This window comes from Chaetodon auriga, chromosome 9, assembly GCF_051107435.1.
Source record: "Chaetodon auriga isolate fChaAug3 chromosome 9, fChaAug3.hap1, whole genome shotgun sequence".
NCBI lineage: Eukaryota > Metazoa > Chordata > Actinopteri > Chaetodontiformes > Chaetodontidae > Chaetodon > Chaetodon auriga.
In genome coordinates this window covers 17,330,001-17,393,165 of record NC_135082.1, presented here as the reverse complement: position 1 = coordinate 17,393,165, position 63,165 = coordinate 17,330,001, and the positions used below count along the sequence as shown (strand labels likewise).

General features: G+C 43.7%; 8 protein-coding genes across 10 annotated transcripts in view; 5 read left to right on the top strand and 3 right to left on the bottom strand.

Annotated features, from left to right (window-relative positions):
* The window catches only part of LOC143325430 (uncharacterized), a 9,135-nt gene extending 8,154 nt beyond the window's left edge, over positions 1-981 (bottom strand). Inside the window, exons 1-2 of the mRNA XM_076738461.1 lie at positions 498-981; positions 1-232 (exon numbers count right to left, since the gene is read on the bottom strand). The exon at positions 1-232 is cut by the window's left edge and continues 1,326 nt beyond it. Of these exons, the coding sequence (XP_076594576.1) occupies positions 1-232; positions 498-613 (348 nt within the window). The 5' untranslated portion in view covers positions 614-981. The remainder of the gene's footprint in view (positions 233-497) is intronic.
* Positions 982-10,952: 9,971 nt separating this feature from the next.
* On the top strand, positions 10,953-19,609 carry scyl1 (SCY1-like, kinase-like 1). Of its 2 annotated transcripts, none has more exons than XM_076739159.1 (18): positions 10,953-11,157; positions 11,848-11,988; positions 12,548-12,670; positions 12,758-12,984; positions 13,107-13,197; positions 13,747-13,902; positions 14,167-14,325; positions 14,545-14,652; positions 14,874-14,987; positions 15,105-15,260; positions 15,377-15,565; positions 15,984-16,059; positions 16,229-16,426; positions 16,873-17,021; positions 17,131-17,217; positions 17,523-17,846; positions 18,570-18,648; positions 18,809-19,609. In XM_076739159.1, exons 1-18 carry the CDS (start codon positions 11,050-11,052, stop codon positions 18,931-18,933), a joined length of 2,610 nt encoding a protein of 869 aa, XP_076595274.1. In that variant the 5' UTR covers positions 10,953-11,049; the 3' UTR covers positions 18,934-19,609. The 2 variants fall into 2 exon arrangements, with proteins under 2 accessions (XP_076595274.1, XP_076595273.1); XM_076739158.1 differs by having other exon boundaries at positions 10,978-11,157; positions 11,848-11,994.
* Positions 19,610-21,416: 1,807 nt separating this feature from the next.
* LOC143326309 (phospholipase A and acyltransferase 3-like) lies at positions 21,417-24,470 on the bottom strand. The gene is made up of 5 exons (XM_076739880.1): positions 24,358-24,470; positions 23,579-23,637; positions 23,174-23,282; positions 22,680-22,948; positions 21,417-22,279 (listed from the first exon to the last, which is right to left on the bottom strand). The coding sequence occupies exons 2-5, from the start codon at positions 23,591-23,593 to the stop codon at positions 22,157-22,159; spliced, it is 516 nt and encodes a 171-aa protein (XP_076595995.1). The 5' UTR covers positions 23,594-23,637; positions 24,358-24,470; the 3' UTR covers positions 21,417-22,156.
* Positions 24,471-25,086: 616 nt separating this feature from the next.
* Positions 25,087-31,015, top strand: ints5 (integrator complex subunit 5). Its single transcript, XM_076738383.1, has 5 exons — positions 25,087-25,203; positions 25,465-25,702; positions 26,706-26,958; positions 27,240-29,216; positions 29,455-31,015. Exons 2-5 carry the CDS (start codon positions 25,608-25,610, stop codon positions 30,172-30,174), a joined length of 3,045 nt encoding a protein of 1,014 aa, XP_076594498.1. The 5' UTR covers positions 25,087-25,203; positions 25,465-25,607; the 3' UTR covers positions 30,175-31,015.
* A 468-nt stretch (positions 31,016-31,483) lies between these two features.
* On the top strand, positions 31,484-44,355 carry ganabb (glucosidase II alpha subunit b). 2 transcript variants are annotated; one of them, XM_076738989.1, is made up of 25 exons: positions 31,484-31,532; positions 32,407-32,508; positions 32,636-32,744; positions 33,095-33,222; positions 33,777-33,956; positions 34,120-34,185; positions 36,378-36,435; positions 36,553-36,634; positions 36,787-36,883; positions 37,004-37,184; positions 37,300-37,453; positions 37,778-38,013; positions 38,177-38,303; positions 38,516-38,595; positions 38,900-39,040; positions 39,203-39,299; positions 39,427-39,528; positions 40,131-40,374; positions 40,569-40,633; positions 40,993-41,069; positions 41,207-41,281; positions 41,423-41,536; positions 41,625-41,734; positions 41,983-42,083; positions 42,759-44,355. In XM_076738989.1, the coding sequence occupies exons 1-25, from the start codon at positions 31,513-31,515 to the stop codon at positions 42,866-42,868; spliced, it is 2,856 nt and encodes a 951-aa protein (XP_076595104.1). In that variant the 5' UTR covers positions 31,484-31,512; the 3' UTR covers positions 42,869-44,355. The 2 variants fall into 2 exon arrangements, with proteins under 2 accessions (XP_076595104.1, XP_076595105.1); XM_076738990.1 differs by lacking the exon at positions 34,120-34,185.
* A 445-nt stretch (positions 44,356-44,800) lies between these two features.
* Positions 44,801-52,059, top strand: LOC143325812 (pre-mRNA-processing factor 39). The gene is made up of 15 exons (XM_076739148.1): positions 44,801-44,872; positions 46,164-46,414; positions 46,588-46,713; positions 46,852-46,970; positions 47,113-47,280; positions 47,401-47,581; positions 47,668-47,772; positions 48,259-48,376; positions 48,474-48,631; positions 48,826-48,952; positions 49,037-49,308; positions 49,563-49,747; positions 49,846-49,920; positions 50,071-50,242; positions 50,361-52,059. Exons 1-15 carry the CDS (start codon positions 44,815-44,817, stop codon positions 50,430-50,432), a joined length of 2,187 nt encoding a protein of 728 aa, XP_076595263.1. The 5' UTR covers positions 44,801-44,814; the 3' UTR covers positions 50,433-52,059.
* A 241-nt stretch (positions 52,060-52,300) lies between these two features.
* On the bottom strand, positions 52,301-56,395 carry ubxn1 (UBX domain protein 1). The gene is made up of 10 exons (XM_076739149.1): positions 56,314-56,395; positions 55,689-55,753; positions 55,534-55,587; positions 55,316-55,446; positions 54,940-55,027; positions 54,534-54,725; positions 54,259-54,310; positions 54,003-54,125; positions 53,086-53,269; positions 52,301-52,940 (listed from the first exon to the last, which is right to left on the bottom strand). The coding sequence occupies exons 2-10, from the start codon at positions 55,745-55,747 to the stop codon at positions 52,900-52,902; spliced, it is 924 nt and encodes a 307-aa protein (XP_076595264.1). The 5' UTR covers positions 55,748-55,753; positions 56,314-56,395; the 3' UTR covers positions 52,301-52,899.
* A 4,524-nt stretch (positions 56,396-60,919) lies between these two features.
* The window catches only part of ehd1a (EH-domain containing 1a), a 14,168-nt gene continuing 11,922 nt past the window's right edge, over positions 60,920-63,165 (top strand). The window contains exon 1 of the mRNA XM_076739444.1: positions 60,920-61,724. Within this exon, the coding sequence (XP_076595559.1) occupies positions 61,336-61,724 (389 nt within the window). The 5' untranslated portion in view covers positions 60,920-61,335. The remainder of the gene's footprint in view (positions 61,725-63,165) is intronic.

The following is a 63,165-nucleotide window of genomic DNA, read 5'->3' as shown; positions in this document are numbered from 1 at the left end:
GGAAAAAGAGGAGGACGAGGAGGAGGAAAGGGAAGAGGAGGAGGCCCTGGAGACAGGCATCTCATGGTTGTAGAGTATCTCATCCTCTTCACTGTGTTGAAATTGTTGTGTTTGATGGCGATGGTGGGCATCGTGATGATGGCTGTCATGGAGATAGTGACCGTGTTGATGGTGACGGTGTCGCCCATGACTTTCATCTGTATTTCTGTCTGTGTCATCGAACATTGTGTACCTACAGTACAAGAACACATGAATATGACCAGCTTTAATGGTGTCTTGGAACCTGTCAGATATGCACACACATAACTGTGTTGTATGATATAGTCAGCATATATATAAATTCAAACCATCGTCATAATCTGTATATTTGATTCCGACATGCAGATGTAACTTTCGCTAAATAACGCCAACCTGAGGATATATGTGACTTTTACGTTTTAATGCCTCTGTCATTATATATGATGACCAATCTGGCAGACTGGAGGTAACTAACCTACCTGTGTGACTGAGGGTCTTGGTGATGTTGAGGATGATGATGGTGGTGGTGCTTCCGCGGCTTCATGATCTCGTCTGGACCACAGGGGCTGTGAACAGGCTTGAAAAACTTCTCCATCACCTGTCTCCTCCTTGGTGGTGGGCTGTGGATGCCGTCCTTGTTTGGATTGACAATACGAGGGGCACTGATGGTGATCCGTGTCGGTACTTAGCTGTGTCCTCTGCTCTGCAGCTCCAGTTTTTTGACAATCTTTTACTCTACAAGGCTACAACTTGTCTGTTGGTGTCAGAGATCTATGCTTCAGACCAGACCTGCTGCTGTTTCTCAACACAAAAATAGGGACAGCATGTGGACAGCTATTCTGAAAATAAATTCTATTGTAAGCTAGCTAATAAGGAGTTCAAAAAGTTTCCTCTCAATGGTAATAGTAGAAAATAAATTTCCAAGCGTTTCAGCAAAGTATCCAGTTTGTCCAGATTGTCTCTACCTATATAAATAAGTTTGTCTGTCTCGATGGCTGGCCGCAGAATAATGGAATCACAGCTCATGAGCAGGAATGTATGAATTCCTGAATGGTGGCTTGATTTTGCATCAAGCCTGATGTAACAGCTGGGCACTCATTGAACCAAATGAAAGAGCAAGACCTTTGTCCTCATACAGGGGACAATCGAATCAAGCCCTGTGGGACAGGATCTATATCAGGGTTCATTTAACGCACTGATGTATCATGAAAAGTGGGGTTTGACCATATGTTGGTGCTGCCTCATGCTTCATGTTGATATCTTATACTTTTGTGTGACATTTGTTGTTTACATTGTTTTCACCAATTTTCGTAATACACAAAAAGCACGCATGAGCATTAACCAGATATATTGAACTTCCCGCAGCTTCCCCATTGATTTTGAGAGGTTTCCTGTTGCAATCTGGCTGAGGCCTACATAATTACACTTACTGGGGGTGGGTGATTTGACAATATATACCATGGGACAATCTAAATTTTTCATTTGCCATCAGAGATTACGCCTATATCATATGATTTTTACTGTGGCAGCTAATGCTTTAGTCTATCTGGCAGTATTAAATCATTTTTGGCAATGATATAAATTTAGAATCAAGACTGTTAATAGTCAAATTGAATTTTTACAAGATGTTTGCATCAACGTGATTGATCTATTAGCTTTTTAGTTTGCTGGATTTGCCAAAACCTTCTTCTTTGTCAAGTTATTTAATTGATAAACAACTTCTCAAATGATTTTCCAGGTTTATGGCGGTGTACTGTATTTCAAATTTCACAACTCCACCTCTGGCGCAGCGTCATCCCTATGTCCAAAAACTTCCCAGTTTAGACACGACTGAACGTGTCTAAGGACTTCTAACAATCCCTGAGTCACTCAATGCGGATTGAGAACAACTCCTTCATAATAACTTTGATCAAGTGTCACACAAAGGTCTTGATGAGCCTATAGCATGAAGGGCCTTGGTGTGGCATTGTTATCACGTGTGTGACAATGACTATATCCTGTCTAACAACCGTGAAAGAGATCAATTCATTAGGTTGGGTGGGACTGAAACTCATCCACAGCTGTAGTGATCAATGGCATGGAGCTATCATGAGAGTAGTTACATAAGGGAGGTTGCCCAGACTTGTCCAGGGTACTGTCAATGCTGAAAACCAGTTCATCAGATGAAAACACAAATGGCATGTGTTTACGGCACCCTGCGCCCTCTGTCGGTGAACAAACGTAACTGTCATTTTGGCTTTCTGTACTGGTAATTTTCCACCCTGTCACAGCAACACACTCCCAAGGACTGGCTTTGTCTGGAAATTTCTAGTTTGATCACGTACACTCTGTAAGCTGCATTAACACTGCAATGGCGTATCACTTAAATAAACGTTATATTGGACAGTAAAACCTCCATCAATACCATGAAAGATTGTATAAATAGGTCAATAACTACACAACAGCCCAGAATTTGACACCACGTGATACATTTGATGAAAAAGTACTGCCTGGACCAGCAGCTTTTACTACAACTACTAAGCAATCTACCATAAAGAAAAATGCGTTCGCATAGGCCATCCAAGTTACAGGAGATGAGATGAGTTGGCTGTTTTCTATTGTTCATCAATCACAAACAGCATATCATTGCGGTAAATGGGAAGTAGATCCGCCAATTCAACCAAACTATTCTAGTTTGATCCGGTTTGTCGGACCGTGTAACACACAACTAAAGATTCATCCGCGTAGTCGTTCGTGTGACGTCAGCTGTTTTGATTGTTCGTTCCACTGGTGCAATGTGTTGAAAATACTTCTTTTCTGTTTTAATTGACCTTACTGTTTTCCTTTTCATATATTTCCAAACACTGAATTTCACTGACTATATTAACACACCCATACTTTGTTTACTCGTTGTCTTACTGAGCCAGTTTGAATGGGAGCACCTCTTTGTGAATTAGTACTATGATAAAGAGTGTCCTATTGATATTTTTTTTTCTCCAGTTGATTGATTTATTGACTTTCTGTTTTGAACTCCATTCCAAGGTTTCAATCGACATTTATAAGTGGGTTTTTCATGTGAGAGTGGGACTACTTTTTATCGGATGAATAACTCGTCTTACTGTAGCCGACTCACCCAAACAGTATAAATACTGCTGGTGACGCCATTTCGTGTCGCACTACACTGCAAGAACGTCGTCGTGTAGTGAGGCGCGGCAGGTTAAACTCTTTTCTTTTTTCCTTTTAAAATTTCGAGATTCAGTTGTTGCGACTGAAGAAATGCCGTTTCGTACTACCTCGCTTAATAATTGTAAATAGTTTGATTGTAGGGTGTTTTGAGCAGTCAGTGAACATGAGGCCCAGTCTCAAACGCTGGTAACGTTAGCTTTAATTTCAAGGTTCAGTGCCATTGGCTTTTTCCGCAAGACTTTTTGTTCTATAACGAAGCGTTTCAACAACAAATGCCAGTGATAATTAGCCTTGATTCGAAGTCAGTCCTTTTTTTTTAATCCTAACGGGACACTTTGTTAGCTGTTGAGCTACAGGCAGGCTAAGCAAGTCAAATATGGCAATGTTGTTGCTGACATTGTTTAAACATCTCTTTTCAGCGCTCGTCCTGTAAACGTAACGTCTTAAGTAACTTTAAGATATCAACACAATTGGGTTACGATATGTACTTTATTAAGAATCTAATCCAAGTTATTTTGTCTATCCTTAACGGTAGTCTGCTCAAGACGGGAGCTGTGACGTAGAGCCTGCAGATGTTGGCGATTGGTTGATTTGAAAAATGCGTGACGTAACTTTACAGAAATGGAAAGGGAGTGGTCAGGATTCTCACAATCTATGGAGCTGCATCCAGCCATCGCAAGTATTTTACTTTGTTAGCCTGATTGTATGAGACGGATTAATTAATTAGCCGTGTAATGATGTACTGTTTCAGTGAAAGGGCTATTTTGAAATTAACAAAGCAGCGAAGCGTCAAGTCGACTGACGTGGTCAGTTTGAGTAGGGAGGTCAAAATGTTGCGTAAGAGTAGATACAAAGCAGACTTTATAGTTAGCAGGCAAAGAGCAGTTCAGCTATGAATAGCAGTAACATGAGAAATATACTCGTTGTGGTTAAAAGTACATCTAATGCTAATGACTGAGGACAGAAGCACCGGTCTGAGATGACATTGATAACGAAAATCGAGTCTGTTAAACCAACTGAATAGAATCAGTGCGTCTTTTTCCAACTAAGGAAACTAGATTGTGTTTGTAAACCAAAGAAGCAATCGAGACAATCAACATTTTTGAACATATTTGAAATGGGGAAATGAGGTCAGTCTTTGACTTCTTTGTTCAGGCCTTTGAAATGCAGTTAGGCCTTTTTTTTTTGTAATTCCACCAGTGAGTGGTGTATTCATTACGCTTTTTTGCTTGTGATTTTTTTTTTTTTTTTTCAAGTTTCAAATGATAGTGTTTCCTTTGACCAAAGAAAGGAAAGCCGCAGTTTTTGAAGTGCTCGGAAGAAATCAGTTTATTTTACCAGAGCTTTAGCTCAAGGAATCACAGGCTCAGATTCTATGCGGCCTTTTTTGTTTTCAGTTATCAACTTTTTTTTTGTATTGTTTAGAGAAGACGGAAGATTTTCTTTTTTTCTGGGGGGCAAATGGACTGAGTTATCGAGGGAAGGAATGGACTTAGTTATTGTGAGGAAGAATGGACTTAGTTATTAGAGGAAGATCTCAGGACCAGCGCGGAGCGAGGCCATGGGACACGGGGAGGACCAGAGTGGAGCCAGGCAGGACAGGACCAGAGGGCATGGAAGGAAAAGCAGAGGGGACCCAAGAGGGCAGGAAGCAGCAGCAGCAGCAGTCGGCGAGTGTACACCAGAGGGAGCCAGAGGCGCAGGGCAGGGTAGCAGCACAGTGGCCATCGGTGAAGCAGTTGCAGCAGTTCCAGAGCAAGCCAGCCAGCCAGCCAGTGATGAGAGGGTGGGAAAGGGCTCACGAGTGTCTTCTAGCTTCGCAAGTTTAACACATGGTGTTGGTTTGTATATCGGGGTAGAGGTATCTCTGTGACATTCTCAGGTATTTAGTTTATAATCCACTTTCTAGAAACACCTATTATAGAACACAATTTCTCGCACCGCTCTCTCTTCCTCTTTTCAGGCAAGCCGTGTAAAGCGTTTTGTACCGTGGTCACCCCTCCTGTTGTGCGCTGACATGAGTGTGGTGGTGTCTGCTGTGGTGAATGCCTTGATAGTGTGCTGGCGAGAAGAACATCTTATCGGACTTCTCTACCCCTGCGATCACAAGTAGTTCCCCCAGCCGGAGGGCGAGGCAGTCCTTTGTTGTTCATAGGTCTTCCCCAAAGAAGTTCTCGGCATTGGAGTGTGAGAGTGGATGGTCTCCTGTGCGGCGATGTGATGTGTGTATTCAGCAACCCTTCAGTGCGTCAACTGCGCCTCAGTGGTACAGATCAGCTACATCTACCTCTTAACCCCAGCAGTGAGTTAATGCATGAAATGTACATGTGGGTGTAACTATCCTGTACATTAATTCATCATTGCCCATGCTGTCTAGTATACAGTATTTTTTGCAATTATTGTGTTGAACTTCTAGTTGATCCGGGCTAGCAAAAGATTTTTGGGTTAAGGGGAGGGGGCGGGGGTATTTAAAACGTTTTTCGAGTTCTTCTTTTCACAGGCCCGGCCCCTAAAAGCTGATCATCGAAAGAACCCCCCCGTGCTAGCCACTTGGTACAAGTTGAACTCATTTGTTATAGTGCTATGGAGCAGGATCATGTGCATCCACTGCAGTTTAAAGAAATGTAGGAAGGTATTTGGTATTGTTCTCTAAGTCACTAGATTGTTTATTTATTCCACACTATTTGAAACGTGTTGTAAATGGGGTTTCATGCACATTTTGTGGGTAATGGGAGGGTGGGTTGTGGGGCGTTAATCAGTCTTTTCCTAGACTTCACAGCTTCGTGTTACCCAACGCAAAATGGCTTGAATAGGCAACATCCAGGTGCATCCAACAAGAATCAAGTGGACACTTTGCCTCGCAGGATAGCAACTTCAAAACTAGTCTCCTGATCTAGCAAGAAGCTCTGTTTTCCCAGGGAGTGTGGTAATAAGTCTCTTTCCTAGTAGTCATTGTAATTCTGTACAGGCTTCAAGTTGCTTTGTGGGGTTGGGAGGGGCTGTGTATTTGTGACTCTTTCAGATTAAGTTTGTATGACCCACCCTTCAAAAATCTACAAGTCCACGCCCACAGTTCATAAGGATGGGGAATCCCTCACGTTCAGGCTTGTGGTATTTAATTGCTTCTTCTGGAAAATAGCTTCAATCTTATACGACTTGTATTCATAGTCATGCAGTTTGTGTCCTTACTAAGGCAGTATTGTAATGCCACAATTGTCTTGTAGTTCTGTATTGCTTCTTTGGAGGGGTATTGTGGGGAGAGAGGCTTTTTCCTTTGCATTTTTCAGTGTGCTGTGTCCTGTGCGCTTTCCAATATCCGAGATCATCAGGAACTCTCCTAACTCATTGTATGTACAAGTTTCCTTGCGCATCGAGCATCACGTAAGGTCACTAAATGTGTCACATTTCTCTTAACATTCATTGTCTGGCTAAATGCCTTCATTGCAATTCCTTTGCAATTAGTTACTATGCCTTGTATTGACAATACAATGAGTGAACTATCTGTAAAGGATTTTCTTATTGCATAATAAATGCATAGCTTGTTGTGATTGAATACAGTTTTGGTATGCATTTGTTCTTTTTGGGGGCTTGTGTGGGGGAGCTTTTCTTGTGCTTTTTCAGGTATGACTAAAGCTTGGAGCTTTGTAGAGCACGGATGTGACCTGCGCTCGAATGACATCCTTTTCAAAGTGGAAATTGAAGGCAGATAAGTTGAATCCATCAAATATTGATGTTGGAAAGCAGAAAATTCTCAACCCTAGAGGGGTCGCTTATCTTGAATGGGCTCAACTGCCCTCATTGTTCTTGAAAGCAACTTGCTATACTTGACCGTAGAAATAGCACGACTGTGCTTTCTTAACAAGAGTCTGGTGATAACGGGAAGATTTGATGGACCTTCATTGATTCTGACGTTATCTGCAGTAAAGCATTTGGGTAAGGATAACAACAGTCAGTTCTACGATACTGTGAGGGGGGTATAGGGGAATTTCTTTTCTGCCTCTTTGATCTTTCAGAACAGTCCAAAGGAAGAATGCAGTCTACCTAGGACAACACAGGAATCATCCTGCCCTTTGAAATCAACCAACACGCAGTTTGAACAAGTGGAGTCAGGTTGTCTTTTGACATGTCTGTAGATTGGAACAGCTAGCCCTCAGCTACTGGCCCTTGTGCAACTGTGTAAGTGGTAGGCTGGTCATATTGCTCGAAATCGCGCAACTGTGCGAATTTGTCTAAATTTAAGTGGCTGAGGAAAGCTGTGCATGGTGCAGCTTTAATTGGTTTGAAATGCAGCGCAAATGTGTTGCTTTAGTTTATATTGTGGTATGGTTTTGGTTGGGTGTATTCCTACACTTCTCTTCACAGAAATCAGAGTGCAAGACTGGTTCAAGCACGAGTGAAGGCCTCTAACCTGGAGCATGTAGTAAGATGTTGGCTTAACTTGTCAAAATAAACTTCTGCAATGTTGTGGTTGACAAAGTGACATCTTGGAACTGGCTTTATGTTAACCTCAAATCATCAGTAACAACAATGCTTTACTAGCATATTCCTCTTTGGCCATGGGGCCCTATTGCTTTACATCTTAAACTATAAGATGAGTAGAGGTCGAATCTTTGAGTATTGTGTGGTGGGTGTGTTGTGTAGATCACTCTTTGTTTCAGATCATTCTCGTCTGTCCGCTCCGATCTCGCCTGCCTCTGAATGCAAAGCCATCTGTGGAAGCTGTCAGCGAATATGAGTGTGGCCCCTGAATGAAGTACCAACCCCCTGTGCGCTTGAGCTTAAATCTGAACCCCCGATGTCCTTCGCAGAAGCCCCGCTCTCTGTGTTTGTGTGTGCCCTTTTCTTTTCCCTTTGGTTTCTCAGGTCAAATTTCCTAGAAATTGTCTTAATTTGTCATCTGGGATGGCCTAACCTGTGATGGAACACTGAGAATCCAGTCACTTTAAGATCAAGAGCTGCAAGCTTGTCTCGCTAATACTGCATCACTTCAGTCTCATGGGTGCTAAGTTAAGTAATTTCGGTTCCCTTGATTTTTCTTTAACATACCATGGCTTTAATGTGTAACTCAACATGTTGCATGCACATGAGCTCTGCATAACATTTTATTTGTAATACACAACATAATGTTCATGAAGTCGTTGTCAAACATTGCAGTAGTATTTGGTCAGGGGTTTTTTGGGTGGGGCAACACTCTTCTCTCTTCCTTTCAGATTTCTTGTTCAGCTTATCTTGATACTGAGCCAGGCGCCTTAAACCTCTGCAGGAAGTCATGGGATGACTTGGTACAGCCAGCCTCTAGGGTACAATCTTTAGCGTCACTGTGGAAGGATAGCTGTGGTAAATGCTGCTACGCCAGTCGCGGTAAACGATAACCATATTGACATCATTTGTCATATTGGATGAGTATTGGAATAAGTGTGGGCTATATGTGGGAGGGGGTGGGGTGGGGAGGCTTAAATTGTCTGTTTTGTTTTTCCCATTACAGCCTTCCCTGTCCATTTTGACCCTCAAGTCCCGCTGAATTGCAAAGGGAAACGGCTTTGAGTTTCACCAGGGACGCTGGTATCGTGGCTTTGTTGATATGGATGAAAGCAAATCGTGAATTCAGTCGTATGCCAATACAGTGTCGTGGGGAATGCTGGGGATCGGGGAAACCAGTTGTCTCTTTCTTCTAGTTTCAGCCTCGTGACCAAGAGAAATCCCCATGTGGTGTCAGCATTAAATAGCAACCAGGTGTTGATGGGTTTTCTTTTCCTGGAGGAACAAACTTCTGGTCTTGTTCCTCCAGGTTTTGCTTTTACCCTTAAATACAGCAACAACAACAAAAAAAAAAGCAAAAGACTCCGGTGGTGGCACTCCTGACTTTGTTGGGACAGGGTTCAATCCCCTGCGGTGTCTTGCTTTTTTCTAGTATGCTGTGTGGGGAAAAGGTTAAGTAGGCCTTAAAGGATCATTTCTTGTACTAATGTTCCAAAGTGAATATGTGTTTCACAACCACTTTATCTCAGACCTAAAGGTCATAGTTAGGTCCTAGAGATGTTGAGCTAGTAATAGCTAACAAGCATATAATTCCACCTGACATATAATGCATGAAGTGGAACTACACAGAAGCTCTGAGGTTCATTATTCAGATGGTGAAAATGCAACATTTGTGGTGAACTGGGTTGTCAGAAATGTTCACATTTTTCATGGTGTAAATTGTATGTTTTTGAAAAATTGAGGAATGCGTTTGTAAGAATGGTTAAATGATCAATAAAACTCCTTTCTGTTACCCTGGCTTATCGTGAGATGTTTCACTCTTCACATTACTGCTTGTTTTTCAATAAAAGGGAGAATCAAAGAGGTCTGATATCTGAGTTGAAACACTAAGGACCTAGTCAGCCAAGCAAAGGAAAGGAAGCCTACTTTGAATCAAATCAAGACGATTAGGGTTACCTGCATTGATTTCAGTTCCCTCCAACAAAAGGTCTTTGAAGATATTAAGAAGTCTCAAGTATTTCTTGCCTGCTACATAAAGTAAAGAAGCACTTTTTTATATGTTGTCACTGGCTGAATCAAAACTACAGATGAGACTGGATTATGCATACAAGAACTTGCAAAATCATAGTTGGAATCTAAATCCATGTACTCAGTATTAATTGTCCTTCTAGTCTTGTGCTTTTCCATCATTTGTTGACCACAACTGATTTCCGTAACAGCTTCTTGACCTGTCAACAACTTGACTTACATAGTTAATTATAGTGACCATCAACACTAGACAGTGGGGATAAGAAATGAGACAAAGACTCTACAGCTCCCACAGTCCTGTTCTATCTGATAAATTTACTTTGTTAGTAGATACCCCAAAACCTAGATCGCCATGGCCTTAAAACTTACAACTGAACATGTTGGTGTGCAGCGCTATGGTGTTTCTGTCAGAGCTTTCAACAGTTTGTTGGTGTATGCCCAAACAGGGTAATTTGAGTGTGACAAATTGACAATGACAGTGTCTGACCTGCAATCTAGATGCAAGGTATATTACTAAGTAGGTCCACAAGGGGCCCCAGGGATCGGTGACATTCTGGTGACATTTCTAATTGGAGAGTCACAACACAGAGGCAGCCATAATGACACAGTTATTTCTTCTGGGTACAGTGGATGAGCTATAGAGTGAGGGGCCTTTTTTCTGTAAGCAGCACAGCTGGATTAACTGGGCCCTCTGAAGGTTATTCTTAAAAATTGATATGAACTTCTATAGGATGCTGCTTTTTTGTGTCCATCACTACAAAGAAACAGTTTTGGTTTCCCAGTGGCATTATTAAGACAAACTCGAGTGCACACCAGTAAGTCTTTATGAAGAGCACACAATATCGCTTCCTCACATGATCAACTAGAGACTTCACTTTGGACAACATTAACATACATATAAAAGGAGTTAATGATGGAGGTGAGTTCGCCGTAAATCATTTCCAAGTACCTTTTTGTTATTTTTGGGGTCCACCTCTTTCTCTCTCCACCAGTATCAGGCCTTCTTTCCAAGGGTCCTGGTCTCTAGCTTGCACCCCTGTGGCCTCCTCATCAAGATTGTGTTGTGATTTACTAAAAAGGGGCTTGAACAGAATTTCAGATTGTGACTTTACGAAGACATTGAGACTAATTGATCAAGGTTGAATTTCATCTGAAGCAGTTTTCACTCACAATGTTATTCTTAATTAATTTGAACACTTGCACAGAAAATCAACCTACCGCGGAACCAATGTGTACAAACAAAGTTTACACGGAGCCATTTTACAAGCGTGCCATTTGCTAGCTAGCTTCTTCTAGTACTCTGTGTAGTTCTCCTGTCGCTGTGTGTGTGTGTTTGATGAGGTGTGGAGGAAAGAGGAGATGTGGTCCTTTTTTGCCAGGGATCCTGTCAAAGACTTCGCATATGAAATTCTTCCAGACACCCAAGAAAAGTCTGGAATATGGACTCTACATCGGGGGAAGCGAAAGGTAAAAGAGGCAGAGAGCTAACGATCCTGCGTTAACGGGCAGTTAGCCCGCTTGGTTATGGAGGCCTGTCACTTAGCCGGCTAGCTAGCGTTAGTGTCTGTTCGCTACTTTGATTTAGCATTTAGACTCAACATTCTGTGTCAAATCGGCCTGGGTGCATGTCAGATATATTGGTATCTTTCTCCCTGAGTCATTGTCAGTGGTCATTGCGTTTTTCTGCTTTCTTTACGTATCGTTAGTTTTTGCTAACGAAGTGAGGTCAGGCTTTGTTTACTCCCAGGGACAGACACGTATTTCTCGCCACGTCACCTCGTTTTAGCAGAGTTTTCAACTGTTATTAGAATCGTTTTCAAGCAAATGTTTTATCACATAAACAGAGGTTCCGTCCCCCATCACTAACAGCACTTCACATAACCAGCTGTCCTCACTGTTATCGGTAAGCGGCTCAATCTGACCGTCACTGTCAGCATCATCACTGCAGGGCCGGATAATGACAAACAAGCACCAACTTCCTGATTCCATCATGTTTATGGTCATTTCTTTAAACATGATCGTTCTGAATTTAAACTTTAATTAATTTCCTCATTGATTTGATGACAAAACATAAATGTATAGCATGGTAACGTTTATGGGTTAAATATCGCATGTCAATCAGTGAGTGATTCATTTCAACCCACCCTGTCTCCTCAGACCAATGGAGAACCAGTGTCGGTGTTTGTGTACGAGGTAACACAAGGAACAGAGCAGCAAACCCAACTAGCCAAGGCTGCCTTCAAGCGAATGAAGACCCTGCGCCACCCTAACATCCTGGCTTATGTCGATGGATTGGAGGTATATGTTTGTTAGCGTGTGAGACTGATTTGGCACCCATTTGTCGCTCTCCACACACGACCATTATTCCTAAAGTAGTGTGTTTACTCATCTAACTAACATATAATTGGTGTCTATCTGCTTTTCTCTACCTGTTTACATTCAGATAGAGGTGAGTGTGAATATAGTGTGTAGCATTTGTACAAAAGTTGTAGTGAGTTGAATGTTGTACTACACAATGTGAGTAGATTCTTACATTGTTCTCTCAGTTCTTTGTGCTCTACAAGATCCTAAAATATGCTATCCAATCATCCAGTTATGCTGTGTTGTTTATTATACACTTGAACATGGTGTATCTATTACATATAAATATACAGTATACAGTATGATTTTGCCTATTACTAAAAATCTGTGGTGAAAACAGTCATGTTTAGTATGAAACGCTGAGTGTCATTCAGCCATTGAGTATTTTAGCACTGAAAATGGTAATAAGTAAAACAAGAAAACATACACAATAGTTTCAAACACACACTTAAAATAATAGAAATAATAGTTGATTTTACTTGTGGTTGTTTCACAGACAGAGAAGAGCCTCTATCTGGTTACTGAGCAGGTGACACCCCTGGCAGTCCACCTGAAAGCCCAGGCAGAGAAGGGTGGAGCTGGGGACCTGGAGGTCTCCTGGGGACTGCACCAGATAGTGGTAAGGACAGGAGCCACCTGACACTATCAGAGGAATCATAGTTCTGTCAGCTCTTATTCCACTCCTGCCGTTTGCCTCCTCCCACAGAAAGCTCTGAGTTTCCTGATTAACGACTGCCACCTGCTCCATAACAACTTGGGTGTGTGGTCTGTTTTTGTGGATCGAGCTGGGGAGTGGAAGCTCGGTGCCCTCGACCATGTGGCTCCTGAGCAGGGTGATCCGAGCGGGGTCTCACTCCCTTCTCCCAAGGCTGTTTACCCAGACATGGAGAAATATGACCCCCCAGAGATGCCCAATAGCAGTGGAGAGAAATGGTAAGAGAGGGGTATAAAAATACAACAAGAGCAAGCCATAAATATAATAATATGTTATACAGGAAGAAAAGGGGAGCAGCAACAAGAATATCTGGAGAATTGTATTGAACTGTGTGTTGCAGGGCAGGGGAGGTGTGGCGGCTAGGCTGTCTCATCTGGGAGGTATTCAATGGGCCGCTGCCTCGCACGTCCTCTCTTCGTTCACTGGGAAAGGTACGATACCTGGACAGTTCCTTTGTGTAATTACTGCACAATTTTCATAGATTCAATGGTGTGTTTCCACTTCAATCTTCTGTAGATACTTCAAGGTGTTGTTGAAGGTGTTCAACATACGTTGTAGTAATGTCAGATAATCTTCTAGTATTCAGTATTTCAGTATTCTGGCCAAGATACTGGTATAATAGTGTCATACTACAAAATCTTTCCATGATTCTGTTGTTTATGTTGCATTAAAGGGCAGATATTTTAGTCAAGTCAGTTTTATTTATACAGCCCAGTGTGACAAATCACAATTTGCCTGAAGTAGCTTTATTACAACGCAAAGATTGTAACAAAGGTAAAGAAGAAGCTTTGTCAAAGCCAGCGTGGGAAGAGTTAGCAGAGACTGTGAATAAGATGCATGTGTTCTTGCTCAGTTGCCCTCAAGCAACGAATTTAGCCTCCTGTTTCATTGTGGTTACAGTGACGCTGAAAGTGATCTTTGTTTGTGAGATGGAGAAATGATGTTCACAGCGTTGTGTTTTCTCTCTCGTGTCCTCACAGATCCCCAAGGTCCTGGTCCCTCATTACTGTGAGCTGGTGGGGGCTAACCCCCGAGCTCGGCCCAATCCAGCCCGCTTTCTCCAGAACTCTAGAGCACCTGGGGGGTTCCTCAGCAACAGCTTTGTGGAGAGTAACCTTTTCCTGGAGGAGATACAGGTCCACAGACTTGCATTAAGACACACCTTTATCATGTCTAACAGTGGTGTTTGTATTAGTGCCACCATCAGATCTCACCAGTGAAGTCACAGTCTAGAATATCACGATAGAAGTGGATCAAGTTTGAATGGGACTATCATGTTGGGGTCATTGTTTAATTTTATTAAGCAGTTAAAAGCAAGTACCACTGGAGACTGTACCTTAGTATAACTAATAATGCTGTAATTGATTGTAATATTAGTGGAATTTAAACATTCTCTCCAGATCAAGGAGCCGGCTGAGAAGCAGCAGTTTTTCCAGGATCTGAGCGACAATCTAGACTCCTTCCCTGAAGACTTCTGCAAACACAAGGTCCTGCCTCAGCTGCTCACCGCCTTCGAGTTTGGCAACGCAGGCGCTGTAGTCCTCACACCGCTCTTCAAGGTGAATCCTTACCTCCCTAGGCAACTTTAATGTCAATCAGATGTTGTACCAAACATCACTGATCATTTCAAAGTAAAACATAAACAAAACCCTTTTCCAAGTCAAAGTAAGACACAGTTATTCTGGTATTAGTATCTGAGGGCACACTTCATTTCAGGCCCCCTCCACCCACTTTTTTAAAAAACTCCCTTATTTTATCTCCCTCTGTCTGTCTGCCAGGTGGGAAAGTTCCTGTCAGCAGAAGAGTATCAACAGAAGATCATCCCTGTTATTGTGAAGATGTTTTCCTCCACGGACAGAGCCATGAGGATACGGCTGCTGCAGCAGGTATGTAAGCCCCGTTTCATCTCGGCACTGACTATCTCATAGGGTGGTCCAGTTTTTGTTTTATTATCTTTCCATGTACCATTCATCAACAAGTCTTTGCAGCTCTAGGACAAGGAAAGAACAACAACGTAAAAGTGAGAGGAAAAACTGCCATTTTTAAGCATGCATAATAAGATAAAAGCGTTTATTTGCTCTGGCATTGTTTCTTCTCTCTGTCTCAGATGGAGCAGTTCATTCAGTATCTGAATGAGGCAGCAGTCAATTCCCAGATTTTCCCTCATGTTGTCCACGGCTTCACGGACACCAACCCTGCCATCAGAGAACAGACTGTGAAGGTAGTTTGCCTAAACACAACCACAAACCAGGAGTGTTATGACATATTACTTGTGTACTGGATGTTGTCAGCCTGCTGTAGCCACAACTCTTGTCTGTTTCTCCCTCCCCACCTCCAGTCTATGTTGCTGTTGGCTCCCAAGCTGAACGAGACCAATCTGAACCAGGAGCTGATGCGTCACTTTGCTCGGCTGCAGGCCAGAGACGAACAAGGCCCGATCCGGTGCAACACCACCGTATGCCTGGGAAAGATCGCCTCCTACCTCAATGCCGGGGTAAAATACACCCACATCATTGTGCAACACTTATGCATTTCATGCTAAATGCTTGTACCAAAGTCCAGCAAACAATCTGTTCAAGTGGAGGAATTTGATTGTCCTTCTCTTCACAGACCCGTCAACGTGTTCTGATTTCTGCCTTTTCACGAGCCACTAAAGACCCCTTCCCAGCTTCACGCTCCGCTGGAGTTCTTGGCTTTGCCGCCACACACAACTACTACAGTGTAACAGAGATCGCCGCCCGGATCCTGCCCACGCTCTGCACCATCACGGTTGATCCCGATAAGAGCGTCAGGGACCAGGTACACATGAGTAACTAAGAGTGACTGATAAATTATCGCTGTGGAGATAAGAAATCAGTTTGCTTATGCTCTGGGATATAGTTGCTCCATATTTAATGTAAATATATGAAGAGTATTTAGATTGTTATTCATCAGCAGCAAAACACCTCATTCATTTTTAATCATGGTCCTGTCACACAGATTGTAAAGAAAGGTTGGGCTGGATTCAAGTGAATTACAAGTGCTGAAGAACATGCAAGAGCAACATAGTAGTAAATGCAGTGATATGAGTACTCTCATGTATTACCCGCAACAGTAACCACCTCTGGCTTATAAATTCAACCTTTTATACTGATGTTCAACCTCTGTAGCCTGTTTTTTGTCGTTGCTGGAATGTGCTGATGTATTTCTGCTCAGGATGTCTTTCTCTCTCTGTCAGGCATTTAAAGCCATCAAGAGTTTCCTTTCCAAGCTGGAGACTGTGTCAGAAGACCCCACTAAGCTGGCTGATATAGGTAACAGATAACTCACTGCACTGAGCTGTAAAGTCTGCTCTCTACTTTAATGTCTCAAACTAGTGATAACATCTTACGTATTTGTTTCTAGACCTGCCTCAATTTCTGCTGCTCGCTCAAATATAAGGAGAATAAATACTTCTGATATTCTGTCCCGTCTGTCCTGCAGAAAAGGACGTAGCGTCGTGCGCTCAGCCTGCAGGTGCCTCTTCCAGCTGGGCCGGCTGGGCCGTGACCGGCATGTCCTCGCTAACATCTAAGCTGATCCGCAACGCTCCAGGGACTGAAGGGGGGCCAGCAGCTGAGGGCAGCGAGCCTGCCAACAATACCAGCCTTATCAGTGCCACTGATGACGCACCTGCATCTGGTAGGGTCACATTTGATTTGCTTGACTCTCATAACATAGTTGGACTCACGGTGGATAGTTTTTAAAAGAGGATTGAAATCAATACAGCAAAGCCAGAGTTATCTTCTTTTTTATTACACACATTATTCTTCCTTGTTGACACTTGGGTGTGTTATTCTAGTTGTGGCTAATGAGGTCTGATAAGGTCATGATTCTCTAACTCCACACCTCCAGATTTTTTTCACTTTCAAACTTGTTGTCTTCAGCCTCAGGCAACCCTGACCCAACTGACATTACTAGAGGCAATTTATCACATTTCATGCAGCTCCCTCTGGAGCCACTAATGGCTTTATTCACACATGTAATGACCCCCAAGACATGTAAACACACAATGATCATGTATAATAAGTGGTATCTCCTTCAAGAAGTCACAAATAGTTTATCTGAAACCTTTATTTCCACCACAGGTTCTGAAGATAAAACTCCACAAGCCTCTCTGACTCACCATGCAGCCTCTCAACGTGCCAACCAATCACAGACTCTTGAAGTAACAGACAATGATGATGAGCCAATAGGTGACCGCTGGGATGAAGAGGAGGACTGGGGAAGTTTGGAGGTAGGATTTCATCACTTTTGAGTACTGAGAAACAGTACAGTATGTGAGAGTATGTTGTGACATAAGTGTAATTTCATATTTCATAAATTGTTGACTCTTTCTCTTCTAGGAGCCAGAGAAGGCTCACACTGAGCCAGATGACTGGAACAGTGACTGGTCAGGAATGGCAGCATCCAAAAAGAAGGCCAGTGACAGAGTACGAGCCCTTGAATTTGGATCCATATTACAGTACTGCCTTTAGTGCTAACACTGCTCCTTCTAATGCCACTAACAACAAAATCTCTATAAAAAGATACCTGAATGTGACAGTATTCTGGTTTCCATTTGTAGTGTGAGTAGAATTGACCAATCACATTTGAGTGGGCTTTGGTGCATACAGGTAAACGGGAAGAATGTAGTAGCGGAAAAGAAGTTCGTAGTCAGTGTTCTTCTTTCTTTTAGCTGTTTCTATCATTTCACTTAGTTTTCACGTCAATCATTTATCTTCTCTCCAATATCTAGGTGGGCCGGTCGTCGGCGTCTGCAGCGGTGAAAAAGCAGAGCTCTGACTGGAGCAGCTCAGGCTGGGACGCTGACGACAGCTGGTCCAACGAGAAGGAAGGGCAGGGTCTGAGCTCTGCGGGCGAGGAAGGCTGGGGCAATGACTGGGGCGAGGAGGACACAGACACAACCTTGACCAACACGACGCTCTCCCTGCCCGAAGGGGTGCGCTTAGCCAGCGATTACAACTGGGACAACAGCGGCAACGCAGCCAAGGGGGCCAATCAGAACGACATGTTCGGTAGCATATCGCAGAGAAACACAGCCAGCACGGCAGCCTCCACGGTGAGGAGTGAGGGAGGCGAAAAGACAGGAGGGCGAGAGATAGACAAATTGAATTAGTGTTGATTTGATTTGAAACTGTCAGAAAATTTGAATCCTGAAAGTGATGAAAAACTTATTAATAAGGCTAAAACATTCTGCATCATTATTAATTTGTTTGTTGAAGTGTATGTTGTTGTGTGGCCAAATGTTTATAACTGTAAACTGCAATGATCAGATTTACAAATGGAGGTAGAGGCATAAAGGAGGAGGAGACATGGGGAAAACACCTGGCCTGGCTCTGTCCAAAGGTTAAAAACAGTGCACCTAACCACAGCCTCTGAAGCTCACATTAACATGTATCTCATTAGTCTGAACCGCACAACACTTGAAGTGTAAGATTGATAAGGTATGGTTTCATGGGGAGTTGTGTGCTGAGCTAGCTTTCATAGCTAAGCTAGCTGTTTCCCCCTGTTTTAGCTCTTTATGCAAAGCTAAGGTAATCATCAGCTCACTTTGACTATGTAAAGTGAACAGTCATGGTATCCATCCTCACATGCAGTGCTCAGCAAGTGAATACGCTTATCTACCAAAATGTAAACCTTTTTCTTTAAATTAGGTCAAAGTATTGCTTTCTCTGGAGGAAAAGTTGCTGTGTCGGTTGGGAAAACATGACAATGAAAAGGAACATCTTGACAGTACAAACATTTCAGCTCAGTGATGTGTGTTGGGTTTTGTCCTTGTCAGGCTGGCGATGGCTGGGGTGCAGAGGCTACCGGAGACTGGGGAGCTGAGGAGAGCTGGGAGTCAGTGGATGGAAACCAGGGTAAGTCTCTGAGCTGCCCCTCTTACCACAAATATGAACCTTTATTAGCTCAAAATGAGCTGCAAACAGTTCACTTACTCATGTAACAGACCCAACCTTGTGTGCACACGTGATGCTGTGTTACTTCACTTTAACTTCCTCCGTATTCATATCCAACCAGGTCTCAGCAAGGCCGAGCTGTCCAAGAAGAAACGGGAGGAGAGGAGGAAAGAGCTGGAGGCCAAACGGGCGGAGCGCAAAGCTGCTAAAGGTCCTCTCAAACTTGGCGCGCGCAAGCTGGACTGATCGGGGATGCAAAGAACGATTTGAGGGTGAGAATGGAGCTGGAGGAACATGGACCACGGGGACTGGACCCAGAGACATTCCACAAAGGACCCGACAGAAATGTTAGCAGTGGAGGAAATACTGTGAGCAGTCGCTGTGATAGAGGTGCCTTGTTGGTTGAGCAGAGGAAAACACTGTGGTTGGTCAGTAGATGACTCTACTCCTGCCAGATGGTGAAAAAGCAACAATCCAGTGCTTTGCAAATGCATTATTGTGAATGGCAGAGCTGAAACACATGCAGAGACAGAAAAGTGAAAATCCAGAGAGACGTGCAGCAGCACTCCTTGCAGCAGAATTGGTCACACAAAATGTCCCCCCTGTTTTTTTTTTTTTTTTTGTTTTTAATACATAGCTCATAATGTTTCAGCTGTAAAGTTAATGTATATAAATGGTGCATCTTGTCTCGAAATGACATGAAGAAATGACACTTTTTTTTTTAAATGAGAAATATATGTAACAGATTTCAAATGTATTATTATACTGAATGTTTTTCAGTACACACACACACACACACACACACAGTGGATATGAATGTTTTAGTTCAGCTGTCACTAACTTACAGATTCATGACTTAAAATCGATCCATGCATGCACTTGTGTTTTTGTGTGGCCTAACAAAAGGTTTCATGGCAAAGAACTACAACTGTGTTGAGTTTACTTTACACGTACAACACTGTATTTTACTGTACTGTACTGAACTGGGCTAACAGGGCACATTTGACTGGTATCAGATCAGTACATGTACAGCACTGCAGACGCGTGACGAGCACATGGTGGGGATAAGTAGGTAAATTGAGCCTGGGGAACTGGTTTCACATGCATGCGTTTACATGTCATTTTCTGTGTCCTCTGTGGGGTAGTGCTGTGGTGGAGGGGTCATGAGTTTTATTTTGAAATCTTATGAAGGTCCTGTCATACAGTTGAGCCTGGATAATCCTGCAGATCTCACTAAAACCTTTTGGGATCATCTGAGGAAGCAAGATTTCCCCATCAGTCCTTTTTGGCAGTATTGGGTGTGGTTAAGGCGAAGGAGAGACATAGAAGTTGCTTTTACTCTTTTATTTGTGCCTTTTATTTAATTGCAGATCTGCTCTGTAGGATCACATCCAAGAACTGTGACATTCCTCCCACCAGCAGATTCTGTGTTTTCATCAAACCTTTCAGTGTAACCCCACATCTCCCGTCTGTGCTGGATGTGGTGTTGTTGGGTTTGGTGTAAGATGCTGTTTAGATAGACTAGCTGACACAATCGGTGACCCTCACCACTGGAGCTAATGTCCTGGTACGGGGTGGTCGGGTCAGGTAAGGGAACTGTGCTCTGTTGATGGACTAAGGAGGACTGGATGCAACCTTTTACAGAGAACCCAAATCATGTAGCATGTGAGCTATTCTACAAATAAATATCATTAAAAGAAATGTATGTTTATTCTTTAAAGGCTGTACTAATATTCCTCCTTACCAGTGAGCCACGAATTTAGTGAGTTGACTTCAGGAGGATGGGTTAAGGTCTCCATCTCTGAGATCTCTGCCTCCTCTACAATTTAAAATCAATATGGATATGCTGCAACACAGATGTGGACTGGCAGCCTGAATAAGGCTAAACTAAACTAATGAGGGGATGAGGAGCAGGTGGAGAGGTGGGTGGAGACACTCAGGTGAGGGGAATGAGGTGAATGAAACTCCAGAAGAGGGAATCAGCTGATTGACTGAGGAAAACACTGGGAACAGGACCAGACTATGAAGGCTGAAGCTGGGTAGGTGTGGGGACAACGTGTGGAGGGAAAAGCAGGCTGGGGGTGAACGCAGGGGGAAAACAGTGCAATCAGCCAGCCAAAAAAAACAGCTGTCATTGTTATGTTCTCACACACCCTCGGCAGAATTTGTAAGATGAGGAACATTCGTTCTTTGATTGTGACCTTAAAGTTTAATTTTGGTGTCATTTCTTCAAACGACAGAAGTTTTGAGGCTCGTCGAGCTTGCTTCTCACATTGTAAGCTTTGGTGTTGGTCTTTGATTTCAGCTGAAGTTGCTTGCGTTTTTGCATGATGACTAATTTTCCTGGCAGCTGTGTCTGGATATCTTTTTATATCCTTTGCTGTACAGGGGTCTCTCAAGAGCCAAGAAAGTCATTGGCTATTTATACACACACAGCGTTTACCATCAAACGAGCCGCAGGTCTGGAAATTTACCATTAATAGCCATTTAAACCTGTGTGTATGTTATCAGGTCAAACAGTCAAGTTTATATTCAGGGTCATCAGGATGATTTCAGGTATCATGACTTAAAAAGGGCCACTATCCCTTAATAAAAGAGAGGCTTTCTGCAAGATCACACTTATTTTCCCGAAAATGTCCAACATTTCACAAATTCTCTCCATCTGAAACCAGCCTGGTCTACAGCCCTGTGTGAGGGGGCTCTGTGTCGCACAAAGAAAGACCACCATCCACAATCACAAATTATTCTTTATTCAAAACAATTACAAACAGTTAAATGTCAGAGGGAGAAAACCCTTATAAATTCCTGTTAAACTGTGAACTCAGAGGTGATACTTCATGAGAAAAGTGCATTAAGTGTTGAATTAGTTTAGTCATCTTTCAGCCCAGGACCCTCAGCTCGTCAACACAGTCTAACAATAAATAGTAGGTAGTAGTGTGTATGACATTATATGGCTTTTCTGTGATATATAACTACAATATCAGATTAGTTTATTTTAATTATGTCAAACATTTCGGTTGCATTAAGAATTTGCTAACAAGAATCACCATTTTAGACTCCAGAGACATTTAGATTCGACTTCAAGTCATTAATAATATTTAGTCATGAGCAGCTACCAGGAAACCACTGAAAAGATCCCCCCAACCAAACCATCACAGTCCAAAAATATCTAGTGTCCTCTACAAAATCTTCAAAAATTTCAAAGTAAAACACTTACTCATATTTCATCTTGGCAATTTGATTAATTACTGGAAACATAGTTTGTTGTGCTTGTATGTGCCGTCTGTAGAAACCTTTGAAAAACAAACCAACCATCCTGGCATTGTTATTCAAACACAGGTGTGAGGGACAGATGCAGGAAATGTCTCACTAAATCACAGATGGCTGCGTGTAAATCGGACAGCGTTTGAAGTTCCAGTTAGGCTTTGCTGGTGATCTGTTAATCAAGCCCCTGAACCGGTGACTTGTATCACTGCGTGTTCTTGTTTTCTTTCTTGCTGCCTCCAAACAGAGCTCCTGCCAGAGCCACAATCCCCAGACCCACCGCCGCAGCCACACCTGCGACCATGACCGCTTCCCCTGCCTTACGCACCTGCGGAGGGAAACGCACATGGTTTGTTGAGTGAGCAGGGATAAAAGGAGCAGTCTGGGAACCTTTGTCCATTATAATGTAATGATCAGCAGATATCGCACATATTTCTAACATACTTAAATATTAAACATGTATTTTTTTATCTACAAGTGTGTGTATCAGGCATTATTTGGTATCTCTGACCTGTAACAGACTTTTTCAGACGAATTAAAGGATCCACACATATAACACCAGATGTGAAAACAGTTTGCTTCTTCCAAGGTTTGAAACAACTTCAAATTTATGCTTAGAGCAGATTATTTTGTTTTATTATTTCTGTCTGTGATCATTCCCCCGTCTGTTTTTCAGCCCGGCCCTAAAAGGAGTCTTGCACATAGAAGAGTATCGTGGGTCCACTGACCTGCCGGGACTCTGCTTTTCCGTACCGCAGCTCGTTTGCGAAGTGCTCACAGTTCCCCCTGAAGACGCAGTACGGCAGCTCCTCGCCCACCAGCGCGCAGGCCTCCCTCAGAATGATGTGGACCGGGCGCGGCCTGTACTCCGCGTCCAGGCTGTTGTTGATCTTCCACTGGTTTGTTCCCACCACGTCCCACAGCTCCTCTTTCTTCACCATGGCCTTCTCAGTTAGGACTGACATCATGCTGTTGGCACCTGCACCCGGGACCTCAGCTATGAATAAAAAGCATGTCATTTGTGTGAGTTTTTGCACTAAATATTGCAACACATGTTGTTCTTTTTGCAAATATTATTAAATACAAACTCAGTTCAACCAAACAGACAATCTAAACACGTGACAGTGAATGTGGGCTGTCATATAAGGCTGTGATTGTTCCAGACTGTGACGGGTTAGGATCTGGGGGTAGCGGTCCAGACAGACATTATAGGGAGACTCACAGGGTGGTGCCAAGTGGACAACGAAGCCATCGCCAACATACACGGCCCAGTGCTGATAGGTGCCCCGGAAGATCTCTATCAAGTCCCCAGGCTCCGGTTTCTCATCATACTTGGATTAGGAAATAAGAGGAAAAAAACATGTTTGACTTTGCAACACAGTCTGTTTGGCAACAACTGCAGGACATTTGACCCGACCGGACTCTGACATAATCTGGGTTAAATGAAGATAAATCATGGAAAAAAGCCTGGATGAAGAAATAAATGCTATTTAAAATAATACTTTGGGCACATGCTATAAAAGTCGCATAATGAAACACACAGTGAGAGCTATAATAAACCAAACAAACAAACAAAAAACACTAAATTCTAATAGTCTATATTGTCATTAAGTGATCATTTCCTCACCAGTGTTGGGGCCATGTCAGACTTCTCCGGAAACTCTGGACTGGTTTCTCTTTCGGCACCTTCGTGGACAAACCATTTCAAACACTTACATAAGCACACAGCGTATACGAAGGAAAGGCGAGAAGAGCCTCACCTCTTCCACATAAATGGGATAGACACACAGACGCAGACTCCTTTCAGTTTCATGAACATCTCTCGAAAACAGTTTCCACAAAAAGTGGTTAAAATAACCTCCATAAAGGTTAGAAACCTCCACGATTTCTTGCAGGACTGTGGTAGCCTGCATTAGTTTTATATTGGTATATTTAATAATGTATTAAACTGAGTGGTGGCCGATATATAAGCAATTTGTTGTGAAGAAGTCCACGTACAATGAAAGAAACAGTAGAAATGAGACAGTAACATCAGTGTCTTACTTTTCCACCTACGAACTTTGGGATGTTTCTAACTGCAGCCAGCTTTGATTAACGATTTTACATCGTTTAAATGTCAATGTCAACCCGCTATAATGGACACGAAATGCATCATTTCATCCCCAAAAAAGAGAAAAACGAGATAAAACCCCATTTAACGTTTTAGCAAACGACGAAAACCACAAAGAAGCCGAACGCTAGCATCGTGATTAGCATCAACTGATCGACAGTGTTTTCCATCATCCACATGCCTTCATCTGTTTTATGGCTGTTTACTGAGGCTATAAAACACCGTCGCATCACGAAAACGGGCCTCGGCGGACATTACTCAGTTCATGTCAATGTTTAGACAGTCCGTCTTCTTACCTTTGACGACCACGTCCACTCAAGTCGTGTAATGTCACTGACGCCACCAAAGACCTCGACACCAAAGCTCAGCTCAGAGCGATCAGCTGATAAGTGCGCTTTTCTGTCGCGACCTTCAGAATAAAAGCATCGAGCAAACGTCAACATGTAAGCTCCTACAGACTAAACTCACAATTTCTGCAAAATAAATACAGAATACACGGATGCTAGTTTATTAAGGACACCCAGCTAAAAATAATAAAAGTCCTTTCACCCCTTTTCAGATAATTTAACAACGTTTCACAGTTGGCCGCACGTGATAACCTTTAGGACGGTCACACAGCCATCCACAACCATGGTCTCCATGATAACGACTAAACAGATACTAACATGGGACTTCACGGCAGTCACTTAGAACTGAAGAAGCCTGTGAGATGAGAGGCGAAGCGTTTTCAAGTTTCTGCAACCAAGTCCCACTGCCCTCGATTCAGCCCTCCTTGCACAGTCTCATACAGGAGTCCTACAGTGAATCCTGCCTTCATGAGAGTTCTACTGTTCTGTACTGTGTGATCCTTATGGAGGCTGTAGTTTGTGGTGCTGTTGAGTTCAACACCTCTAAAACGGTCTGTAACTTCTGCTTTATTTGTTTACAAGTAGCAGAATTGGCTTATCTTAATTTTATTCCCCTGACTGCTCAACTGATTACCCTTCTTACAGGCAAATACAATACATTTCATGTCTCTAATGTTAAAGACATTTCTGTTTTTATACTGTTTGTACCCAAACAAGGTCCTGCTGCTGCTCTGTGGGTTGGACTTCATTTAGCATTTTGGTGAGGACCTGCTTACACAGTCTGAGATTAAAATGGTAATTACATGAAAGTGTAGCACATGCATTGTGAGATGGAACATAAAACGGTAGACATAAATAAATGGAATAATATATTAAGTAAGATTGAAAAAGCTTTATTTAAATGCATTTTGCTCGTTTGAGAATTAGATAAAATCTAAATTTACAGACAGAATTAGGAAACAGAATTATTACTTGTCAAACGAAAATATATATATGCACCACTAGATGTCGCCAGTGACGTCAGCTGTCTAGAACGGTTCGGTTTTTTTTAAACAGCGAAGAAGTCCCAACTTCCGGCTGTGGAGCGCCCTTTCCCTGTATTTTTGTTCCGAAATTGGCCAGAGAAAATAAGAAAAAGCTGTCTGTATCGCTCACGTCGAAGCCCCGGACCCGAGAGGTGGATTTAATGTGACACTTTCATGTTGAAAGACCAAACGATGTCTGTGGTGTTTGACGGGAGTCCGCTGAAAGCGATGCAGAGCTCACACATTCACACACCGCAGACTGCCCTGAGGTGAGTGCTGCTGGAGAGGAAGCGGCTGGACTGACACAAGTACATTTAGACCGTAAAGTCAGTTTAGCGCATGGTTTTTAATTTTGTTTTTAAGTTAACTGCGCAGAAATGAAAGGGCCACTGGTATTGAACTGAGCCGGCTCATGTTGAAAGTCGTTGGATTAACAGACGTCAGGGCTGCGTTCAGGACTTCTCAGTTAATCGATTATTCATTCGCTTTATTAAACAAAAGCATTTACACATTTACAAGTTGTTGGAGCCCAATAGATTGTTTTACAGTGTTTATTTATCCTGAACAACATCCCCTAAATACTTTGAACTGATTTTGATAAGAGAAAAGCTAATATTTGAGTAGTAGAATCCAGCAAATGTTGAGTATTTTTATTTTATACAAGATTTCAGTGAATTATACTTTAAGGCTGCAATACATTTTTATAATTATTTCCATTATTAATATTTTTGTTGAGCTCAAGTGATAAATAATTTGTAACTTTTTTGATAATCGAATGTTAAACACGTGCAAAAATGCCTAGCATAACCAATTCAACCTAATTAATTACAAAGATATCCTGTCCTCCTTTTTCTGTAGTGATAGTTAATTAATTAACTAAACATGATGAAGAGGTCCACTTGGACTAAGTGATTAATCAATGCATTCAGAAAAGGTAGACTAAACAATAAATTAAGATAATAATCAGCCGATTAGTGCTGTAACTGACAACTATTTTATTTATAGATTAAACTGCAAGTTATTACTTTGATTTGATCGCCATAGTGGGATTTATAATGTAACGTTGCCATAGCGTGTACAGTGCATCATAACATAGACCCAACTAATTGATGCTGAAATTAGTTGCCAACCATCTTTAACATTGTTTTGAATTGGATCCCTTCTCACACATACAGGCACAGACGTCATTCTTTTTCCTCATCATTTCCTGCTTGTGGATGCTGAACTTCTCAATTTCCCTATCATTTATCAATGTCCACCCTTCTCCTCCAGCACCCAGGAACTGTCCCAGGAGATCAAGTCCTTCATCAGTGGCGTCGACACCGTTCAGGGCCGGAAGCTCAGTGTCCGGGAGCACGCCCGCTGTGCTGTGCGCCTGCTGCGCTCGGTCCCAGCCTGTCGAGGGGCGGTGCTGGAGCATCTGAGGGGCGTTTACGATGAGCACGTCTCCACCTTCCTGCACAACCTGGAGACAGAGGGAGATGCCACTTCTGGGGTCAGCTCCAACCTGGAGGACATCATACAGGTGCGATGACACAAAGACACGCATAAGAATTCTTATTAATTCCAGATACAGATTTACAGGCCATTTTCATTAAGTCCTTGTGGATTAGTATTTAGTGTCAGCAAGTATTTTGATAATGTGATCACTCTTTATAATCGAAAATGCCAAATATCCTCTATTTCTAGTTTCTCAGTTATGAGAATTTGCTGCTAATGTGATAACAAACCTGAATGTGTTTGGGTTTTAGACAAAACAAAACACAAAATTCCCCTGTAAATGTAATTACATCTGTTTGTCTGTAGGAGGTCCATGGCGTATTGTCAGAGTTCATCCGTCTCAACCCCCGGGCCTGGGCCCCTCTGGTATCTGCCTGGGCTGTGGACTTGTTGGGCCAGCTGAGCAGCAAGCACGCTGGCCGCAGCGTGGCCCCCCACTCCTCCAGCCTCAACGAGCTGCTGCAGCTCTGGATGTCCTGTGCTGCCACCCGCTCCCTCATGGAGGCCTACTCCCAGTGTTTGGCCGCCATGTTGGCCTGGTGCCCTGACGCCTGTGTGGATGCACTGTTGGACACCTCAGTTCAGCACTCCCCACATTTTGACTGGGTGGTGGCTCACATCGGCTCCGCCTTCCCAGGGACCATCATCAGCCGAGTCTTGGCATGTGGACTCAAGGACTTCTGCTCTCATGGTGCCAAGGACCAAGGGCTAATGGTGATGGGAGTGGATAAAGGCAGCAGAGTGCCCAAGATTGGCTCAGTGGTGGGAATCCTAGGACACCTTGCAGCGCACCACTCTGACAGCATCAGGAAGGAGCTACTCAGGATGTTTCAGGAAAGCTTGAGTCCATCGAGCCCTCTATCTCCCACTTCATCCTCAACATCTTGGGAAAGTTCCCCTCAACTCCGTCGTGCTGCTGTGCCATTTCTGCTGCAGCTGGCAGCAATGTCGCCCAATCTCTTTGGTGCGGTGTCTGCAGAGCTGGTCGAGCTGTTACGCCCTCCTGTCCTGCTCCACCTGCAGGCCTTGCTACAGGGCCTCCCCAGAGAGGAATTGGATAACATGCTGGGGCTGGCTGTCCACCTTATTAGCCAGAGCCCATCAGGAGGTGCACGGGTCCTCCGTTTTCTAGCAGACACAGCGACGCCGGCCTCGGTAATCATCTCCGGCCCTACACCCTCCCCTCATGAAGGAGTCAGAGAAGGTTGCGATCGCCTCCTCCAGATGCTGCTTCTGCATCTCCACAAACTGGTCTTCAACCGCTCAGATGGATTGGAGGTCAACCCCCATCACTCTGCTTCCTCTCAGCCCCAGAGGGTTATCCCCTTCCTGGAGGAGCTGCAGTCTCACATTGGTGAGCTCTGTGCCGAGACACTGCGACTGGAGAGGAAGCGTCACCTCTGGCTGCACCAGTTGCTGTGTCTGCTGTCGGTGTATGGAGGTCCTAGCGTGGCCACTGAGGCTTTCTGCCAGCTACTCACGCAGGCCCGCAACCCAGAGGAGTTGGCTCTGGCTTGGCAGCTCCACACCACGCTGTCCTCTTGCATGGCAGGACTCATTCCTGCAGCTGTAGCTCGCTGTGTGGCCCAGATCCACACACACACTCTGGGGCCCCGGCAGCTGAGGCAGCTGCTGCTTAACCTGGCAACAGCAATCCAGAGTCAGGATGAGGAGAGAAGAGGAGCAGCAGGTGTTCAGTCCTCCATGGCCATCCAGGTGGGCTCAGCTGTCTCAGGACACCTCCATGATTTTGGCCCGCTCCTTCTCCATGGTGACCCGGCTGTATCTCACGCTGCAGTGCGCCTCCTGTCCTGCAGCCCTCTCCCCCGCACTTCCTCCCCAGCGCACCTGCTCCTGCTCTCCCGTGCCGCTGTCACTCACTTCTTTCTGACACTGCGGAGAAGAGTTGAAGGGGGGAAGGTGGGGAGAGACGGGGGGCAGGCATGTGATGCGGTGAACTGTTCAGTCCAGCTCTTGTCCCGTTTTGCAGCCTATTCTCCGCTCACTCTCAAAGCTGTGCTGCAGCAGCTGGTTGAGGGAGCGCTACATAAAGGCAACGCTGATCTGTTTGGAGGGCAGATCGCAGACATGTCTGGTGCTCCCGTGACTTCCCCATCTGTGTCTCCTGACCTCGGAGCCTCTTTGCTGGACATCAACTGTCGATTCGGTACAACTGTCAACTTTTCCGGCAGCGTGTGGTCTGTGTTTCATGCCGGGGTGATTGGCAAGGGGCTGAAGGTCCGCACTGCCACCAACCTGCCTGACCCATCTGGGGTCATCCAGGTGAGTTGAGAGCTGTTGCAGAGCTCAGTATCAAGCAAAGTGAATTAGATAACAGTACTGCAGCCAATGCAATGATCAGTTTGAACTTGAAACTATACTTTCATGTCAGCATTTGACAGAAGAAAAACAAAATCTTATTAGGTAGAAGTAGATCTGTGTGAGTGGGTGTATTTAATGTTGGATGTGCTGCCTCATAAAAGACTGAAAATGTGACACCTTAATTTTCTTCTCTCTGTAGAACGTCCAGACTCTGTTGGCTGTCATAGTCCAGTGTTGCAGCTCTTCTGGTCTCAACGGCTCTATCAACGGCTCCCGAGCACCATCTGACCCTGACGAGCCAATGCCCATCAACGCCGAGGCAGCTAAGGTTGTTGCAGTGACATTGGTGGAAAACGTCTGTCCGGATGTGGCCAATGGTGAGCTGTCCTGGCCCCCGGAAGAGCACGCCCGCACTACGGTGGAGCGAGACATCCATATTCGGCGTTGCTTTGAGGCCCACCCGGTGCTCTTCCCTCTACTTCAGGTGGTGGCAGCTGGACGCCCAGCTCTCTGCTACTGCTCAGCTGTGCTCAGAGGCCTCCTGGCCACTCTGTTGGCCCACTGGGAGGCATCCCGCGAGGTGTTGTCCACAGACTCCCGGTGGCACCTCCAGGCCTCCTGTCTCCTGGTGTCCTGCATGGGAGAGGGCCAGCTCCTGCCTCCCGTGCTGGCCAACGTCCATGAAGCGTTCCCCCACCTCACTCCCTTCGAGGTGAGGCTGCTTCTCTTGGCTGTGTGGGAGTACGTGAGGGGCAATGGGCCCATGCCTCAGAAGTTTGTCTTCAACTCAGAGAAGGGCCTGTTCTGCAGGGATTTCTCAAGGGACGGTGACGTGGCAAGATACGTGGCACCGATCCACAGCGTCCTGCATAAAAACATAGATAGACTGGGACACCTGTGCTGGCGCTTCCAGCTCTAAAGGGGAGCAGACTGTGAAGAGCAGGTGACAGCGAATAGATGGAGACTATGACAGCGAATAGATGGAGACTATAAAACAGACAGAATACTGTGTTACATTGCTCCAAGAGTGGACTGCAAAGTTGCTATCACTGTACTTCATACAAGCATAGCTGTGTGCATGTGTTACCTTTTGTACCATATTTTTAGACTTGATATGTTTCTAACTATTTGTTTCTGTTAGAAAAAGACAAGAGAAATGACACGTGTATATTATGTTAATACAGAATTTGCTCCACACAAAACACAGCCTTAATGTGTCATTTCGGTTACAAAATACACTTAATTCTGCTAAATCATTTATAGATTGCTTTGTATAATTTTCAGATTGTTCCTGTTCTAAAATTGTGGCTACAAACACACCTTGCATCTCGTCATATGAGCAAACTGTTGTCTCGACCACTTTACAAAATAAATCTTTTATTTGGTCAAGAACGTGTTGTGAAATGTATTATCACAGGAGTCTGTTGGCGATAAAAATGATCAAAGTCTTATGTTCTTTATTGAATGTAAATCCCCTAAGACAGTGCTTTCCAACCTCGTTTGTTAACCCTTTATACGAAGCACTAAGTTGCAGGGGAGTGGTTCTTACTTCATTTGAATAATTTTAAAGGTTTTAAGAGACAAAACTATAATGTAGGTCACAAGAAAAAAGCAATTAAAGAATGTAGTGAGTGTTTTTCCAGAAAATACTAGAAAACATAGTTGAGAGGGGAATTTATTTGTTATAATGTGATGGATGTCTGCTTGTAACCTCATATCAGTTTAGAGGCCTGAGTGAGGAGACGGTCTATCAGGAGATTAAAAAGAGAAAAAAAAATCCATTTTGTGATGCCTTTACGGGATATCCATCTTGGGATCCACGTAAATAATCCTAATTTGAATGTCTGTGTACGTATTTACAGAGTAAAGATTTATTGCAGGGCTGTTGCATTGCATTAGACTGTACACGTGTTCCCTCCACGTAGGTTGTGTTGTACATTACACTGGTTTGGAATCAATGAAGGGAAAGCAGTGGATAAGTGTGTGCACCTCAAAGACTGGAGCCTGGCGATGACGTGTCCGTGCCTGAGAGGATAAATATTCATACCAAGTTCACAAACATCCTCCCTTTATCGTCAGTCAGATAAAAGATAACATCATGATTAAGACAAAAAAGGTTGTAATCTGGATACTTTCATTCACATTATCTTTATTATTTTAAATAAACGCTCAAAATTTTCAGTCAGTTGAGATCTTACTTTTTAACGATCTTTGTTGCGGAGTGAAATGGGCGGAGTCAAACGGAAGCATAATCAAGATGGCCACCTTCACTGAAAGGTAAGACAAAGCAAGTCCGCTGTTTCATCGCGATTTTTTTTATTTGTTTGATTTATTATCAGTGCGTGGGAGGGCATAGATTATCGCTGTGGGTACACACTTAGTAAGCGTGTAAGTAAACTTACCGTTTCAGAGTTTCACGGCCTCCAAGGAAAATCATACTGGAAATGTCGAGATCACCCCCCCAATTGAATTAGCGGCTTGAGAGGCTGCCTGTACCGTTGTCAGCAAGGTTAGCACGATATCCTGATCCAAAGAGATAATTAACGATAACACAGCCGTCAGACAATCAGGCGTTAGTTTATCTGGGGAAAGTCTGACGCCTTATAATTGTCAAATCAGCAGTTTGTGGCCATTTTCTGACGTATTTCGCCAGAAATCCGATTGAATGCTAGCTAACTTTAGCCTACATTAGCTGGTACGTTAGCTAATGCTGTCTGTTGGCATCATTTCAATGCACTTCTCATCACCCGGATTTGACAGAAGTAACGTTATTTGGACTAGAAATGAATGAAATCTACATTCAGACTCGACGTCTTACACGAAAGACGCTGTAAGAGTCAATATATAAAGACTGTCGCTGCAGCAGGATGAGGAAACGGGAAATGGTTAAACGTTAAGCTACTGGTGACATTGTGTGGCGCTGGCTTTCACATGAGGACACATTTTATCACTACAGAGAGACCAAAGTCCGGGTGTGTGTTCCTGCCCGTGTGTGTCCTGTTTAAGTCGACCTCCTGTATACGTGCTATAGTTAGTCGAGGGTCCTCTTTGATAATTACACAGCCAAATGTGAGTCAGTGAATTGGAGAGGTGACCGGTAAATAGCCTGATCCCTCTTAAGTTTAGGCTGTCTGCTTGGTTTTCTTTGTAGGATGGTGCCGGTCTTGGTGCTCTGGCTGGCTTTGTCCCTCAGTGGGACGTGGGCTGTGGACAGGGGCAACTTCAAGACCTGTGACCAGAGTGCCTTCTGCAAGTGAGTGCAAGATAGAAAATATGGAAAACAATAATACATTTATGTACTTCAAGTGAGTGTTGGCTCAGGAAAGCACACGGGTACTGATTTATCACTGGTGTCCACTCTTGTTATTACATTTAAACAGGCGTCAGAGAGCCCTGAAGCCTGGTGAGTCTCCCTATCGAGCCCTGCTGGAGACCATGGAGCTGACCAACACTAGACTCACCTTGCAACTCATCAATGACAACAATAAGGTAAATCACATAGAAAAGCAGTTCACACTGGGGGAGTTAATGGGCGATCACTGCTTAACTTTATGTCTTTATAAATATGGGCATATGTTAAGCCTATTCTTGGACCTTCCTTTCCGTTCAGTAATTTTAGTGAATGTCCATGATAGCCCAGTTTACCAGTTTCCCTTCTTTGCTTTCAAAACCACATGCCTAATATGGACAGCAGTGTTGAGAAAACTGGATCTTGGCTGACCCCACTTTCTGACCTCTGCTGTCATGTTTGAGATGATAATGAAATTCCTCTGTACCATCCTTTGCTTCTCCTGTACCCCTCTCATCCCTGTCCCCCTCTGTCTGTGTTTGTTTCTCAGGTGCGTCTCCTGCTCGAGCTCTACCGTCTCCAGGGAAACATAACGAGGGTGAAGATTAACGAGCTGAAGCCTCTGAAGCCTCGCTATGAGGTCCCAGACGTGCTCATCAGGGAGCCACCTACTGAGCCGTAAGTCTCCCAAGGGTGTTACTGGCTGTATGGTGTGAGAGCTCTCTCACAGGACGGACAGATTTACAGTGATTTTTGTCTTTAAGTAGACAGAGAAGACTTGGGCAAAGCAGGCTTTTTGGCATGGCACATTAGGAAAGCACAAGTGTACAATACAATGTGAAAAAGGCCTTTTGAGTAAAAATGTGTCTTAAACAAACAGCACACACAGATCTAAATAAGGAAAAGAAAAACATCCACATGTTCTCCTGTGGGTCGAGGAATGAGACCCACAGAGCTTGACTCGAATGGAAGGTAGCAGGAATGCTTGAAATTTTGAATATAAATTCTTTGGGTGGAGCAAAAGAGCCAGCTTTTTCCAGATAATTGCTTTCTGGCTCCATTACTCAGAATCTCATTTCAAATGTTCAGGACTTAATAAGGGAAACCTACAACATATGCAAGATCGGAGCAGACAGTGAGTAGATAAATAAGTTCTTGAGTTTCTGTCCTTTTTCTAAACCGAGTCCTTTTTTTAACTCCCTTTCCTCTCCCCCCCTCTCTCTCTGCCTCAGCCTGTCTCTCTTGTCTCAGGACGAGAATGGGGTGGTGCTGTCCCTGGGGGCGGAGTCCCAGAGGGTCATCGTCAGCGCCCGGCCCTTCCGATTGGACATCATGGAAGGGCGAGACGTGCTGATGTCGCTGAACTCTCGCGGCCTGCTGGCCTTTGAGCACCTGAGGATGCGCAAGGACACGTGAGAAGCCGCGCATGCACACACATTTACAAATGCCAGCCGTCTCTTTTAATCCACGTCGTCACTCAGTGGATGATTTCTATTTTTGTTCCCATGAAATGGTTTGTTTTTTTGAGTACTGTCTCTGACTCGTTGTTCTGTCCTCTTCTCCCTATCATCCTAGTTTCTCCTATAAAGTAACTAGCACAGTGGCTAGCGTGTGGGATAATATCAAGAGGGTATTCTCTAGGTAAAGTCCCTTAAGATTTGTAAGTGTGTATTCTGTTCCTTGTGCTAATGCTGCCAATAGTGACAAAGTGTAGGGACTCCCATCACACCAAGCACAATGTTTACCCTGAAATAAATGTGACTGAGAATGAGAGAGGCGTGTGGCTGAGTGTGTGCATGTATGTGTTTAATTCGATCCAGAATCAAGGGGTCATCCAGCCCCTTGTTATCATCCTCATGTTTTCAAAGAACCATTTAAACAATAATCGCCTCTTAGGGTGTTGATTTTTTTTGTCTTATTTCATGAAACAAAGAAAAATCATCCTGATCATGAAAAACACGTTCACCTGAATGACGTAGGCTCTGCTCTGCCTACCGGTGATTTAACTGTGCCCCACCGTCTTGTCAGATCAGTGTCTGATTAACAAAATCATCTACATAGTGTCACTACAGCAGATCTAACACGACTGCATGACTGACTCTGTTTCTTGACCAGTTATGTTAGCTGAAATGATTTGTCACGCTTGCTCAGCTCACAGTGAGAGCTAACTGCCATAGATGGAAAAATAAAGCTAGAGGCAGCAGGTGTGGACCAGTTTAGAAGGCACATAAAAGCGATGAAAGCTTTTCTGTCCTCGCTCATGTAGTCTGTGTCCCACCAAATAGTTTGTGTCTTATTCTCAGATAATGCAGCCCAGTTCCCAAACCCAGCAGCAACATCTCTCTTTGTGGTTATGCTTTAATTTGCGTTCCAGTTTGAGGAGTAATAATTCTCTTAATTGCAACAGTTTCTGCAGTTTTTCTGACACAGTGATCCGTTTGAGCTCTAAAGCCATATTTGCATTACTGCGGAAAAGCAGCTTTTGTGGGAGCCTTCCTCATTGTTGTTTGTGGTGTGTTGTGACAGTCCTGCATTGGTTTGTGCGGCATGGTTGCATTTTAAGATAGAGGCTAAATTAATGACTAGTTTTACTGAGTGAACCTGTACAAATATGTATCATCATATTGAGACCAAATGAAAACTTTTGATGGATGAACAATTAGCTTGAGTCTGAATAGTGACAGACTACTGTTAATTTTCACATTGTGGCCTGCAAGTCTTTGAAAAAGTCCATTTTCCTGGTATATTTAGAACCAAGTGTTAAAGAGGAACTCCACTGTCACACATCAAAATCTGTTTACAGCTCTTAGGTAGTATGACTAAATATGGAGAAAAACAAGTTGTGTGAAGGCTTGTGTGGCTTCAGAGGGAGGTGTGCAGACTGATGGTTTGCCTTGTTTGATGCCACTTGAGTCCATGTCAGTTGGGCCTGAAGACTATAAATTTAGATATCAACAAAATCTGGATTTGTGGAGTTAGAGAGAGGTCATCTCAGCAGACCTGCAGCCTGCTCCTCAATTCTGCTTGAGACGAGTGGTTCAAGGGAACATTAGCAGCTACTTGCATAACGCGACGGAGTCTTCAGCTGAACTGTTGGTGGTCTGGATTTGACAAGCAGAAAGAGTTTGTGGAATAAAAAAGACAATATTGCTGGATCTGCTGCATTAATGTCAATCCCACCCCTCCCCCCTTTTTTTAAACTTGCCAAAGTTATAATATGTGAAGTATTCTTTTAATTATTTGCAAATTGCTGTTTGTCTGTAAGTTAGCTGTTCCGCTGTAATATGAATATGGCATAACATGCTTTCAAAACCCATTTTGGCACCACTGCCTCTTGCATGCGCACTGTCGCAGATCATGCACGTCCCCAGCTGTACGTGACTACCAAATTTTTAGCAGTTTGAGGCTTGTTTTGAGGGATCTTTGCTGCAGTGCCATGGCCTCGATTACCCCCATGTTATATGGCGGATGCACTTGGTGTCAGCTGGTTCTGTAAGGAGCCTCGTGGGCATTGCATGCCGAAGCCTCTAGAGGTCCTATCCCATAATGTCTAGCTTGAAATAGCCACAAGGTGGGGAGTTGCTCAGTCCCCTTTTGTCATTTAAGTAATTCAAGACCATGTAGAGTATTTGTTAGTTGTCACTGTTAATTCAGGGAGCATTCATCAGCCTCCCTGTTTGTATGTCCTTTTCCTTTTTATCATAGTTTCTTATACTCCTCATGTTTTGTTACTCGTCACAGGATAGCATGACTTTGCTTAAGTGACACTTCTCTTTTTGTTCTCCCATATCCCCTTCCCCACCCCTCCCTCCATTCTCCGTGCCATGGAGCAGTCAGGCAGACCCAGATGCCGAGAAGAAAGAGGAGGCTGATCCGGCAAACCAGCCCGAGGTACTACACACTGAAGCACACAGTCCTTCCTTCGCTTTAGTTAAAATTTCTGTGCTGTATCTCGGCCTACGTCTCCTCTTATGAATTGCATTTCTGTTCTCCCTGTTTGCCTGCCAGACGGCAAAAGAAGAGGAAGAGAAAGTAGAAGACGGGATGTGGGAGGAAACATTTAAATCGCACTCAGACAGCAAACCTAGTGGTAAGTACCACTTGTATTTTGACTCATAATTTGAACTGAATTGTTAGTGAGGGAGGTTAGTATTATGTCTGAAACATGTCTTGTGAGGAAATGGTGGTTTTTCTTTCTACTTTGCCTCCTCTAACTGATGCTTGGTTGCTCTTGCCTCACAGGTCCATCTGCTATTAGTTTAGACTTTTCGTTGCCGGGGGTTGAGCACGTCTACGGCATCCCAGAACACGCAGACAACCTCAGACTCAAAACAACAGAGTGAGTGTCAACAAGTCTTATTGTACATATGCAGGTTGAGATTTCTGTTACATTGGACGCTAAGCGAACAATAGTCAGTGTGGTCGGGATTAGGCCTGAGTGTGTGGTCTTGTCTTTCAGTAATGGAGATCCGTATCGGCTCTACAACCTGGATGTGTTCCAGTACGAGCTATATAATCCTATGGCCCTTTACGGTGCTGTACCAGTCATGTTGGCCCACAACGCCCAGCGGACCACGGGCATCTTCTGGCTCAACGCTGCTGAGACCTGGGTGGATATCAGCTCCAACACCGCTGGAAAGGTACGCCGCTTTTCCTTTTGCCTTAGTTCCTGTTACTGTTTGGGTCAAAAATAGCTGGTAGGAACTGTCTGCTGCCCAAATGTCCAGTGCTTCACTCACTCGTGTCTCTTCCCAGACTGTGTTTGGGAAAATGCTGGATTATGTGCAGGGCTCCAGTGAGACACCACAGACAGATGTGCGTTGGATCTCTGAAAGCGGCATCATTGATGTCTTCATTATGCTTGGACCAACACCCACCGACGTCTTCTCTCAGTACGCCTCCCTCACAGGTAGGAGGATGGATGACTGGCCATTGAGACTTTCAATGAAGAGACACAATTGATTCATTTAAACCTTTCTTTTTCACTTAAATCAAGTTTGTACTTATGAACAGAATTGAATGCATGAGAGCACCGCGGTCATTGAGACATTAGACACAGAGGCATTTGCTCAGTTTTCAACAGGCCTTAACAAGTCAAGTTTCTTACAAGGAAAATCACCAACGATGAAGTCAAGACTAAGTTTGAACATGTTTTAGTACCTGATACCAGTGTGAGTATCTGTAGCCCAATAAAAGACCAGTGTTTGTCTTCTTTCCTCCCGTCGTCCATCAGGCACCCAGTCCTTCCCTCCCCTGGCTGCTCTGGCCTACCACCAGTGCCGCTGGAACTACAATGACCAGGAGGACGTGCAGGCAGTGGATGCAGGCTTTGACGAGCATGACATCCCCTATGACTTCATCTGGCTTGACATCGAGCACACAGATGGCAAGCGCTACTTCACCTGGGATCCACACAAGTTTGCGACACCAAAGGAAATGCTGCAGGGTCTTGTGGAGAAGAAACGCAAGGTACCGATGGCAAATTAGAGCTGCACTGAGGGGGCGGGGGGCGGGGGGGTGGGGGGTTCAACTACCAGTTTAAACCCAGTATTTCTGGACAGTTGCAGATAAAGATCAGGCATTTTTTACACTTTTAACACTCTCTGCTCTCATTTCTTTCATTATTTAATAGATGGTGGCCATTGTGGACCCTCATATCAAAGTAGACAGCAACTACAAGATCCACAATGAAATCCGTTCTCGGGGTTTCTATACCAAGAATAAAGATGGTGGAGACTATGAGGGCTGGTGCTGGCCTGGTAAGAGACGGACAACTCAACTTCGATCACCAGAAAATGTGTCAGAAATACATTTGTAAATATATGTTTAGGAACGAGATCTTTACAGAGGAAAATAATTTATTGTGATGTTTCTCAGTGAGCTAAGATTCTCATTATTATAGTGAATCTTTCTCTCACATGGCCTGTCTGTATTTCGTGTTTTTCCCTGGGACTCATGATGTCCTTTTTAGGTAGTGCCAGCTATCCAGACTTCACTCGTGCAGACATGAGGGCTTGGTGGGCCAGCATGTTCGCCTACGATCAGTACGAGGTGAGTTTCCAGGACACTTCTTTTCAGTCAGTAAACTGCAACCACATGTGAAAGTGAGATACAGATACGCTGACATTGATGAGAATTCCTCATTTTAAACCCTTGTTTAACACCTAATGTCAGCATATTCTCACTCTGGAGCTGCCAACCACAGCCCCAGCTGTCTGCTATTGGCCACTTTTCATTTGCAATTTCAGTGTGCAGGTTTATTGAGTCTGTTCGTGGATTTAAAATGGCACATTTTCCATAATATGGTTGGTGTGGCCTCAAGACTTAACGTCCACACATCTGCTCCGCTCTCCAGGGTAGCATGGAGAACCTGTATACGTGGAATGACATGAACGAGCCGTCGGTCTTCAATGGGCCGGAGGTCACCATGCACAAGGATGCGATGCATGGAGCCTGGGAGCACCGCGATGTGCACAACCTGTACGGCTTCTACGTGGTGAGTGCACACAGCTGTCTGTGGCTTTGTGAACCTTTCTGTTACTATTGTCATAGCTCACAATTTGCTTTAAAAGAGAACCAAAACTAAACTCTAAAAATCAGATGACAGGGAGAAAAGCACCTCCTCTGCTCCACTGATTATCCTGTGTACAACCTACAGCAAATGGCCACAGCAGAGGGTCTGATCCAGAGGTCGGGGGGAGTTGAGCGACCATTTGTCCTGACCAGAGCCTTCTTTGCTGGCTCACAGCGCTACGGTAAGCTTTAAGTTTTTACTTTAACTGAAATTAAAGCATGTTAGCGTGAAAAACAAAACAAATTACAATTTAACCCAAGATTTCTTATTGATGGCACTAAAGTAAGCGTGTGTATGTGTGTGTGTAGGTGCTGTGTGGACAGGAGATAATGCTGCTGAGTGGGACCATCTGAAGATTTCTATCCCCATGTGTCTGAGCTTGGGTCTGGTTGGAATCTCTTTCTGTGGTGGTGAGTCCTTCCTCAAGCTTTCCAGTCGGCTGTTTCACTGCTAGTTTGTCTTGGAGTAAATATATTGGCTACACAGAGTTTAGCCAATTAAGTTAGTGTAACGAATAACATCAAAACCTCTTGCAAACTGTAGTGCCATATGGGTCTTTGGAGATATTCTTCATCACCATGCTTTAGCTGTTCAGAAAATTTGCTGAAGTATAGAAACAACAGTAGAGCAGGACTGTGCTCCTCACTGGTTTTTGAAGGGAGGAAATGCTTAAAATCTGTATTTTGAAGATGATCTGACTCAGTCCTCGCCAGAGCGTTTGTTACTGTGGTCATGGAAACGGGCACTGAGAGGCGTTACTATGGTGAGAGCACAGGTTCCCCGGGTAATCAGCTGTAGTTATATATAACGGTCATGTGATCTGAGTCTGAAGATCAGGTGCTTTATGTCAGTGCACCTTCAGTAAATGAAGCAGACGTTTACCTCTCCAGTTCCAGCCATCAGATCTGTGAACAGGAGATGTCAAGAGGTTGTTGTGTTCTTGACATTTTATTTATATCAGGCTTTGAACATCCCAGACTTGACTCTAACGCTGACCTCATCTGTCTCACAGCTGACGTTGGTGGTTTCTTCAAGTCTCCCAGCACTGAGCTGCTGGTGCGTTGGTACCAGACCGGGGCATACCAGCCGTTCTTCAGGGCCCACGCCCACCTGGACACACCCCGCCGCGAACCCTGGCTGTTTGGCCCGGAAAACACAGCGCTGATCCGTGAGGTGGTGCGCCAGCGCTACACCCTCCTGCCCTACTGGTACCAGCTGTTCTACCACGCACACCAGACTGGACAGCCTGTCATGAGGTGGGGACTGGGCAGGAAATACAGTTTGTGTCTCTTTCCTGTTCTCATGCCTGTAGGGTTGAGTGACAAAATCGTTACGAAATGGTGTGATTTTAGTGTAATCCATCAAATAGGGATTTCAGTAATATGCTTTAATGCAGATGAAGATATTGTGGAGTCATGGCACTCAGCTGATGTCTGTATCTCTGTTGCAGACCACTGTGGGTGGAGTATCCCAAAGATCCTGCTACGTTCGCTCTGGATGACGAGTTCTTGATCGGTGAGACACGAAACACCAAAACTTTAATGTGTTCCTCAGCCGAGTTTTATTTGTTGTTATACATTTTTTTCCTTTATTTAAAAATTTATTTTAGGTAGGAATTTCCTTAAAAAAAAAAAAAACTGATGTCTGATGGTCCAAGTTGCCTCCAGTTATTGATTGAATTAAATGCAGAGTTGCACCTTAATTGTCCAAATCACAAATAACTGAGCACTGCTGTTATTGTGCTGATATGATGATGCCGTGTGTTGGGCGTGGATTGCTTCTCTTTAGCGTGGGAACAGCTGAGGTACAAGAGGGAAAGCTAGAATGATTCTAAACGATTATCAGGTCCACTGACTTTACTCAACTCTCTGCAGGGAGAGACTTGTTGGTGCACCCAGTCACTGAGGAGGGAGCCAGGGGAGTCACCGCCTACCTGCCTGGCAAAGATGAGGTAAGAGGACACAGTTTGTGTGTCTTTCTGTCGAGAAAAGGTGTTTTTATAGGACGCGGTGCCAGTAACATGACAGCAGGTTCAGGTGTTCTTGGTCTTGAAGAAACCTTGTCTTGTGTGTTTGATTGGTTCCTCAGGTTTGGTTTGATGTCCACACCTTCCAGAAGCACAACGGAGCCCAGAACCTTTACATCCCTGTTACCATGAGCTCTGTAAGACTCACAGAGATATCTGTTAAATGATTTGAAGATGATTTACAATCAAAAATCATCTACATTTCTAGATCCTGTAATGGCTAATGTTTTTCCTCCTCTTCTCTGGTTTCAATATGAAACTTTGGGTCATCTTTTCAGATCCCGGTGTTCCAGCGTGGTGGCTCGATCATTCCCCGGAAGCTTCGAGTTCGCAGGTCCTCCACCTGCATGGAGCACGATCCATACACTTTATTTGTGGCTCTTAACCCGCAGGTAACTCAATTGTACAAACTGCCGTTTTGACACGTTTGCATGCCAAGCGCCATTGCCACACTTAGAGTTCTGACCTTTTGTCTGACAGAGAACTGCAGACGGTGAGCTCTACATAGACGATGGTCACACCTTCAACTATGAAAAGAAGGCGTTCATCCACAGGAGGCTGTCCTTTGCCAACAACGTCCTCTCGTCTGTGTGAGTGATGAGTGCTCTCTGTTTCAGTTCAGTAGAAAACATGTCTCCTAAAGTAGAAATTCTTTTAGATATTTCAGTGCAGTTTTCAAATAAAATTAAAGAAAGAAAAGAAAAACAGCATTGAAACTAGAGATGAGGCACTAAGTTAAGCGGTGAACCATTTTTCATTTGTATTACAGGGGTTATTTTATCATTTTAATACTGTAAACCTCTTAATTATTAAATCCGTGTCTCTGCTTGGTCCACAGTAACCTGGCTCCAGACGCCCAGTTTTCCACCCACTCCTGGATCGAGCGCATTGTCATACTGGGAGCCAGTAAGCCCAGCAAGGTTACCCTGAAGAATGCTGGTGAGTGCATTACTCATGTTAAGTGTGGAGTGAGCCTTTCTGGAGAAAGATTTTTAAATTCTACAAATATCTTCTCACGGTCCGCTAACTGTTCTGCGTGTGCGTCTGTACGCAGCCCCGCTCTCTAAATGGGGCAGCAAGCAAAGTGAGAGGGACGGTAAATGTGGGCTGCTAACGTGTAATCACATTGTGAAGGAGGGATGGCAGTAGCAACAATCTGTCTCCAGAATGATTCACCCCACCTTTTGAAATCTCTCAGGCTGATTCATTTAAAGCTGTTGACTGAATGCTGCTCAGAGGAATCTGCTTAAATGGTCACTAGCTGTTTGACAAGAGGTCGTTCAACTGGTTTTTGAAACACACGTCAGTGCTGTGATGCAGTGGAACGAGTTGATGTCATGTGAACACAGTTTTAGAAAGAGATGGTTGTTAAATAGTTGGTGAGTATCTCTTATACAGTAACTCAGGCAGGATGAAGGGAATCTGCCCTTCTGTTTGTGCCAAATGAAAATGGGTTCACACAGGTGATTGACAATGTTGAGTTTTATGATTTGTTGCTCCTGAACATCATCTTCTCATGTCTCGTTTATTCACCAACAAGCCAACTGCTGCCAAAACTCACTCACTAATTCTGTGCTTGACATACGCTTGTCTGTCTCTTCTTCTGCTCTGCAGGTGGTCAGGAGAGCCAGCTGGAGTTTGACTTTGATGCCTCCATGTCTGTGTTGACGCTCCGTAAGCCCGGCATGAACGCAGGGGCAGACTGGACCGTGACGCTTCAGTAACCATGGAGACGGGAGAGGAGGAGGGGGAGGAGGGGGGACAATGACTGAACCGTACTGAACAGGAGGAGAGAACAGACACAAGACACTGATACCTACGACTAACTAAAGCAACAGGATAGCCATCATGGAAAACAAAGAATATAAACACACAAACACATTGAAACACACACACACGTGCATAAGTCCAACTAGACCTGTTAATCAAACTGAGCCACATAACATCTCTGCCATGTCCCTATTGTGTTCAGTCACACCGTAATACCTAACAACAAAAAGGATTGCTACTAGATAGACACTTATGTTTGTCTCATTTCTCAGATGGATGACAGCTGAGCAGCTCAACTCACGTCATTGTAGTGAATCTTTAGGGTTGAGGAAGAAAACATTCAGGCACTCTTGTTTGTTTGTTTTTTTTTAACTGTCCACTTAGTTGTCCATCCAGTCAGCCTCAGAAGAGAGATGATTGTGTTTGCAATTGAAAATGAAGGTTCACATTCAAAGCACATGCTCCACCTGCTGGTGATTCCCTCTATCTGTTTCTGACTTGATACTCTTCAAAAATTCATTCCATCCCTCTTTTAAACTAAGCACTTCAGTCAGCTAAGAGCTCTGCCGTCTTTACCTACATTTCATATATTTGGGGAGAGCTTGCCAACAATCAGCTGTGTGGCTCCACCGTTAACTCTAATCCTGCAGTACTTACATTTCTTGATGCCACAGAATGGAAAGAAATCGTCTTTCTTACCAATCATGGCCAGTTCATTCTTGTGTGGCCTCTCCCTGAGTTCCTCGGTGATGAGTCTGTGTGTGTGTGTGTGGCAATGATTCATTTTCATAGCTTCACACTGGGAGTGATCAGGTCGTTCAGCTGCTGTGCAGAGAGGGGATTTTCAGCTGTTCTTTTGAACAAACTTGGCAACGGGGAATGATTTCAGGGGACTGAACCACTGATGTTTGTGGATCATCCTTTCACCGTGCTTTCTTTCTTTTATCAAATTCTTTTTCCAGCGTCGTTTACTAGATTCTTTTTAATGCACTTGAGGAAGAGTGAGTTGTAAGTTGTTTAGATTTTCATGTGTTACTAGACGTCAGGACCGCCCAGGATTTCCAGTGTGTCATTTGGATCTCAATGAACAAGTAACATCTGATCCTTGAAAGGTGTTTCACAAGCAAATGTCAGTTTCTTTTGGTTTACACAGAACAAAATCCTAAATGCACACTGAGCAGTCGTGAATTTCCAGATGATTCTCTGGAGACTCTGGATTGGGTCCTGACTAGTCAAATCATCTGACCTTTTAGGAGTTTTGTTCTGAGTTTGTCTCCTTGATTGTTTTTATGATCATAAATGTACATGTTGCTACAGTTTTGTTGGCGATGGCTTGAACTGGTGGAAACAGAAGTGAAGGAACAGACTTCGGCTGTCAATCAAAGTTGTCAGATGTACTCTAAAAGATGAGACCAAGTGAAAATAAAGTTGACCAAATGTAAAACAAGTCCCTGGTTTTAATTGAAATGAGATGGTTCCTTCCTTACTACAATTCAGTCATTTAATGAGACAGTTTGTAAAAGCTAGCATGGTTTCAGAGAGATTTAAATTTAAAATTTAAACACTGGAGCCCGCGGATTAACAAGAAACTTAATTTTTCAAGGGCAGGTTATTGATCAGTTCCTTCAGCCACATGTAAACTGCAAGGACTTCCCCCTTAACTTCCCTGTGTCCTGCTAAAGTTGAACAATAACTTCTCAGATACCAAGAACTGCTAATGTCAAGACTGGATTTGGTTAAATAAATACATTTTGCGTTGCAAAGTCTTCTAATATCATACAAAAATAGGTTATTGTTTCTGAGTGATGAGTAAATGAAGCTGTTTTACTTCCACAGCAGTTCATTTACCTCATCGGTGTCTTGTCGCGCATTAATGACGTAAACGATACGTTTTCTCATCATGGCGGCGGAAGGCTGTGAGGAGATGAGCGGCAACGGGGAGCTTGAAGAATCTCCAGGTAGTTCGATTAACATTAATGAATTAACAATATACAGTTTTGCCGTTTCGCGAATATTCATTGGCTTTAGTTTCATCTGCAAGCCTTTGGAATAAAGGCTCCAACTGAACCTGTTTTAAGGGGCAAGCATGACATGCTAGGCTAGGCTAACGTGATTTCCACACACCACGAAACAGCACAGTTTTCTGTTGACTAACTTTAACTAACTTACCCGTGATATTTTTTGAAGTGTTTTGCGGATGCGTGTCACCCCTTGTCACAGCTTAATGCAATTATGTTCATAAGCACTCAAAGGCACTGAAGGCAGCGAGAACCAGCCCGTTTAAACTCAATGCAATGAGCTTTTTAATGAATGAAACCTACCGCTGTGGCGTTAGATGGCTGATGTTTCTAGAATAAAAGTCTAAAACTTCCGATTTGGTTTGGTTTTGTTGAATATTTTGGTCACGTGTGAATCACAGGCTTCGCGTAGTAGTTTGTTTACTTCCATGTTCAGATGGTGTGACTGCTCAGTGTAATCTGAAAAGATTTTATTTTGCAAATCAGTCACAGCTCAGCCTGTTTGGATTTGACCAGAAGCTTAAAATGAGATCAATGTTTAAAGTTTCTTAATTGATTCAGTCCCAGTTTGCAATAATAGTATTTGTTCTGTGTGTGTAAGCAAAATGTTGGGGGGGGGGGGGTTTCCCACACATGGTTGTCCTTGTTATTGTCAGGACACCTGTTGGCCATTTTCTATAAAACTGTCCACTAAACAAAGTAATTGGAAAGGTCATGAATTACATCACATCACATTCATGTGGTCAGTGCCTTTTTCCTATGGAGCTTAATTGTATTTTTAGTAGTTTTGCGTGTTTAATCTCCACAAAGAACAAGCTTGATGAGATTGATAAAAAATGATGTCCCTCCCAAACAAACAACTAAGAGTACGTTCAGTGCTTCAGTAGTTTTTCCTGTTTTTATCGCCGGTGCATTGCCTCCTCAAAACGTGCCTGTTCATTCTGGGCCGATTGTTTGACCTCCAGTATTGCTGCTTGCAGTTCTCTTGAGTGTCAGTCATCCAAACTGCACAGTTGGCACTGCGCTTCCTTGGGTCTTCAGCAATACACTGAGTGTAAAGTCAGTCGCATGCATCTTGCTTTTGTAATGTTCCCAGCAGTTTCATGAAAAATGTCTAAAACCATGGTGAAAAGTAGCAGCAAACAGGAAGGGCATACCTATATAATGCCCTTCGGTTATATAAATGGAGATTTTTTTTGTCCTCTTTACCTTTGATCTTCCTCCTCTTTAGCCATGGAGGCTGCTGAGGTTCCTGCATTTCCTCCGACTGAGATGGTTGAGATGTCGGACGAGAATGGCAGTGCTGCAGAAGCCCCCGAGGCCCCTGTAGGCCCCGACCCTGCTTCCTTCTCCATGCCCCCAGCTGCAGAAGACGAAGAGGGGGAACTGCCTGCAGACTTTGAGCGTTTGTGGAAGGCCACTCAAGACAATCCTCAAGACTTCACCGGCTGGACCGACCTGCTGCAGTACTGTGAGCAAGAGGTGAGAGTTTGTTGTTTTGACTGAAGAGACAGAGGTGAGGTTCAGAAAAAAAGAAAGGTAATGATGCATTAATACCTTAAACTTTGAAATATTGACTTCTAGCGCCCCCATTAGGCCACAAAACATTCTGGTCTTGAACAATGTAGGACTTCATTTTTGTCTCAACTGTTCAGGGTCACGTCACAGCCTCACGCAGAGCTCTAGAGGCCTTCCTTGTTCGCTACCCTCTTTGCTACGGCTACTGGAAGAAATTTGCTGATCTGGAGCGCCGCGCAGGTTACAACAACAAAGCAGAGGAGGTAAGACGGGAGAAAGAGTTCACTATTCTTCCCCTTCTTCCTCCTTCCCCACAGGAAGAATAGTTTAAGAATAGTTTTATGCCTAAGTGTTTTTCACAGGTTTATATGAGCTAATGTTTATTGTTGTGTGTGTGTCAGGTGTGTATTCAGGGTCTGCAGGCAATCCCTCTGAGTGTAGATCTCTGGATCCACTACATCAATCTGCTGCTGGGAACACTAGACATGAATCTGCCTGAGTCGCCCACACGGATTCGCAGGTACATGAACGTTCTCATGCACATACATATTTTAGTCTGCCAGGTCACCTCATGCACAGCACTGATATAAAAATAGAAATTGAAGACACGATATCAGGAAAAAGCAATTAAGTTGCTGTTTTAATTGTTTTCTAACCCACAGTGTGTTTGAGGATGCGGTTCAGGCAGCAGGTCTGGACTTCCACTCAGACCGGCTATGGGATCTTTACGTTGAGTGGGAGAAGGAGCAGGGGAACATGAGGAATGCAACGGCTGTGCTGGACAGAGTCCTCAGTGTCCCCACCCAGCTCTATAACACCCACTACGATAAGTAAGACCACACGCACACACATTATGATCTTTCTAATATTCTCCTTTTGCTCAAACTTTCTCTTCCCATTAATCTAATTTCACGTCCTTACTCCGTCTTCCCCTCCACCCTCTCCGTCAGGTTCAAGGAACACCTGAACAGCCACGAGCCCAAAGAGGTGCTTCCCCCGGAGGAGTATGAGGAGCTGAGGGCGTCGTGCCGCCAGAGTCAGAAGGCAGAGCGCGCTGAACAGGCCCAGGAGGAGGAGGAGGAGAGGCCGCCGGGGGAGGAAGAGCCGGCCACGCCTGAGGACACAGACACAGTGAGTAACACCTGACTGAGGATATGTATGCTCATGAGACATAAATGAAAGAGGTTATATTAATGATTTCTGCTCTCTGCGTTCAGGAGGAATTGATGCAGAAGATCAGGGAACAAGTGCTGGTTCGCAGGGACAAAGTGTACCAGGACAACGAGGGAGAAGTCCGCAAGAGATGGCACTTTGAAGACGCTGTGAGTTTTTGTCTCATTTCTACTCCACCTTGTGCCTTTCCTCCCTCTCTCATTCATTCGCTGTCTCTCTGCTTCTTTGGAAACTCAGAATCAAGGCATGACATTGGAAGCATTTTCCAGGAAAAGGTCTAAAAACAGTCATTTGTCCAAGAACTTTGCCAAAATTAGAAACCTTTCGATCAAACAATGAGTACTTTGAACCAGCATTTAGTGCCAGCTTTCAGTACTTCACATTTCTTTATTGTGTTCTACAGAAACATCATTTTGAGGTTCTGTATCTGGAACTTTGACGACTGAAACAAAATTCTCTGTTCTGCCTTTGTGCTCAAGGCCAAACAAAGTATTGATGGTATTGTTTGCAGTTTAACCTGAAAAGATTCAGATTGTATTTTCTTGTAAATATTTGTTGTCTTTTTTATATACATGCAATAAACTTGTTCCACATTTTGATCACTTTCTATCTGTTTTCTTTTCTCTGATCTGTAGATCAAACGTCCGTACTTCCACGTCAAGCCACTCGACCGCCTCCAGCTGCGGGCCTGGCACTCCTACCTGGACTGGGAGATCGCGCAACTCAACCCGGACACCAAAGACCCCAACCAAGGTGAAGATGCTGTCCGCTGTCATCGTCTCAGTGCCTCCACAGTTTTGCGTTAACATCTGAAAGCGTCCCCGCTCCTGACACTATTGTCTCCCACTAGATCCGAACCAGGCAGCCGCAGAGGAGTCAGAGGTCACAGCTCAGCCACAGGAAGGATCAGAGGATGCTGCGGTCGTTGTCCATGATGATCACAGGGTTCGCATCCTCTTTGAGCGCTGCCTGATCGCCTGCGCCCTGTATGAGGAGTTCTGGACCAGGGTGAGGAGAACGATGTGTTTCTAACTCGTATTTATAGAAAGAATACACATATTTACACTTTAGTGTGTGTTAATGTCTAGTGTGCATGTACTCTTGTGAGATGAGATTAAAAAGAGAAGTTTGTGTGTCTACATGATCACAGATGTGTGTATGTGTGATGTCTGTGTAACATGTATCGTCTGTGTGTTGTTCAGTACACTCAGTACCTGGAGTTGCAGAGTGTGGACGAGGCGCGGGCTGTTTTCAAACGAGCCTGTGAGATCCACCTGACCCACAAACCCAACATCCACATGCACTGGGCCACCTTTGAGGAGAGGCACGGTACGGTGCCTGTGTATGTGTTGTTTGATCTTCCATATTTTATAGCCACCGCATTCATGAAAACTCCTTCATGTTCTCCATCAGGCGACTTAACCGAGGCCCGGCGAGTGCTTGAAGCCCTGGAGAAAACCCTGCCAGGGTTAGCAGTGGTCCGTCTTCGCAGGGCGGCTTTAGAGAGACGAGCAGGCCAGCTGGACCAATCGGAGGCCTTGCTGCGGGAGGCGGTGGCCGAATCCAAAGAGAAGCCCACGTTACACGCTTTCTACTCCATCAAGCTGGCTCGTCTGCTGCTGAAACTGGGCAGGAGCCCCATCAGAGCCCGCAAGGTTTTACAGGAGGCGCTGGAGATCAGTCCGGTGAGTCATGAGCACCATCACAGACTCTTCATGATTCTCCTTCTCAGCCTGTCGTCCCCCAAAGCATTTGCAGTTGTATTTTATAGAGAATACATTCTGTGATTATGTATAAAAGAAGAAATAAATAAAAAGCAAACTAAAAACGTATCTTCATGTTTGAACATTTTAGAGGTAAAAGGCCAAAAGTTAGTCCATAAGACACACAGTAAGTCTCCTCTTTAACTGCTTCTGTCTCTCTGTGTGTCCTCTGTCAGGATAATGATAAACTGCACCTGAACCTGTTGGAGCTGGAGGTGTCTGGGGACCCCTGGGCCTCAGCTGAGGCAGTGCAGGAGTGTGTGACGCGAGCCCTGGCAGCTCCCCTCGCCCCACACACCAAGATCCTCTTCTCACAGAGAGGCCTGCAGTTCGCAGAGGACTACAGCAGCTCTATCCAGAGGTCAGAGTTCAACAGAGGGCTTCAGATATTGGCAGATATTTGGTACCTGACAAACCGGTCATCGTCTTGTTGTTGTTCACTGTGTCTGTCCGCTGCAGTGTGCTGTCTGTGTATGAGGAGCACCAGAAACTGCTGAAGGAGCTGGGTGGAACAAAGAGAGGAGCAGAGAACGGGTGAGAGGGGAAGGAGCAGCCCACTCAAAATGAAACTGATAACAGCCAGAAGAATCGACTCTGAAATCCACATATAGAATTGTTTTTGGTGCCTAAATCAAGTCTGCATTTGTTTTTTATGGAGATAGTTTATAATATGTTGATTTTTAGGGATGAGGACCCAGAGAAGCTGAGCAAAAGCGACGACGGCTCTGCTGTTGCTGTGTCCGGACAAGCCCCACCTACCATGCCGCATGTCCCCATCACCACACCCCCTCCACCTGTGATGGGCGCCGACATGAGTGCACAGTCAGGCTACGGGTCGTACGGCAACTGGTACCAGGTAGGATTTGAGATTTGAACGAGATTTTAAAAGTAGAGGATGAATATATGAAGTATATAAACATGCTGTTGTGTCTGAGAACCACAGAATCTTATTACCTGTTGTGACTCTTTTCCAGCAACAGCAGTACGGCAGCTACGGCTACCAGAACACCTGGAACTACAACCAGGGCTACTATCCTCCCAGCTAAGGTGGGCGACGGCGACTGTGACACCAAAAAGGCCACAGGAAGCAGTTTGACTCCGAATGACTTCTCAGCTGAACAACAGTCCTGCCGGTCCACCCGCTAAATGACATCCCAGCATCCTTTCCTCTCCGTCCTTCCTCTGAGTTTCCTCACTGTCCTGGATTTGGTTAAACACGGGGCGGGAGCGGTTTTAGCATGTCGTGTCATTTCAGCGTTGATTCTGAGGGACAGGTGGAAAGGTGATGAAAGGAAACCGTGACCCCATTCTCAGTACATCAGTGTCTCTCATTTTAATCAGAAATATTTTTGTATTTGTTTGAAAACCGACCCCCTTTGCTCCTGTTTTAAAGTCATTGGTGTATGATGGACATTTTGTACCATTCCAGAGTAGGATATTTGTTGTTTTTCTAATGTATATAAAGGTGTTTTATAGTGTGTCACAACAGAAAGTTTTTGTGTCTGTTTGCTCGTGCTCCCATATAATGAGGGTGAAAAATCAGGCGTCGCGCTCATTAAAAAGGCAAACTCTTGGTCAGTCAGGGAGGAAAGGCTGAAGCGTGAGCTCGGCTCGTGTCTCAGCTGCGCTTCATTTGCACAAAATCACCCAATTTGGATATCCACATAGCCAGCAGGTTTCAGAGGCATCAGCTGTCTTACTATCAAGCTAATTGGCTAAACAAAGGACGGAGCAGGCTTGACTGGTTCCGTTACATTAAATCTCTTGAGGTCCTTTAGTGCACGACTATCTAAAAGCAAACGTCTGTTAAATTCACGTGTGGGACAAGCTCTCAAATGTTCTTACAGGATCACTGGTAACGGTTCACTTAGACATTTGAGGCTCTGGTGAAGAAAGTTTGAGTGAATTTAATGGACTTTTGCTTCAGGCTGGTGGCACTCTGAAGGAGTGCAAGAGATTCAGAAGGAAATGAGCCTTCCTCTTCATTTTTCTGCCCATTAGTTTGATAATCTGACATTAAGGTGAGGACTGCAGCTTCTGAAACCCGCTGGCTGAATAAACCAATAGGCCTTTTTCCCAGCAGACATTTTGACTTGTCAGGGTGGGAAAAGCTCACATTTATGATGCCTCTGTTCTATTCAAGTGCCCCAGTAACTTCACTAAGCCAGCATTTACAAACCAGGGTCTTCAAACTGAAGCAGCCATCGTTCAGTTCATTATTTCCACCCGTGCTTCTCGTGCTGTGACGTGTCAAAATGTCTGAAGTTACCATCACAATTGCTTTTTTTTGCATGTAATGGAGTTGCAGTTCACCAGTGGCTCATTTAGGACGAGAGTTTAGTTTAATATGTTACACCAGTTTCATTAATCCCCCCTCTGATATCAATCCTCAGTTTGACCAATCCAGATAATCAAGATAATCAGCAGTGACCAGTGAATCCAGGACCTTCCCACAGTTCCCACACAACCTTGTTAAATGTGCATTTGTTCAGCTGTCTGTAGTCATACGTGGTGTTAAAGGATGAGGCTGCCAGTATTCTAGTTTTCTTACTGTCAGCAAATCACATGAAAATACTCCCAACAAATAATGTCAAACATGTCTGTCTTTGTTCCTACTGAGGACATAAACCTGTACAAAGGGATCACAAATGTATAGTTTCATTAAAAAAATTTAAAAAAAAGGCTGAATAATTTCCTAAAACTACTGGACTTAGTAGTTTTTGGACAATTGAGCTCTATGGCACAGAGGAATGAGATATATAGAATCAGGTTTTGACTACACAAACTGAATCAATTCATTGTTCGTTTCGTTCTTTTCATGAGATTTTTTTGACAAAATGAAAAATATAGAATATCACTGGACGTATTTTAAGGAAAGTTAAAGTGTATGATTTGTAGAAAATCCAGCCCACCATCAGAATTCTCCAAGTCAGCTTTATTTTAAGATTCTTGGTGATTATGCAGACATAACTGTCAATATATTTAAAATTATAAAAAAAAAATGGCAGAGTGTCACAAAATCAGGAAGATCATGGGGAGTACATTTAAGGCCCCTTCAGAACCAATCAAGTGGGTCTTGTGTGGTACTTTGATGTCAGGATCAGGTTAAAATTGAACAATTTTGTGCTGTATGGTTTTTCTAAATGTTGTTGAAAACCATGAAGCAGTATCCATCAGAAGCCAGCTAGCTTCACACTGTAAAAGCCACTGTCCATCTCACTGCACACCAAACAATCTATAACAAGCGGCATCAGTCAGCCCAGAATGGCATGAGACATCAATCAGTGAGGGAACTGTTTTTCAGTGTTACTTGTCCAAAAACTCGTTACATGTGATTTAACACAATCGGATCACAGCCTGGAGCTGCATCTGTCTGCTTTAGTTCAGTTAACTGGCTTAATGGGTGATACTGCAGGGTGGCAGCTCTGTTCCTGGATCAATCTCTTTCTGGTGTCTCTTGTGTTGATGTAGAGGAGGTGGTGAGGTAGGCTCACAGAGCAGATCCTCCTGATCTCACTTTTTGGTAACAACCAGCACAGCTGAAGGCACCAAACCTAAAAAAGACAGAACGGAAAGCCACAAAAAGGTCAGTTTTAAGTCTATACAGAAAAGAAAACACAGACACTGAGAATATGTCGAGGTACGTATATTACAGTAATGAGCTCTATATTTAAATGCAGTCCCCCTCCCAGTGTTCACCCAGTTCTTTGAGGGGCTTCTCCATGTCCAGTTCGGTGTATTCGTGACGTGGGTAGGGCGACAGCAACGTGAAGTCCTGACCCTCAGGCGTGTTGCCGTTCATCTGCACGTAGACACGCACTGCCGCCAGCGGCTCCTGGGCCTTGAAGACAGTCGTGATGGTCGAGCCGTCTAGCAGACGGACCTTTACAGCAAAGAAGTGGAGGAGCAAATGAAGGAGAGAAAACAGTGGGCAATGGATGAGGGAAACGATGGAGGAGAGAGTTTTTGGTTGTTGCTGAAAACTACAAACTACCTCATCAACTTGACTGATTTTTGTAAATATCTGCTTATTCTGTAATTGATGCAGCAACATGTTTCAAGCAAGTTTGGACAGGAGTTACAAAAGACTGGGAAAGTTGTGGAATGCTCCAAAAACACCTGTTTGGAACATTAAAGGCCGACATGATTGTAGAAAGGACATTATTACGTGGCCTTCAGTTGCAGGTAAACACAGTTTGTCGCTGCATCTATAAATGTAAGTTGAGACTCTACCATGCAAACCGAAAGCCATAAATCAACATCCAGAAACTTCTCTTGGCCTGAGCTCAGCTGAGGTGGACTGACAAAATGGAAAGTGAGCTGAGGTCTGATGAATTCACATTTCAAATTGATGACTTTTTCCAGGAACGTCCCAGCTTATTCCAGCAAGACAGCGCTAAGCCACATTCTGCACACGTTACGCCAGCATGGCTAAGAGAGTGTGGATATTAGACTGGCCTGTCTGCAGTCCAGACCTGACTCCCACTGACAATGTGTGGCACAATATGACAAGTAAAATACAAAAACAGACACGTTCATGACAGAAAACAAAGAATGTGAAACACTCCTCTCCATCGTTTGCTTCAGTGGAGTGAAGCAGAGTGTCAAGCCTCTACCTGTATCCTGGACTCATCATACTCCTTCTTAGTGGGTGGAGGGCCATGACTGGTGGGTGATGAGGGGCTGGGCTGGGCAGGATGGGACGATGCGGCTGTGCTCGCAGGTCCACCACCTCCAAACTGAACATGTTTAAAAAAAAAAAGAAAAGAAAAAAGTTCACATTGGTTCCAATAGTAGTATTTTTTTTTTTTTTTTTTTTAAAAGCGAAAAATTAAGTGAACGGATAAATCAGTCGACCAATGGCTGGGTTACCTTTTGTGCTCGCTCCTCTCTGTCTCGTGCTATCTTTTCTTTGACCCTTTGCCTGAAAGGAACAAAGACGAGCAGCACAGTGAGAGCCGTGAACAATGTACAGCAGTTCAAAGGATTTGCAAACTATGACAGTCTAAAGTGAATCTGTTACTCAATTCTGGTCTTCAGTGGATTCCCTCCTGAACTTTCCTTGATTCAATTATTTCCACTGTTTATTTCACATATGAGAAAGGATGGCATTCAATCAATTAGCTGCATTTTTTTGGATCCCATACCTCGCCAGTTTGTCCTCCATCTTCTCTCTCCTGCGCTGCTCGGCCAGTTTTTTCATATCATCCTCCTGCAGCTTTTGGCGAATCTGCTGCAGCTCTTGGCCCTGTCTCCTCCGCTGCTTCTCCCTCTCCAACTCTTCCTCCCTCTCTCGTGCTCTTCTCTCTGCCTGCTTCACCCGCATCAGCTCCTCGAGCCTGAAAAAGAGACACCGACACAGGCGTCAGCTTACTGACCAGAAAATTAAGTATTTCCAAAGACGTTTGGCTACGAGCACCAACCTAACAGTCACAGATTATATTTTCAGTGATATCTAAATGTGCTAAAGTAACCATGTCATGTCAGGAGAAGAAGCTGTGAGTTGGACGTACAGTTCTGGAGGGATGGTGTCAATGGTGTGTGCACTCTGACCTTTTAACTTGCTCAAGTTTCTCCTCCTCTGTCATCGGCCTCTTTGTATTCTCTTCATCATTGTAGCTGCTATCTCCATCTGCTGACCCTGAAGTCAAAACATACCCTCATGACAAAGTGAAAGCGAAAGAAACAGAGAAAGAGTTGTATCGTGGTGAAATGTCTTACTGTTAACCACAAATCAAAGCAAAAATCACAGACTTGACAGAATAACAATACTGCTCACAATGTCCACTATCTGACGGCAGACAGATCTATATTGTCTTATGCTACACATTGTCATACTGCAGAACCCGAGGTGACTTTTACGGTGGTGTCTGCTGCCATCACACGATCAGGACTCTTCCTCCCTCCCCAAAAAGCACAAGGTGCTGACCTTTATTGGTGTCTGCTAGCGTTGGCTCTTCTGTGGTGGACTGGCTGTCTGCTCCTCCTCCTCCCAGGACATTCCCCACAGGCGGTACATAGGGCTCATCGATGTCTGGGTCGTTCTCATGTTCCATTAACCTGAGGATGGCACATCACACTTTGGTGATCATGAGAAGCGAGAGGCCCATGTCAATCCAGGCAGCACATTCTGTGAGTGTGACTCACCAGTCCATGGCTTGTTCTATTCCCTGGTTTCCTGTGATGGCAACTGCTTTCTCTCTGAAAACATGAGATAATGTTTTACTTCCATGTCTTTGAAATCAGTCTCTAATCTAGGAACCCGATTGACCAGGATCGGTTTTTAGATTTGTGTAACTCACGCTCTGTTTCTCTCAAAGCCCATCTCCAGCAGGCTCTCCAGTGTTGTTAGCTCTGCCATTTTGACCTGAAACAGATGTATATATACCACTTACATGAACAAGCGATCTCTCAACTTTCATCTTGGAATATTGAAGCACGATTGTTATTAGCTGTTAGCAGATGGCGAGGCACAATAATGAAGCCAGCCCTCTTCGGAGCCACTTTACTATCTTAAGTCAACACAGCAGCTCATTCTTTAGCTCAGTCATGTGTGAAGGAGCTCACTTACATTATCATTCTACAGTACAACACTACGTGAACAAACATTAAACTTTCCTTCACTAACAGCAGGACAAAACACTTGTTTACCCCTGCTCGCTAGTTGTAGCGATATATTACCATAACTATCGTTATGCTGAGTGCTAAAATTAGCATTAATATGGCTAACGTTCAAATTAGCTTGAAAACTAGCTGTGAAGCCTCGTTAGCTAAAACGACCAGGAGCTCTCCCACGCGCTCCGTCGCTTTAACTATTAATGCCTGTATGTATGACACATGCAAATTCACACAGAAGTGTTATTTTATGTATACTAGAGGCGATATCAGCTAATATATACATGAGGACAACGTTAGTTAGCTACTCACACATCGGTCAACGCCGCTTCAACAGTACGGGAACCAACATAGGTCAAATGGAACAGCAGGAAAAAAAGCGAAAATCATTTTTGGGACCAGTTTGGTCTTTCTTCTTCTTCTTCCTATTTTTCTTCTTCTTCTTCTTCTTCTTCTTCTTCTTCTTCTTCTTCTTCTTCTTCTTCTTTACATTAATGAAACTTGGCAATATTCACATATTCTTAGTGAAAGCTAATCCTCTCACACCAGTTTCTTGGATTCACTCGCTGAAATTTATGTTGCCACTGGTGGAAGAAGCGCTCAGATCCGTCAGTAAAAATTGTACTAGATAAAAAAAAAAATACTCGTTTAGAACTAAAACCTGTGTTTGTGTGTTGTGTCATTGTATATTCTATACAACTATATTGGTTAATTATTGATGCAAGAATGAGTGGGCAGCATTTTATTTCTGTCACTACTTGAGATAGAGCTAATCAAAAAAAAAAAAAATGTACGTGCATAACAATGAACAATAATGTAAAGTATACAGTGTATGATATTTGCCTCTGAGGAGTACAAGTATAAAGCACCACACAGTAAATAATGTGGTAAAGTACAATTACCTTGAAATTTTCTCTAAGTACTTGAGTAAATGTGCTTAGTTGCAAACACCCTCCCAGTTTCTTACTCACAGGGATGTAGATTTATTGTTTTGTGGATATAGATGTGTTCATTGTGCTTTCTTCACCTGGACTGTACACAAGAAGGGGTCCAAAGAGTAGATGTCATAAATGTTTTTATAGTTTTATCAGATTTAGAGGGACCTTTAGTCTAAATTATTCTTTGTTCACTCTAAAGACAGAAAGAAAGAAAAGGAAGAAATTTATTTTTTTATGCTTCTTGGGTACATCAGCGATGATTACATGTCTGTCTGTTTAGTTATTTGATCAATTAATTATAAATTCCTCAATAAGAGAGGTATGTATTTTTGGAAAATGTGACAGCAGAGGCAGGAATGAAGAGGCCTGAGTGTGAGGAGGCTGAAGTGCGTTGAGGCTGGATGATGTCTCTTATTGGCTACTCTCCATCTTGTATGATGATATCTCATCCTCATGTGTTTGCGGGTGTTCAAACACAATGCAATTTGCTGACTTTTATGGGTAGGTTGGGTCTGTTATACATTTACAGTAAGAGTAATGATTAATTTTTCTCTCCCCCACGCAGTCTTAAACAGCCCTCATTCACGAGTCCACCATTACTCAGCGACAGACTTCTGTCTCGGCCTGCTCACGTCTGTCTCCTTTCTCTCCTCTTAAACAAGCTCACCCTGTTTTTCACTCCTCATTAATGTTTGTTTTGCTTGCTCTTCCTCTCACTTTCACTTCTTCTTTTTTTTGTCTGTTTTCCACTTTTCTGACTCTTCTCGTTGAATTAATGACTGAAATTTGCATTTGCATTATTTACTTGGTGAGTATAACTTTTTATATATATTTCAATGCAGCTAAGGAACTGAAAATTAGTAATCAGTGAAAATGATTTTATTTCATTTGTAGGAGCAGTTCTACTTTGCATATGCACCAAGATTATCCCTCAGTGTGTTTTGTATTTTGCACTGATTAAACATTAACTGTGCACTTATTCCACAAGCAACTTCAGCAGGTGCATCCATTTTCTTTAATCAGTTCAATCACAGATCATCCTTTGTGCACTTTTGCCACCTCATTTGAAGTGAAGTGAATGGCTGTAAAGAGAGACCCAAAATGTCGATTGACGAAATTCATTAATTGAGTGAAAACTTGAATTAAGCTCCAGATGGAATTATTGGTTGCCAGGCAACCAACATGATTGCTTTTACTACAAAATCAATTTGTGCAGCTGTTGATGGGGCTAAAATCAACATTTCACACTCATACCTGTTGTATCTGTCTATAAACCATAACAACTGTTTTCAGGGGGAATCTTAAAGCTGAAATACATTCTGTCATGGACCTAAAAGGTAGAGTTTGACTCTGAAGTTAACCTGACTCCTATCAAAGGGGTAACAGTTAAGATGTGTACTAGTGTTGAGCCATTTCTGCATCACAAAGGTCTAAAGTTTAAATCATGATCTATCTGCTCAAACTTGACTTCCTGTCACAGTATTGATCAGATTTACTCTTCAGGCTTCGTATTAAGGTGCTTCTATTGTAAACAGTCTATTGAAGTGCTGAGTGCTACAGATTCTCTGAATGCACTGGTAACACTTTCATCCTGGAATTATCTGGTAAAAAAAATAATATATATTTAGCTGGGTGGGCAAAATCAGAGGCGACAATAAGGGTCAAGGTCTCTTTATTCTATCCTTAAATTGTTTTATGGCTGGAGAGGGTTAAAGGTCAAAGCTCAGTTGGCGTAAGTTAAGAGAAACACAAGGAAATGATGCACACTCGTGTTTACAACTTGTGCTCAAAGCCATATCAATGCCTGCATGTAAAAGATTAATTTTAGTGGACTAAAGGCTAAATTTTATTTGCTGGATAGTGCTCTCTCCTGACTCCTAGCACACTTGGATTGAGGGAATGACCCTGACTTTATTGGTGTCAAAAGGATAACATGTTTCTTTGAAGCTGTAAAAACCAAGATCAGGACATATAATGACCTATTGGATTTTTATTAGGAGTGGGTGTATTATTACATGAAGGGTTCAGGTAAAAAACAAAACAGTAAAATTATATTATGTAGTAAGCGAGGCCTGACCAAAAGAGGGCAGCACTATTTCATATGTGAAACTTTAAAAGGCAGTATAATAACAATCCTATGATTCTGGCCTCTGCTGGGATTAATACACACTCCATTTAACACACATGTCGACAGCCAGAGGAGCAGAATGTGCATCTTACTTGTCAAATCAACATAATCACATAAGGGAAAATAAATAAATAAATATTTCCAAACACTTGCAGTATTTGTGTCCCTGAGTGGTTGATGTCAGCAGAAAACTGTGCAAACCAAAATTGTGTTGAACTGAGTACCACCACCACGTTCTCATGGTCTGCATGTGCTGTCAGCTGTGCTGTTTCTGTGGGTCTCACCAGCTGTAACAGCATCTCCATATGGAAAAAGTCTGGCTTCCAGTGGAGCTGCTGTTATCTGTGGAGGGACACCTCTTGTCATCGAAAAGCTGCTGAGACTCTCTGTAGCTGACAGTTCACATATCTGACTTTAAAAAGTTGTTGTGTTGTGTACAGTTAAGACTTCTGTTTGTTTTTCTATTCTGTGCCATTTTCTGCTTGTTTCTGTGCAGGTTGCTCTTTGAAATAAAACTAAGCTGATCCCTTAAATCCTGTGTAACTGTCTTTCTGTCTTTATATTGTGCTGTTTGTGCAGTGTGTGTGTGTGTGTGTGTGTGTGTGTGAGTGTGAGAGAGAGAGAAAGAGAAAGAGAAAGAGAAAGAGAAAGCTTCATGCATGTGCAATTTCATACACAGTGGCTATCGGAAATCAAACCCCAAACCACCTACATGTTTAGTAAGTGGTCAAAATTTACTGTAAGTTTGACTGATATGAATGAATGAATCAATGAATGAATGAATGAATCAATGAATGAATGAATCAATGAATGAATGACTTTTTTCAGGTGTCATCCAAGAGGCTTGCGAGACAGGCTTCACATTACATACGGAGGTGAGAGATAACATGAGGATGTGTGCATTTACATCAAACTGTACTGTATCACGTGTCACATCCCACAAATTAAACATACAAGCCTTCCATACTGACATAGTAGCATCTAAAAGAACTGGCATAGAAAAATCTTTCCATTTTCAGTGTTGAGAGTGAAAATGAGGAGAGGATGACTTGAATGAATTACACTGCTAATAACAAGTCGATTCAAGTGTTTTATTCTGCTGATACCCATGATACAACAGGACAAATCAAAGACTGACACTCTAAACTCAAACAGAAGACTGAGAATGTCAAAAATGCACATTACCCATTGTGAGAAATACACAATATTAACTATGTAAAGTAAAAATAAGACTGAAAACAAATGTAGGTATGTTATGACCATATCAGTGTGCAATTTGGCCACTTGAAATGAAAACCGAAACAACTTGATAGGATGTAACTGAATATGAAAGTCACATTTAAGTTACTGGAAGTTGCATAGACATGAATGAATGCTTTCATTTGAGTGTCCCTAGGCTATAGGTCAATACACAGTACATTAAATAGAAGCTTAACAAACATGCAGCCCTTTCATACTGAAATATTGCACCATAAAAGACAGGAGGAAAATAACCTTTTCAATGTCAGCATAGAATACAAGTATTTGTGAGACGATGTTTGGGTTAAGACTGAAAATGAGCACATGGTTATTTCTGCTAATATAATAAGAGTCAATTCGTGTGTTTGTGTTATGTTGATACCCACAAACAATTCAGAGTATGACTGAAAACTTTTTGGATACAAATACAAAGAACACTGAGAATGAATGTGGCACTGTGATACTTTTATGTGAGGGATATTGTAAATAAAGACCACTCTTATAAACAGGAGGAATTTAAAGTTGGGAGCATAAACATAGACCATTGAGTCTTAAGGGAAGGCTTGGTTGGCATCGTTGAGGCTTTTATTATGAAAAATGTGTAACTATTTCCGGTATCCGTGTCGAGACAGCCCTTAGTAGTGGGGTTCACCGACTGACAGCCGGTTGCTAAGCGTGTTAGCCGACAGCTAAAAGGAGTTGTAGCGTTTATGCAGTCACAGCAGTGTAGTATTAGACGATATCGAGCTACTTGCGGCTAAGTATTTATGGTGGAGTGTAGCTGGCTATCTTAGGTTAGCCAACGTCAGCTGAAGAGGGAGTCCTCCCTGAATGACTGACTCGTAGTGTGTGGCTAGCTAGCGAAAAGGAGGGTGGGGACTAAAACTTCCAAGACCTCGCCCAGCCGTTATTTCATTCCAGCAGGCAGCTACTCTTTTAACGGTGTGAGAGACCCACACCACTAAACCAGATAATTATTCAAGGGGAGGCCGACACAGTTGTGTCAACTAAGGGCATAAAAAAGTAACCATGTTCAGGAAAAACTTGAAGAAGGACCCCGAGCTGTTTCAGAACGTGTCGGAGGGGCTGCGGCGGCTCTACCGGACCAAACTGTTCCCGCTGGAGGACACGTATCGATTCCACGACTTCCACTCTCCCGCACTCGAAGATGCCGACTTCGATAACAAGCCCATGGTCCTCCTGGTGGGTCAGTACTCCACCGGGAAGACCACCTTCATCCGGCACCTCATGGAGCAGGACTTCCCCGGTATGCGGATTGGCCCCGAGCCGACCACAGACTCTTTCATCGCGGTGATGCACGGTGAACAGGATGGGGTGATACCGGGTAATGCTCTGGTTGTCGACCCCAAGAAGCCCTTCCGCAAGCTCAACGCCTTTGGCAACGCTTTCCTCAACAGGTAAACCCGATCCCCGGGACACATTTAAGAGCTTAGACTGAGCAATGTGAACAATGTGCTGGTCTAGGATTATAGGGCCTGAGCCGTATAGCTATTCATTAGTGTGTGAAATAAGTAAATAAATGTCATACTCTTTTTGAAATGTAATTTGGTAATACAGCTGTGTGTTCAGAAACGTGTCATAACAACTCATCACCTACGGTTTAAATGTCCTCCCTGCAAGTCCTTACATGTACCACACTTTTTTCAAGGTAAACTCTCAGTATGCTGTTGCACAATGTTCCCACTTCCAGCAGTCTCAGTCAAGTGTGTGTGAGTTTCCCCTCTTTCATCATCCTGAGAGAATGCGGGTGTTTAGTGTCAATAGCTATGTTGAAGAGCCACTGTGTGTACGCCAAAGCAAAGGGCAGGAAGGTGCTTTCCAACAACTTATTCCACTGACATGCAATTGCTTTCACTTTGAATCAGATTATTCCAGGTAACTTTGCACCTCGACCTTCACCAGACCCTTCTGAAAAGTGCTTGGCAGAGTCGGCATTGACAGACCCTTTTGTCCTAGTGTCACAGCTTGGACCCCCTAGCATAGAAATAGCTCTAAGTGATGTTGCTAGTTAACAAGCTGACCTTGTCCTGTCCTCCGATGTCGGTGCTACAAGTTTTGTACCCTCTGGTCATGTACGTGTTACTTCATCAGTAGAAGCCGATGAGGCGACTCCCTTCATGACCTGTGAGTGCGCCTTGTGAAATCTTATCACAAAGGGTTAAAGGTTTTTGGTGTGACTGTCTAGTATCTTTTCATTGTGTCAGCAGGTGTTTAACTAAGGCTATAGTTAGGGTGTCAACACATTCAGCCCATTGGAGTCTGATCCACATGCCTGATGATCCAGGGATTCTGAGGGAACTCCCAGAGCATGTCCCAAAGTGTTATGAATCACTCAGACTGACACTGAGGTCTGTTATTCAGCCTGATGTAAAAATGTTCTCGAGGCAAAAGCTCCAGTGAGTCAGCTATAGTATTGCTCAGGTGGGGCAAACACCTGAAAAAAACACCAACAGCTAAATATAACCGGGAAAGAAAGTGAAACAAATAGTATAGAGGGAGACCTTAGTTGGTGTGTGCCTTTAAAACAGGAGACAGCAGAAATGGACAGCTGCCAGTGTTTCACTGGGATAATGAACTAAGCTTTCCTCTAACACAGTCCCAGTGCAAGGTGAGACTGCCCAAGCCATGAGTCAGAGCCAACGTGACAACGCTTGGTGGAAGCTGAAACGTCTTACACTGATCTATTGTGTGTGGATTTTTGATGACATGAGATGACTAACATCCGATCGCCGATGGTGTCACTTCCTGTAGAGGATGTGGGTATGTCCCCTATTTCCACAGTGGCCACTGTGGTGTCACCCTCCACAGGAGTAGCCAGCGAAACAGACTGATGCACCA

What these genes read in the sequence shown, in the direction of transcription:
- ganabb (XM_076738989.1), top strand. Translation starts at nt 31,513, where the DNA reads ATGGCCACCTTCACTGAAAG. An exon ending in ATGGCCACCTTCACTGAAAG is followed by an intron (nt 31,533 to 32,406) that starts GTAAGACAAAGC and finishes TTTTCTTTGTAG; the next exon opens with GATGGTGCCGGTCTTGGTGC. An exon ending in TGGAATCTCTTTCTGTGGTG is followed by an intron (nt 39,529 to 40,130) that starts GTGAGTCCTTCC and finishes TCTGTCTCACAG; the next exon opens with CTGACGTTGGTGGTTTCTTC.
- ints5 (XM_076738383.1), top strand. Translation starts at nt 25,608, where the DNA reads ATGTTGAAAGACCAAACGATGTCTGTGGTGTTTGACGGGAGTCCGCTG. An exon ending in ACCTGGAGGACATCATACAG is followed by an intron (nt 26,959 to 27,239) that starts GTGCGATGACAC and finishes GTTTGTCTGTAG; the next exon opens with GAGGTCCATGGCGTATTGTC. An exon ending in ACCCATCTGGGGTCATCCAG is followed by an intron (nt 29,217 to 29,454) that starts GTGAGTTGAGAG and finishes TTCTCTCTGTAG; the next exon opens with AACGTCCAGACTCTGTTGGC.
- LOC143326309 (XM_076739880.1), bottom strand. An exon ending in TGTCCACTTGGCACCACCCT is followed by an intron (nt 22,949 to 23,173) that starts GTGAGTCTCCCT and finishes TTTTATTCATAG; the next exon opens with CTGAGGTCCCGGGTGCAGGT. An exon ending in GAAAAGCAGAGTCCCGGCAG is followed by an intron (nt 22,280 to 22,679) that starts GTCAGTGGACCC and finishes TTCCCTCCGCAG; the next exon opens with GTGCGTAAGGCAGGGGAAGC.
- scyl1 (XM_076739158.1), top strand. Translation starts at nt 11,050, where the DNA reads ATGTGGTCCTTTTTTGCCAGGGATCCTGTCAAAGACTTCGCATATGAA. An exon ending in ATAAGAGCGTCAGGGACCAG is followed by an intron (nt 15,566 to 15,983) that starts GTACACATGAGT and finishes TCTCTCTGTCAG; the next exon opens with GCATTTAAAGCCATCAAGAG. An exon ending in CCAGCACGGCAGCCTCCACG is followed by an intron (nt 17,847 to 18,569) that starts GTGAGGAGTGAG and finishes TGTCCTTGTCAG; the next exon opens with GCTGGCGATGGCTGGGGTGC.
- LOC143325812 (XM_076739148.1), top strand. Translation starts at nt 44,815, where the DNA reads ATGGCGGCGGAAGGCTGTGAGGAGATGAGCGGCAACGGGGAGCTTGAA. An exon ending in TGCAGTACTGTGAGCAAGAG is followed by an intron (nt 46,415 to 46,587) that starts GTGAGAGTTTGT and finishes TCAACTGTTCAG; the next exon opens with GGTCACGTCACAGCCTCACG. An exon ending in CACCTTTGAGGAGAGGCACG is followed by an intron (nt 48,953 to 49,036) that starts GTACGGTGCCTG and finishes GTTCTCCATCAG; the next exon opens with GCGACTTAACCGAGGCCCGG.
- ubxn1 (XM_076739149.1), bottom strand. Translation starts at nt 55,747, where the DNA reads ATGGCAGAGCTAACAACACTGGAGAGCCTGCTGGAGATGGGCTTTGAG. An exon ending in AAACTTGAGCAAGTTAAAAG is followed by an intron (nt 54,726 to 54,939) that starts GTCAGAGTGCAC and finishes TCTCTTTTTCAG; the next exon opens with GCTCGAGGAGCTGATGCGGG. An exon ending in GAGAGGAGCGAGCACAAAAG is followed by an intron (nt 54,126 to 54,258) that starts GTAACCCAGCCA and finishes AAACATGTTCAG; the next exon opens with TTTGGAGGTGGTGGACCTGC.